The sequence below is a fragment of the Oncorhynchus gorbuscha genome, linkage group LG14 (genome assembly GCF_021184085.1).
Source record: "Oncorhynchus gorbuscha isolate QuinsamMale2020 ecotype Even-year linkage group LG14, OgorEven_v1.0, whole genome shotgun sequence".
NCBI lineage: Eukaryota > Metazoa > Chordata > Actinopteri > Salmoniformes > Salmonidae > Oncorhynchus > Oncorhynchus gorbuscha.
This window is the reverse complement of record NC_060186.1, coordinates 37809541-37881629: the sequence shown is the minus strand read 5'-3', so window position 1 is coordinate 37881629 and position 72089 is coordinate 37809541. Positions and strand designations below refer to the sequence as shown.

The window sequence follows — 72089 nt, the reverse complement described above, 5'->3', positions numbered from 1 at the left end:
AGACACTCAGATCATTGGCTAAATTTTACTCAAATTCCCCACAAAATGAAACAGCGTAAATGTTTATGGAAATTGAGGATTGGAGTAGGATAGTGTTTTCCATCAATAGTCTTGAAATCAGTCCATTGCTTTCTGAAGTGGAACAGCTGATGGACTTTTTCTCCTGAAGGGGATCATGCAGAATAGAGAAGCTCCCATTTTCTTTCTAAAATGCTTTTGTAGCTATTCTCCTGGTGCAACACATTGTTATTGTTATAATCCATTTGGAATTGTCCCTAGATACAGAGGAACAGTGTGCTGCAATTTTACCAAGGCTATACCACAAAATCTTGAATTATAATTTTACAACCATTTTGTTTGTCTGGGTTATAGTTGTTTTAGTCTGTCATTTTGGTCTGTTTCTCATGTCTCAAATGCCTGAATCGTGACAAATGACAAATTAGATTTGTATATGTTTGGAGTTGACGGCATGATGCAAAGTACAGGATGTGTCTTAAAACAGATGTATTGCATTCAGAATAAGGCATAAAAAAATAAGCACTATTATAACCATGTTACAGTGCCTTCAGAAAGTATTCGTACCCCTTGACTTTTTACACATTTTGTTGTGTTACAGCCTGAATTCAAAATGGATGAAATCGATTTTTTTCTCAACCATCTACACACAATAACCCATAATAACAAAGTGTAAATACATTTTTAGAAATGTTAGCAAATGTACTGAAAATTAAATACAGAACTTTGTACAGTTCTGTCTGGCATATTTCACCATTTGCAAACATTTATTTTCAAAAGCTGAGAATAGTCTGATAGTGATTCATTCCACCAGCACTATTTATTTAATTTACACATAAGTATTCAAGCCTCTGAGTCAATACTTTGTAGAAGCACCTTCAGTGGTGATTACAGCTTTGAGTTGTATTGGGTATGTCTGTATCAGCTTTACACATCTGGATTTGGAGACTTTCTCCCATTCTTCCTTGCAGATTTTCTCAAGCTCTGTTAAACTAGATGGGGAGCGGCGGGGAACAGCAATTTTCAAGTCTTTCCACAAATGTTCAATGGGATTCAAGTCTGGGCTTTGGCTGGGCCACTCAAGGACTGTCACATTCTTGTACTGAAGCCATTCCAGATTTGCTTTGGCTGTATTCTTGGGGTCATTGTCCTGTTGGAACGTTAATCATCGCCCCTTGTCTAAGGTTGTTTGTACTCTGAAGCAGTTTTCATTAAGGATGTGCCTGTGTTTGGCTCCATTCATTGTTCCCTTTATCGTTACCAGTGTCCCAGTCCCTGAAAAGCATCCACATAGCATGATGCTGCCACCACTATGCCTCACGGCGATGAGCTGTGACTGGTTTTCTCCAGACATAACACTTTGCATTCAGGCCAAAGAGTAAAAGGTTTGTCTCATCAGACCACAGAATCTTTAGCCTTATGTTCTCAGTCTTTCACATGTCTTTTGTGTGCTGTCATGTGCCTTTTTCTCAGGAGTGACACCCATAAAACCCTGTTTTGTGAAGTGCTGTAATGACTGTTGTCCTTCTGGCAGATTCTCCCATCTCAGCCAAGGAACTCTGAAGTCCTGTCAGAGTGGTCATTGGGTTCTTGGTCACCTCCCTGACCAAGGTCATTCTTTCCTGGTTGCTCAGTTTGGTTGGAGATCCAGCTCTAGGCAGAGTCTGGGTAGTTCCATATTTATTTCATTTCCCAATGATGGAGACCACTGTACTTTTGGAAACTTTCTGTTTCAAATATTTTTATTGAACACACACAAGAATGGTGTATAGGTATAGGTGTATAGCCCCCCCCCCCCACCCCCACTGCGCGGGTGGCGGGGCCAGCACATGCTGCCCAAAGGTAGATTAAAATATTACAATTGAGAGTGCGCCGACTCGTCCAGGTAGGAGAGGAAAGGCTGCCAGATTTGATCAAATGTTGATAATTTATGGTTCAGAATATATCTAATTCTTTCTAAGTGTGCAGTGTTTGCCAATTCACTGAGGCATAATTTGGTAGAGGGCGCTTCCCTCCTTTTCCAAAACAACAAGATTAGTTTTTTGCCGCAATGAGACTGTAAGAGATTAGTTGTTTTTGGGGGTTGGTTCATCCGTTTAGGGAATCAGACACTCCCAGGATTATCAGAAGCGGGTCTGGGTCTAATGAAGTCTCCAGAACTTCAGAGAGGATGCCAAAAATTCCACCCCAATAACCATGCAAGCTAGAGCATAGGGCAAAGCAGTGGAGTAGTGTACCCTGCGCTGCCTGACATTTATCACACATAAGGGGATGTATCAGGAAATATCCTATGCAGTTTAGTTTGGAATAGTGTAATCTGTGTAATACCTTGAAATGTATGAGACGATGTCTGGAATTAATGGAGCATGTGTGGATATTCTCCAAAGTCTCTTTCCAGTCTGCCACCGAAATGTCAGTCCCTAGTTCTTCCTCCCATTTTGCCTTAATGGCATCTGTAGAAGTTGTGCTAACAGATTGAAAAGCATAATATAGACGCGATATCAGTTTGTCTGAGGTGGGGGCATATTTTTATGCATCCGTCAAACATGTAAGGTTTAGCATTCCCAAATGTTGGGAGGTGTTTTCTAACATAGTCTCTAATTTTGTAGGTATCTGAAAAAATTACTTCTGGGAAAATTATAAGTTTCCCTCAGCAACTCAAAGGAAGCAAAGGTCCCTTCTATATATATATATATATACATACATACACACACATACTGTACATACACACCCACACAAAAAAATGCATATATACAAATATATATTAAAACAATATATGTATATGTATGGATGCACATATACATATGCACATGTACACATACAAACATTCATACCCCAGAATAACAATCTACACTGATTTAAAATATACACATACTAAAATGCTAAGAGAAAATAATAATAAAGTACAAATAATAACTATATGTACGCACACCTACACAGACACAAGCACTATAGAGGGCTGGTGGGAATCTAGTCGGGAGAGCGGCCCACGGCTAGACAAAGGCAAAACGGCACAAAACATCAACTTGCTAACCAGGTGTCTGCGTCTGCCCCTTCCCAACCATCACCCCCAGTCCCCTGCAAGCAATAAATAAATGGTATGGTAGTAAGAATAATATAAGGATTGAAAAATAAATAACGAAACAAAACAAAAATGGGGGAATATAAGTATATCCATCCGAAAGTGTCAATGATCAAACCTGGAAGGCCTCCCAAATATGCATCGCTCTGAACACAGCCGGGATGAAAGTGAAGGTTAACGTTAAATGAGAACTCTGACCTCCATCCATTGGTCGGCTCAGCGTCTTACATGTTCGGTAGCCCTTGCTGAGCCCATTTAATACGGTTTCACCCGTTATGGCATAGTATGGATTCGAGTCCATGAGCAGACCCTGACAAGGCACTCTAACCTGTATGGGGGATTGGCGTATATTCCCGGATAAACTTCTCTGCGTCCAAAACTGAGGAGAGCCAAATCTTCTCACCGGAAGGCGGGGTAATTCTTAGTTTTGCAGGTGAAGTGCAAGGCTGGATGAAGATGGAGTTTGTAGAGTTTGGTCATGACATCTCTGTTGCCGGCGCGGTGCTTTGCCACATCGGGCGTATAATCCTCATAGACACAGAATGGGTGCCCTTTATGTGACAGGTTGCCCCTTATTCGAGCTTCATGCAGGATAAGATCCTTGGTCTTGAAACTGTGACAACAGATGATTACTGGGCGAGGATGTTGGCCCGGTCAAGGCACTGGGACAAGGGAGTGATGTGCACGGTCCAGCTGGGGATCCGAAGCCAAAAGATCTGATCCCATTACATCCTTCAATAGCTTGGCGAAGAAGTCGGTGGGGTGAGAGCCCACCTCCACCCCCTCTGCCAGACCAACAACACGAAGGCTATTACGTCTGGATCGGCCCTCCAGGTCGACCACTTTCACAGAAAGCCTCTGCACACTATCCTGCAATGACGTGCATAGCTTCTCTAACTCGTCGATCCTACCAGCGTTGAATTCAGAAGTTTTCTCAAGGTCCACAATACTCTGGCCATACGAACCAACCGTTCGAATGATGCTCTCGATTTTGGTGTCCAGTTCAGCAATAGTAGCCTTAAGATCCTCAGCTATAGCAACATGTAGCTCTTAAGTTCTGTAAGTGTCATGTTGTTGCCTGTGCCTTCCGCCATGTCTGTCTCGTTGTTTAGTGGGGAGTAGGCCTCCGCTGTGGATTTATTGTCCTTTGGTCGCTTATTACTCGGCATGTTCACATAGAAAGTTACAATCTTGTATTAGAAAGAAACGTTTGTTGTAATAAGTGCCATAAAGGTGGTTAAATTAGATTATTTCGCAAAAAAGTCACAGGAGCCTCTCACACACAGCCGTTCACTCCAAGATGCTAGCTCCGCCCCCTGCTTTTGGAAACTTTCAACACTCTAGAAATGGTTTTATACCCTTCCCCAGATATACACCTCATCCCAATTATATCTCAGAGATCTACAGACAGTTCCTTATGGTATAGTTTCTGCTCTGACATAAGTGCATGTGACACCAAAGAGCCTTCTAGAGTTCCATTGTTAAAATAGTCATGGACGCGAGGGAAGGAGGATGACTGGCGCCTGGGAGGAACAGGCAACTCGGCCACGAATCCTACAAAGGAGGGTTCATACCAGGACAGCCTACTCCAAGCCAGTGGAGGTTTCCCGATTCACCACGCCCCACAGCGCCACCTGGAGGAAGGTGCAGTGCCTCAACATCCTGCACAGCAGCATTCATGGCAAAATGGATGGGCTGAAGAGGATATGGGTGTGCAGCTTGCCCTGTCGTACCTTTACAAGCCCTACTAGACCTCAGCTCTGATCAGCAAAGGGATTCTACTGCCCTAACTACCACCTTGAGGCAGAGCTTTGGTATTAGAGGAGACCCCAGCGAGAGTATGCAGAAGAAGCTATCAGGCTGATCAAGATGTACTGGCCCTAGGTCAACACCAGTCTGAGGTTCTGTTTCCACTGTGGGCAGAAAGGCCACATCGCTTGCCACTATGAAGCCCCACCTCAGCCGTTGCCTGCTCCTGAGTTGACGGGAAACACCAGGGGGGTGATGACGTGAGGGGAACATCATCCCAGGCCCCCGACCCCTTGTTGAACCGGCAATTGAGTTGGTCGTTTGGGCCAGACACAGGACCTCTACCTTCCATGCAGCATCAGCGGTGAGGCCTGCCAGGCATTGATTGACACTGGTTCCACAATATCCCTTGTTCGGGCCTGGTGTTCTTCCAGACACAGTGGGCCCTTCCCTTCCGGGTTGGACCCCTATCTTGGTAGGTCTTCACAGGGGAGTTCGTTGACATGAATGGCCGGAGGTCCTTAGCGGTAATTTCTTATCCTTGTCTCATTGGAGCATGAGTCCTGGTTGGCCTATATCCAAGATGACTGCATCCTAGGGTTGATGTATTCAATCAAGCAGGGGCATGCCTAGATGTTGGAACACAGAAACTCCAGATGAAAGATGTGATGGAACTTTGGAACAAGGGAAGAAGACAATGGCAGCTGCAGGTGACCCGGCAGGAATTGGTGACAGACAGTCCCACAAAGATCCTTCCCCAACAGGTGACCAGTGGCACGGTGGACGTACCTTCGATAGCTACCCGGCAAGCTGTGCAGGAACTAAAGCAGAGGTGTTCAGAAGGGCTGGAGCCTGAGTAGCAGGATAAGTTGGAAGCACTGCTTGCAGAGTTTGGAGGACTTTGCAGCACGAGACGAAGACTGCCGGAGAACCAGTCTGGTACAGAATTCTATCGATACTGGCGACACAGCACCTATTTGTTTGCGGCCCCATCACTTGCCACTGGCACAGAAGATCCGGGAGATGGCGCAGACAGGGTTCATCAAACCATTCAACAGCTTTTGGGCGGTCCCCGTAGTCAAGAAAAAGGGTGGTCATGGCCCTTCTGTGCGGACTACAGGCAGCTGAACTATGTGACCAGGAAGGATTTCTATCCCCTCCCATGCATAAATTATGCACTGGACTACATCCCAGCGTCATGGTAGTTCAGTTCCCTTGATCCAGTGGTGTAAAGTACTTAAGTAAAAATACTCTAAAGTACTACATAAGTAAATCAAATCAAATCAAATCAAATCAAATTTATTTATATAGCCCTTCGTACATCAGCTGATATCTCAAAGTGCTGTACAGAAACCCAGCCTAAAACCCCAAACAGCAAACAATGCAGGTGTAAAAGCACGGTGGCTAGGAAAAACTCCCTAGAAAGGCCAAAACCTAGGAAGAAACCTAGAGAGGAACCGGGCTATGTGGGGTGGCCAGTCCTCTTCTGGCTGTGCCGGGTAGAGATTATAACAGAACATGACCAAGATGTTCAAATGTTCATAAATGACCAGCATGGTCAAATAATAATAAGGCAGAACAGTTGAAACTGGAGCAGCAGCACAGTCAGGTGGACTGGGGACAGCAAGGAGCCATCATGTCAGGTAGTCCTGGGGCACGGTCCTAGGGCTCAGGTCCTCCGAGAGAGAGAAAGAAAGAGAGAATTAGAGAGAGCATATGTGGGGTGGCCAGTCCTCTTCTGGCTGTGCCGGGTGGAGATTATAACAGAACGTGGCCAAGATGTTCAAATGTTCATAAATGACCAGCATGGTTGAATAATAGTAAGGCAGAACAGTTGAAACTGGAGCAGGAGCATGGCCAGGTGGACTGGGGACAGCAAGGAGTCCTCATGTCAGGTAGTCCTGGGACATGGTCCTAGGGCCCAGGCCAGTTGAAACTGGAGCAGCAGCATGGCCAGGTGGACTGGGGACAGCAAGGAGTCATCATGTCAGGTAGTCCTGGGGCATGGTTCTAGGGCTCAGGTCCTCCGAGAGAGAGAAAGAAAGAGAGAAGGAGAGAATTAGAGAACGCACACTTAGATTTACACAGGACACCGAATAGGACAGGAGAAGTACTCCAGATAAACAAACTGACCCTAGCCCCCGACACATAAACTACTGCAGCATAAATACTGGAGGCTGAGACAGGAGGGGTCAGGAGACACTGTGGCCCCATCCGAGGACACCCCGGACAGGGCCAAACAGGAAGGATATAACCCCACCCACTTTGCCAAAGCACAGCCCCCACACCACTAGAGGGAAATCTTCAACCACCAACTTACCATCCTGAGACAAGGCCGAGTATAGCCCACAAAGATCTCCGACACGGTACAACCCAAGGGGGGGAACCCAGACAGGCCGACCACAACAGTGAATCAACCCCCCAGGTGACGCATCCCCCCAGGGACGGCACGAGAGAGCCCCAGCAAGCCAGTGACTCAGCCCCGTAACAGGGTTAGAGGCAGAGAATCCCAGTGGAAAAAGGGGAACCGGCCAGGCAGAGACAGCAAGGGCGGTTCGTTGCTCCAGAGCCTTTCCGTTCACCTTCCCACTCCTGGGCCAGACTACACTCAATCATATGACCCACTGAAGAGATGAGTCTTCAGTAAAGACTTAAAGGTTGAGACCGAGTTTGCGTCTCTGACATGGGTAGGCAGACCGTTCCATAAAAATGGAGCTCTATAGGAGAAAGCCCTGCCTCCAGCTGTTTGCTTAGAAATTCTAGGGACAATTAGGAGGCCTGCGTCTTGTGACCGTAGCGTACGTATAGGTATGTACGGCAGGACCAAATCAGAGAGGTAGGTAGGTAGTAGTTTTTTGGGGTATCCGTACTTGACTATTTATATTTTAACAACTTTTACTTTGACTTCACTACATTCCTAAAGAAAATGATGTACTTTTTACTCTATACATTTTCCCCGACACCAAAAAGTTATTGTTACATTTCGAATGCTTCGCTGGACATAAAATGGTTCAATTCGCACACTTATCAATAGAACATCCCTGGTCAACCCTACTGCCTCTGATCTGGCAGATTCACTAAACACAAATGCTTTGTTTTTAAATTATGTCTGAGTGCTGACGTGTGACCCTGGCAATCGTATTTTTACTTTTGATACGTAAGTATATTTTAGCATTTACATTTAATATTTAATTATATATAAAACCAAATATTTTTAGACTTTTACTCAAGTAGTATTTTACTGGGTGACTTTCACTTTTACTATTAAGGTATCTTTACTTATACTCAAGTATGAAAATTTAGTACTTTTTCCCAACACTGCCTTGATCTCTGCAGCGGTTATTGGCAAGTGGAGCTTGCCCTTGAATGCAGGCCGAAGACAGTCTTCTCGATTGGTCAAGGACTGTGGCAGTTCACCGTGATGCCTTTCGGGCTCTGCAACGCTCTGCCAACCTTTGAGCGTCTTATAGAGCTAGTGCTGGCAACAATGTCCCTGGATGTCCTTGTGCATGCAGCAGACTTCCAAGGATCCCTGACAAATCTGTGGGAAGTTCTACTTGCCATCCAGCAGGCTGGACTCAAGCTCCAACCAAAGAAGTGTCACCTACTGCAGCAGGGGATCAAGTTCCTAGGCCATGTTGTCAGGGCAGAAGGAGTTGCAACTGATCCAGGCAAGGTGGTGGAGGTTCAGCACTGGCCAATCCCCAAGAACCTCTTCAAGTTGAGAAGTTTTGTTGGCCTAGATTATAACTATCAGAGGTTCATCAATGACTTTTCAATAGTAGCCAGCCCTCTACACCACCTTTCAAACAAGGACTAGCAGTTCAACTGGGATGAGGACTGCACGGCTACATTCACTGAACTGTGGGATGCCCTTATCAAGGCTCCAGTCCTGGAATACCTCAACACTCAGCACCCATTCATCATGGACACAGATGCCAACAATGTGTTCATTGGGGCTGTTCTTTCAAAGGAGTGGATAAGGAACGGGTAGTGACCTTCTACAGTCAGAGCCTCAACCGTGCTGAGTGCAACTACTGTGTCCAACTACTGTGTCACCCTGCGAGAGTTGTTGGTTATGGTCGATGCACTCCATTTCCGACCCGAGCTCTACTGGACCCAGTTTCTCCTTCGTACAGACCATGCCTTACTCACCTGGCTCCTCAACTTCCAAGAACCACAGTGCCAGGTGGATCCCTGGATAGAAGAGCTACAGGAGTATCACTGCCAGTTACAACACCGGTCTGGTCATCTCCACACAAACGCTGATGTGTTGTCAGTCGTGGGAAGAGGAAGACTGGAAGCACTGCCCACGTTTGGAACAAAATGTGGGTCTCCTGCCCACAGTGGCGGCAATTCAGGTGGCATACAGGAGCTCAGCACCCTTAGAGTTCTGGAATGACCAAGACCTGAAGTGGAAGCAGGAAGATGACTAAGTGTTGACAACTGGGAAGGGCTGGTTGGAGACCTGCCAGTGGCCTGCATGGAACAGTGTCTCACCCCTGTGCCCCGAAGCCAAGGCCTACTACTCCCAGTGGGACGACCTTGCCATTCACAATGGTGTGCTGTTTCGAAGATGGAGTAAACTAGCAGGCAACTCAGTGGTGTGGCAGCGGCTCGTGCCTCGTTCCATGTGTGCCCATGCCCTCAGAGCTATCCATGGGTCGGTTTGGGAAGTCTACTTTGGGTACACAAAATACCCTCCAATGCCTCTGAGGGAAACTCTACTAGGCTGGCTGTCGTCAAGACACAGAACAGTATGTGCAGACTTGTGACACCTGTACTGCCCACAAAGGACCAACTGGATGCTCCCATGCCCCGTTGCAGCAATACCAAGTGGGGGCCCCCGTGGAGCGGGTTGGGGTGGACATCCTCGGTCCTTTCCCCATGACGGAGGAGGGCAACCCATGTGTACTTGTGGCCATGGACTACTTTACCAAGCGGCCAGAGGCCTACGAGGTCCCCGGCCAGGGCACCTCAACTACTGCCAACAAGCTGGAGGACAGCAATCGGAGGAGAAATGTCGAAGCTAAGGTGTTCAACAAAGTCTGTGAGACGCTGGGGGTACGTAAGACAAGGACCACCTCTGTCTCCCCAAAGCAATGGGCTCGTTGAACAGTTTAATCAGAATTAATTGAACGGTTTAATCAGACAGTGCAGGATCCACTGGCAGACTTGTCCTTTGGAAGACCACCGGAGCTCGAGATTCCAAGAGCCACAGGCTTGGAGTACCTCCTCCACCTTCAGCAGCGTCTGGACTCTCTTTACAGCATAGCTTGTTGGAAGCAGGAATCAAGCAAAAGAGCCCAAAACTCATGAACCAGTGGGAAGGCCCATGCACAGTTCTGGAACGATTTTCTGACGTTGGTTACTCCTCCTCCCAGCCCTGGACCATTGGACAATGCAGCGGTTTCCTCACCCGAGTGGCAAGGTCAGAATGGGACCCCCCCGAGACCACCGTCGCGGAAGGCTTCCGTCTTGATGTAAGGATGGCAGCCCCCAAGACAACCTGGACATCACCATTACCAGCTAAATATTGTAATCCGATTACAGATACTTTTGAAAAACTAGATGATTCTTCTTGGATTACTTTTACATTTAGAAAGGACCTTCAATTAAGCATTGAAAAAAGGCGCAAGTATAAGTTTGTTCCACCTGAGCAAGTCTGACCACAAGTCAGAGACCACTATGATGACACACCAACCACGTTTGATGGATCCTTTTTGTCTTCTTCTAATTCCTATCAGGGGGAAAGTAACTGAAGTAATACAAATACGTTACTGAGTTTGGGTAATCCAAAAGTTAAATTAGCCTACTGATTAACATTTTTGACAGGTAACTAGTATAGGAAGTAACCTACCCAACCCTGGCCATTGTTATGTGAATGCAAGAAGTTGAAAAGTACTCTGGGCCTTGCCTTGGATCCAAGTTAGAGCAGGTCCTCCGGAGCCATGGCCCAGTGAGACACGGTGCCGGACCATGTAGATGGAAACAAACGTTCCATGAGTATACCATAATTCAGAGGCACCTGTCCTTTACCCTGTTACAGCCATAGAGATAGATAGAGGACTCTAGTGACCAAAAGTCTGTTTTAGCATGGGCAGCGCCATTGAGGACTTTCACCATTTTGAGGTAGTCAACAGGGTGGGAAGGATTAAATGATTCCTTCCAGGTCATCAGGAGGGATGGCCCAATGCATCATGAACAAACATTCCAGTTGTATTTATTTAACTAGGCAAGTCAGTAAATGATTCCTTCCAGGTCATCAGGAGGGATGGCCCAATGCATCATGAACAAACATTCCAGTTGTATTTATTTAACTAGGCAAGTCAGTTAAGAACAGATTCTTATTTACAATGAGGGCCTACACCAGCCAAACCTGGACAACGCTGGGCCAATTGTAAGCCGCCCTATGGGACTCCCATTTACAGCCGGTTGTGATGCAGCCTGGATTCGAACCAGGGTGTCTGTAGTGATGCCTCAAGCACTGAGATGCAGTGTCTTAGACTGCTGCGTCTCTCGGGAACCCCATGACTGAAGAACAGGAGGCCAATGGTACATAGGGGAGGATGGGCTCCTATGGCTGGAACGGAATCAATGGAATGGTATCGAACACACCAAACACATGGTTTCCATGTGTTTGATACTGTTCCATTGACTCCATTCCATCCATTATTATGAGCCATCCTCCCAACAGCAGCCGTCTGTAAACTGCAGGTGGCAGTAAATCACCAACCTTAGCTTTATACCTGTTCAAACACACACAGGGTGACAGTATGCACCCTTTTAGTTTCATTAGTAGAACTCACTGAGAAACTCAGATTAGCTAATTGCCAACAAGCTGGTAAAACCCTAAACTAAAAGTACAGCTATCATGCTTGTAAACTAATTATAGTGTTCAAAAACCATATTAATACAAGTTAAAATTTGGAGGGGCGTTAGTGTTGTAAATACAACATTTCCACTTGGTTCCGAACGCAACATTTGAACGTTTCAACATGTAACACCTCAGCATTCTCCTCTTTATTGTTTGAATCTCTGAGGTATTTTTGATTTCGCGATGGCGGCGCTATTCGATTCCTCACATGTGCAAAATGGCTCCCGGAAGATAAACCCTATAACCCGGAAATCAAACGTGATCAGTAGTTTATTTGGAAACGCGTAGCTAGCAAAACAGTTAGCTATTCCTCCAGCCGTCGTTTTTAATCGAGTCGTTTTAAACATATGTCATAATTTATAGCTGTGTGTAGCGTATTGTGAAACTACGGGAGATGGGAGTCCCCGCATTTTTTCGTTGGTTGAGTCGGAAATATTCTACGATTGTTGTCCATTGTACTGAGGAGAGGGTACGTCTTTGTTTGTAGCCAGCTGCCTGATTGGTAGCGCCAGCTAGTGTTGCGCATTTTCAAGGCCGTGTAATAATTATACTATTTATTCCTGTAAACGGGTTGTTAGCGCAGCTAGCAGGCACGAACGTTACTGCACTTTAGATATAACATTACCTAACTAGCTATTATATCTAACTATATTAGTAGTGTAACATGTTCGTTCAATCTAAAAATGGCTAATGTATGGGATGCACACAACTAACGTTAGCAAGCCAGCGCACCAACTATGCTACTTGCAATTTAGATTGCTATACACGCACATCATTATCACAGGGCCAGTCTAGCCTTGGGCTAAGATGGCCAACTCTATCGTAAATTGTGGTGTTTATCGGTGACTGGAGCTCCGACGTTACATAAAAGGAAGTTTATCAAAAACATAAAAGGAAGTTTATCAAAAACTGGCCTCAGCACCCCCAAAAAATGACACATTACACAGAACAATGTCGTGTGTAAATTCTTTGGGCACTAAAATACGTTTTCATATTCACTTAATTTTGTTACGTCGGAGCTCCAGTCCGCCCAAACCTGTCGCCACTCAATTCCATCGTAAAACGTTGTTTAATTGTCTAGGGCTGAGAGAGCCCGGGCCGAGAATAATTAATTGTGAAACGACTATTGAGTGACAAACTCGCGAGTCGAGTTTGGTTTGCAAACAAAACTGAAACTAGACGGCCCGTCGATGTTATGACTAGAGAACGTTTGGCAGAGTCTTATGCATGGCGCAGCCAAGTAATTGTTACATAAATAAGGTTATCATTAGTTGTGTCATTGCAATAATGTTTAATTAATTTAGGTTCCATCTTCCCTTTACTCACAGTCCAAGGAATGCAACGGTGTTCGGATTCCTGTTGATACCAGCAAACCGAATCCAAATGAAGTGGAGTTTGACAATTTGTACTTGGACATGAATGGGATCATTCACCCCTGTACACATCCTGAAGACAAGTGAGTCCTCCTCACAGAACATAGCATTGCCCCATATTCCCTTTATATCAATCAATCTTACAAATGTATTTATGAAGCCCTTCTTACATCCGCTGATGTCACAAAGTGCTGTACAGAAACGTTATAATACACTTTATAGTGTATTACTTTTGACCAGGTCCCATAGAGCGCCGGTCAAAAGTAGTGCAGTATATATACTGTGCCATTTGGAATACACTCAATAGCTATGAATCTCTATGGTAGTACTATTGTGTATTACATTGAGTTGTGATGTTATTCTAGTATTACCCTCTAAAACTCCACTTCACTTTCACAGGGCTGCACCCAAAAATGAAGATGAAATGATGGTTGCCATCTTTGAATACATGGATCGGCTCTTCAACATTGTGCGGCCCAGAAGGGTTCTTTACATGGCTATAGATGGAGTGGTACGTTCTGCTGCTTTCTTTTCATGGGAGAGAAACTTTTTTTTATTAACCCCTTTTAGATATCCTACAGTTTTGTTCAAACAATATGTTGGCCAATGACCTGTGCAGCAGTTGTGACATTCTGTTTCTCTGAACAGGCCCCTCGTGCCAAAATGAACCAGCAGCGGTCCAGGCGATTCCGTGCCTCCAAGGAAGGAGTGGAACTGGTTGAGGAGAAATCCCGCATCCGAGAGGAGATCCTCGGGAGAGGTGCATATATTTTCAGAAAACTGTCTATACTTATCGTTCCATTAGAATTTAGACTAAGCACATTTAATGAGAAATATTTGCCATAACAGAATTACAACTTTTTAATCTTCACCTTTTAGGAGGGTATCTTCCACCTGATGAAATCAAGGAGAGATTTGACAGTAACTGTATCACCCCAGTAAGCATTTGAGGCTTTTCTTGTATAATAACAATATTTTCTAAGGCTGTTTTACTGTTACCAATATTTTGCAGTGTAAAATGTCTTCATGACGGTGCACTAAAGCTGAGATCTCTGATTGCAGAGGGACTTGCCCCGGGTACTTTTTGACACATTTTTGTCAGGCTGCTAAATTGTGAATACTGTCTGGAAATTCATTATTCATTTGAATATTCTCTAGGGCACAGAGTTCATGGACAACCTTGCAAAGTGTCTCCGTTACTACATTGCAGACAGACTCAGTAATGACCCTGGATGGCGTAACATTACAGTAAGTATTATTGCGAAAAAGGTGATAGCATCTCCGAAAAACAACAAGACAGATTCTAATGCATTGGTGGTCTTTAATTTATTTAAAAGCTGACACGTTTTGGCCTCAAGCTGAAACGTTTTAAGCGTTATGTTGGTCAGTTGTTCTGCTCAGACATGTTAAGGCCTTAGAACAGGGGCTGCCCACTCCTCTTCCTGGAGATCTACAGTCCTGTGGGTTTTCAGTCCAACTCTAATTTAATACATCTGATTCTACCAATTAGCTTTTGTACAAGACCTTAACTAGCTGAGTCAGATATGCTAAATTAGGGTTGGACTGAAATTGTACAGGACCGTAGATCTCCAGGAAGAGGGTTGGGCAGCCCTGCCTTAGAACATTTCTCAATATGTGCTTGTTGGAAATGAAACCAAGGTCAAGTCTGACATGGTCATATGCATTGAATATTGCTATCATTGTTCATATGGAAACATTCTTTATTTGTTTTAGGTCATATTGTCTGACGCCAGTGTCCCCGGTGAGGGGGAGCATAAGATCATGGACTATATCAGGCGACAGAGAGGTATGGTCCTTTTCAATATGTGGTTATTGGCCCTTTTTTTAAAGGTCATTTGTGACATTGTGATTTCTGCCAGGCATATTACAAGGTCTCAAATGGCCTTCTGTCTTAGTGCAACTTTTTATTTCAAGCTCTGCAATCACATATATTCTAACTATATGTAATGACTCATAATCCATCCATTTATCTTTTTTGTTTCTCACAGCTCAGCCTCACCATGACCCCAACACACACCACTGTCTTTGTGGAGCTGACGGTAAGCTTTGCACCACAAGGGTCTCTTAAGTATTGAAGAGTAACCAACAATGGGAGAAAGTTGAGCATCTATAGCAAGAGCTTTCCCCAAAGCTGTGTTTTATATATCCTGCAACTTGTAGTTATGAGAGAGCATGATGGGTAAAGACACAAAAGCAAATTAGATGCCACAATTACTGTTAAGACTCTTGTCAAACCAACTTGAAGGTATGTAGATGCAGTGATTCATATTCAGGTTTTGTTGAGTAGTTGTCAATAATTGTAGGGAATACATTGTTATCTTATTGAGCCTGACCGGCTCAAGGTCTGTGGTTGACGGTGATGGCGTACATGCTTTGTTTTTCTAAGACTACGTTTGAGACTTCTATAAATTAAGTTCATGATAGTGCATATTAACAGGTTCCTGGTTTCCAGTCCTTAAAAACAGTTAGCAGTACTACTTGCAACTCTCCAACCTTGTACATTGTTAGACGATAGAGCGTCACGGTTCTCTGCAGGCCTTATTGTTCTGCTATATTAATGGCCAGTTAGTTTTGAATGGGTGCACTTACACAGGACATGATAGATAAAAGCTTCAGCATTCCATGGTTCATGATGCACTTGGTGAGCAAAGGATGGATTTTGTTGTATGTAATTAGCTTGAAGAGGAGATTGATAAATTCAGGCTGTGTCACAAATGGCATCCTAGGCCTTACATTAGTGCACTACTTTTGACCAGGGTCAGTGGGGCTCTGGTCAAATGTTGTGTACTTTCTAGGGAAATGGTGCTATTTTGGGCGCAGCGCTCTTCCCCCTTCCTCCAAATGGATAAATCATGGTATTGTACGTGCATATTAGCATTTGTAGATGATAATGCAGACATGGCTCATAATATAGACTAGGTCATTTAATTAACATAATGCCGTAGAAACCTGAGTTAATTGTCCCGGATGACAAAGCATGTATTAAATGCAGTACTTCAGAGCTATTTTCAGCCTTTCAATGTATTCAAGTTTTTCTGTTTGCACAACAATACTGATGAAGGGTTGAAACACGTGGGTTTTTACATTTTAACAATAGACGCTCTTTCATCAACTGCCACTGTTATCCAAGAGTTGCTGAATGTCCTCTTCTATTCTGTTTGCATATTTTATTTTGGATTTCCCTAGCTGACCTTATCATGCTGGGCCTTGCCACTCATGAGCCCAATTTCACCATCATCCGAGAGGAGTTCAAGCCCAACCAGCCCAGGCCCTGTGCTATGTGTGGACAGAAAGGCCATGAGATCAAGGACTGCCAGGGAGTGGCCAGGGAGAAACAGGGAGAGGTACATTGACATTATAGCTATGTCTCCAAGGGCCAGTTTCACAGACATAGATTAGGCCCAGTCCAGGACTAAAAATCATTTTCGATGGAGGTTTTCAATCGAGTTTGGTTTTTAGTCCAGCACTATGCGTTCAGTAAACCTCTCCTAAAAAGGTCAACATTCCGTTTTCTCTACGTTGATCATCAGCGTTGACCAATGTTGTGTTCTTATTGCAGCATGATGAGTTTGCAGACACTATGCCGGCTTCTGAACAGGAGTTCATATTCATCAGGCTGTGCGTTTTGCGTGAGGTACGTTCTGTCATATCTTCTTGAATTTAAAAAAAATACTGCTAGTTGTGTTTTTGGACATGCAGCTAGTAATTCTCTGATCCGTTGTGTTATTGGTTGTATGTGTGAAATACGTCCTTGACTTCGGATCAAAACTGGATAAGTTGAGGCATGAGTCTCCCCAGTTTTAGATCTGTTTTTCAAGGTTTGTTTCCTTTTCCATAGTACCTGGAGCGAGAGTTGACAATGGCCAGTCTGCCCTTTCCCTTTGACTTTGAGAGGACTGTCGACGACTGGGTCTTCATGTGCTTCTTCGTTGGCAACGATTTCCTGCCTCATTTACCGTCCTTAGAGATTAGGTAAGCCTGACTGAACTCAGATGATGCTTACGGTCTTGAAAACACCTTGACAACAATGAATTCTCGCTCTTTCCATACATTTCAGTTGATGATACTTTTCGTGTCTTTCAGAGAGGGTGCGATAGATCGACTGGTGGGCATCTACAAAGACGTTGTGCACAAGACTGGGGTAAGTGTTTTCAGTGTAGGCTTAGGTATGTCCCCTTCAAGAAAAGTATTTGGTTCAGTTTCCCAAACACCGGTTTTTATTTTATTTTTTATTATTATTATTAATTTTATTTTTAGTCCTGGACTAAAAAGCATGCTCAATTGGAATTCTCCCTTGAAAAAGGTTTTTGGTCCAGGACTAGACTTAAGTTGTCTAGGACACATGCCCTTAACAGCTGTCCTGACTTTCCTCCTTGCCCAGGTATTTGTTCATAGCCTTAACTTGGTCTTTGTCCCTCCTCACAGGGCTACATCACAGAGAATGGCTTTGTCAAGTTGGAGAGTGTTGAGTTGATCATGCAGGCAATCGGTGTGGCTGAGGACAACATCTTCAAGAAGCGCAAAGAGGATGATGTAAGACTAAGGAGGATCAGTAGCTTTCAGCAGGGGAAAGTACTGCTCAATAGATTATATTCTTCTCTGGCTAAACAGTGGGCTGGGAGATTTTCCATATGATTTGCATTAACCACTGTATGGGTATTTGATTTAAAATTGCTCGTTCAGGTAGGTATTTGACACTGTCGTTATTTAAGATAATGTGGTTGATTCAAAAGTCAGGGAATTAGTCATTGTGAACTGAAAGCCATGTCTTTTTCCAGCTTCACTGTTTGTCACTAATGGGGTTTGTCTTGCAGGAGGGATTCAAGCGAAGGAATAAGGAGAAAAAGAAGAGGATGAAGGTAAGTGGAAAGATGTACCCATGTTATGGCTATTTGTTTGACGAGATGTTTTGAATGAAGCCCTCAGTCCTCACATTTTCCGTGTTTCTTTGAACGGACTATGCAAGTTAATTTGTTTCAATGGGCAATCACACACATGGTATTTTTAATTTATTCGGAATCCGTCTATGTTGTAGCTCTGTATTGAAGATGGGAACTGTTTGAAATGTTCCCTCAATAGATGTGCACAACTCTGGCCCTTGAGGGCTGCTGCATTGTATGCTAGTTCTTTCTTTGGACTTGACTAATTTGGACCTGGGAAACCAAAAGTCTACAAGATTTGGAAACCAGGAAACAAGTGGGGAAACTTGCGTTGTTAATTGCGAGTATGTGTGTGTGTGAATTTGTGTTCCCTAGGCTCAGCAGCAGGGCCCATCCTACCTGACCAGCGGTCAGTTTGCCCCCCAGGCCCTTGGCGGCAGAGGCAGACCTGAGGTGGTTCAGAATGCCCGGCACCAAGCCTTCGATATGCGGATGCAGGGCAGGGACCAGCACAACAGGGTAATGATGAGGGCTGATCATGGGGATATTGCTTCTGGTTAACTTGGTGCAGAAGGAAGACTCCTATTATTTACTAGCCACTAATGAGATGTTAGGGCGCAGCAGGCGATTATGGGATGTTCGTACAACTCTGTGGTTAGTGTCTGCTCTGAGATTGGGGGGTTCATTTCCCAACCGAGTCATACCAAGACCAACGCTTGGCACTTGACCCCCCCCCCCATTTGAATTTGTTAGTTAATCTCATATCATATGAGCATGGTGTAAGTCATGGCAAAAGGTGTAGAATTGCAGGAAATTAGCTTTAAAACTGCTTCATTTCTCTGCCCTATTGCAAAATTTGTGAAGTTGCACAACATTAACTTTACAGTTGCAGTTTAGTGATTTGAAGACTGTACCAGAATGTATTGGTCAAATGCAGCACAGGAATTGTGTCTATGTTAAATTGTGCGTGTGTGTATATACAGTAAATGAGGGTTCTAGTGGCTCTGTTATGGTGTGAGGTACATTTTCCTAAGGTCCACTCAACCCCTTAGCGTGCAATGTTAAACGGCAATAAATACACCGCCATTTTGAGTGATCATGGTGAAGCACTTCTATCCTGATGGGAGTGGCCTCTTCCAGGATGACAATACCCTCATCCACATGGCATGAGTGGTCATTGAATGGTTTGATAAGCATTATAACATTGTATGCCATGGCTGTCTTGGTCACCAGATCTCAACCTAATTGAACACTTGTGGGCGATTCTGGAGCAGTGCCCGAGACAGCGTTTTCCATCAACAAAACACCAAATTTTGCAATTTCTCATGAAAGAATGTCGTTACATCCCTCCAATAGATTTCCAGATACTTGTAGAATCTATGCCAAGGCGTATTGAAGCTGTTCTGGTGGCCCAACGCCATATTAAGACACTGTGTTGCGTTTCCTTTATTTTGACAGTACCCTGTATGTATCCAGGGCTCTAAAGTGTGACCGTTTTTGGTCTCATATGCTCCTAAATGTTTTGATGTGTGACCAACACCCCCCCCCCCCCGCTGTCCCCTTTTTGGTCAAGGTCAGTCTCTGCAGCAGGAGGGAGAGCAGAGGGGTGGTGACCATCAGATGCAATCAGTCCAGTAAAAATATATACATTCAATTATTTGAATTTATGCTCACCTGGGTGTACCTCACAAGTAATACAGCTAATCTATTACCAGTGTGATCATAAACCTTAAGTTTAGCAGTATCATTTTAATATGGTCTAAGAAGAACAACATTGGCAACACAGGGCTATGGATTGGGCCTATAGCCTACTGTACAAACTACATTGATACAGAACTGTTTTTAATTGATTAGGTCAGACAAAGATGGTTTACTGTTTTAAACAGATGTATATTTTTTTCTGAAAAGGTGAGTTGAGTGAGCCAAGTTTTTTGTTGTTGTATTTATCTGAACTCTCACATTATTTCCCCTTGCTGCCTAGCATTTAGTTTGATACGGCGGGGGTTCATCTAAGCCTCGCTGTCTGCATGTCCGACCTCGGAAACAATGTTTCACTTTCAAATTTCGATTTCTGTAGTACCTAGAGTGAACTGTGCCCAGGTAAATGGGTTGACTAGCCCTCCGCTATCGTGTCGTGCTGAACGGCATTTACCTGTGACTGTATTCAGGATACAGCGTGCCCTGCCTCTTGTCCCTGGTTGCTTAAATATTTGTTACATTGTATTCTTGAATTAGAATAAAAGCGTCTGCTAAATTAGATTTTCTTTCCTATGTGACTTGCATAGACTAGGCCTTTACTTTGTAGATGGACAATCATTCAAGGTCTGTCATGTAGCTTTGGAAAAAGTGTATTAAATCCAGCCATTGTGTGGCATCTACAGAATACATTTATTTATTTAACATACGCAATTAGAAACGTCAATCCACTGAAGCAAATTTGAGCCCAGTCGGCCTATACAGTCAATCACTCAACACATTCTCATCCGGCTGCCATGAAAAGCCCCCACCTTGGAGTCAGTTACCGCATCATTGTGGAGCTCCTGATCGGCACGTGCCACTGGCAATGCATTTTGCAGGATATGCTGGCTGTGTTTGGCAGCGCACGATAACTTCAAATGAATTTAGTCTTTTGTTGTCTGTCGACCTGCTACAGGCAGAACCGGTAAAATGTAATTTATGAATCGCAAATCACCATGCAGCTGACACACTTCGATGTCATCGCTCATTTTGATTTCAATCTGGTTCTCCAATACTATCTGATTTGCTAATGAATGCCCTGATCTCTGGTCAGTCATTTGGTTTGTTGATGTTGTTTTTGGGTATTAATTGCTTCTAATAGGACATAAAATTAAGCATTTAATTGTGGATTTAACCAACTTTGTTTATAACGAGGGACATCCTACATTTAACCTGGACACACACATAGTAGGAATTTCCACCGCCTCAGCCATGCTGGCATGCTAGAGAAATGAAACATCTGCACTTATCGGTTCCAAGCGGGTGTCAATCTGAGGCCCTGAATGTTAACAAGCGTGTGATCTGAAGTGGTTTGGTCTTTTACTCTTGGGTATCAGCTTGGGAAATCCTTGAGTGGACAGTGCATCAATTGGCAAAAATAAAAGGTCGAGGGGCATCCGTTAAACTGTAAATCAAGTTTGTCTGGCCTAATTGTTACATAGGCTTACGTTTGTCATGTTACGAAAAATTCTGAGCAGTAGGTCATTACGACCAATGTAGAATTTTAATTTATAGCCCTGTATGTACCTGATGTTAAGTCTGAGCGTGGTAGCCATTTTCTATTGATGCCAGTCTTTACAAGTCATTTATTAAAGTTATGAATGTACATTGTAAGAAGCTGTTACAGTGCCTCCATTCGCTCTGCTTTTGCTACATAAATGCATGAGAACAATAGCCCGAGTTTGCACATGAATGCGGTGTTCACAAGGGAAGCGTGGCAAAGGGGAAGGTCTTCACTCCCTACTTGAGGTGGTTTTATTTCAATAGGATCAGGTATGAGCTCTCAAACAAAGGAGAATATCAGTCCCAACCGCTCTTGCTTCCTCCGATGGTGGAAAAATTGTCAACGCGCTTTCATTTTTAAGTTGCTTCGTAGGTTGCTTCTTGTCAGACTGAAAGATGATGTGGGTATATTTATTTATAAGGGTATGTCTTCCTTGTATGCTATCTCCTGACTGTCTTCTCCGTCTTGTATCTTGTCCAGGCAGGGACCAGTGATGGGCAGGATGGCCGGGGTGTGAAGCGGAAAGCCGAGGACAGCGACAGTGAACCAGATCCTGAAGATAACGTCAGGTAAACGCCTGCGCTACAGTCAGTCAACCAGGTACTCTGTCAACCATCCAGGCAGGCATCTCAGCTAGGGAGATGGTGTGATTTATGCCTCTCCACTGCAGGGGCCCCTCTGTGGTTTCTTACCACCTCCAACCACCCTCTCCTAGTCCATGCAAGTGATTTAATATGGAAAGAAGGAATATATCTCAAATTCCTGATGCGCTCGCCAAAGCTGTTAAATCCATTGGGCTAAATTGGTATTCATGGAGGCTTTCCTGTTACTAGGCTGCTCTCCTTGTGGGCCAGTGTGGAGGATGGACTAGACAGATGCTGCTCATCCTTGATTATGTGTGCAGAATGGCACTGCATCGCCAATCTACTAGTATGTCGAAACCATTACACTACTTCTTAAAGAAGCAAACTAGTTTGTCTCCCAAGCCTTCATAGAAATGAACTACTATGGTAATTACCAGATCCTATATGTAAGATTAGGAAATGGTGCTCTATATGTTACTCGGCATAGTGACACAATGCAAAGCCTGAGAATGGTTTTATTGATGAGCAGGCCCAAGGCTTTCATCCTTACTTGTTAGAAGGCTTTGTCACCTATACAATAGGAGTCGACAAAAGTTAAGTAAAATTATATACTGTGCCTCCGGAAAGTATTCAGACCCTTGACTTTTTACATATTTTGGCCTTATTCTAAAATTGAGGGGGAAAACAATTGATTCAATCTACACTACCCCATAATGACAAAGCAAAAATAGTTTATTTGACATTTTTGTTAATTTATAATAAAAAAATATTACATTTACATAAGTATTCAAACCCTTTACTCATTACTTTGTTGAAGCACCTTTGCCAGTGATTACAGCAATGATTCTTCTTGGGTTTGGTGCTACAAGCTTGTCACTTGTAATTTGGGGAGTTTCTCCCCTTCTCTGCAGATCCCCTCAAGCTCTGTCAGGTTGAATGGGGAGCGTTGCTCCACAGCTATTTTCAGGTCACTCCAGAGATGTTAGATCGGGTTCAAGTCCAGGCTCTGGCTTGGCTGCTCAAGGACAATCAGAGACTTGTTACAAAGCCATTCCTGTGATGTCTTGGCTGTGTGCGTAGGGTCGTTGTCCTGTTGGAAGGTGAACTTTTGCCCCAGTTGGAGGTTCTGAGCGCTCTGGAGCAGGTTTTCATCAAAGATCTCTGTACTTTGCTCTGTTCATCTTTGCCTTGATTCTGGCTAGTCTCACAGTCCCTGCAGCTGAAAAACATCCCCACATCATGATGCTGCCACCACCATGCTTCACCGTAGGGATGGTGCCTGGTTTCCTCCAGATGTGACACTTGGCATTCAGGCTAAAGAGTTCAATCTTAATTTCATCAGACCAGAGAATCTTGTTTCGCATGATCTGAGAGTCTTTAGGTGCCTTTTGGCAAACTCCAAGCGGGCTGTCATGTGCCTTTTACTGAAGAGTGCCTTCTGTCTGGCCACTCTACCATAAAGGCCTGATTGGTGGCGTGCTGCGGAGATAGTTGTCCTTATGGAAGATTCTCCACAGAGGAGCTCTGATTGTCCAACAGGCTCTTGGTCACCTCCCTGATCAAGGCCTTTCTCCCCGGATTGCTCAGTTTGGCTGGGTTCCATTTAAGGATGATGGGGGCCGCTTTTCTTGGGGACTTTCAATGCTGCAACAGGTATTTCTGTTGGTTTTATTTCAAATTTTTTCAAAACTTGTTTTCGCTTTGTCATTATGGGGTATTGTACAAGGTTGCAGTTTTGCTAGCAGGAGTTTCAGGCAGGGCCCAGTTAATACAATAGTTAATGCAGGACTGAGTTAATACAATAGTTAATGCAATGTTTCCAGTTCCTTGCAGACAGGCCATGTGTAGCCAATGTGATTTATAGGATATTCATATTCATCAGGATATTTTCTTCCTGTAGGCTGCATTGTTTTGATTTGTTGGCTTTATGTAGGTTGTTTTTTGCAATTTACTTTTAGATTTGTATAATTTTCATTTACAATTTTGATTAACCACGTTACCTTTTATTTTGAGATGTAAAGACTTTATTATACATGAAAAATGTGCATATGAAAATCATAATTGGCATGCAGATCAGTGGAAATTGTAGAGTAAATTGCCTCTCCAAATTGAAAAGGTTGCTGATCGCTGGTGTAGCCTATTACCGGCAAAGTCGGGAGCGTAACGGCAGCGAAGGTCAGTGGGAGGAGGAGGGTCGGGAAAAGATATATGATCTCTCTCTCTAAAAAGAAAAATCAGTTTAGGCTAAATTGATCTCTGGCTTCCTATTTTTAGAAATGCATCTTCGTTTTTAATGTCAGTGCTTAAAGCAGAAAAGCTCTGCCTACATATAGTGGATTTTATTCAAACATAGTGTGTGTATATGTTTCTCTCTCAATGTTTAAGAATCGATTGGCCGAAAGAACAGACGCCTCTCGGTTGACCAAGATTTATTTATTGGGGCGCAGCCCAATGATTTATAATTATGTTCCGGCACCCTGACACACATCGTCCCGTGGCTGAATCTAGAATCTAACCCCCACAATAGAACATGAACACCACTCCATGTGCATGAATGGGGAAATGAATACGACTGTCCCTGTGTTAGGTTGTGGGAGGATGGCTGGAAGCAGCGATACTACAAGACCAAGTTTGACGTTGACGCGACTGACGATGATTTTCGCAAAAAGGTGGTCATGTCCTACGTGGAGGGTCTCTGCTGGGTCCTGAGGTACTACTACCAGGTACAACACTAACTCAAACCGACGTTTATTTGTCATATGCACGGGATGCAGAGTCACATACACAAGGCCGTACTTTAAAAGCTTTAACCTGCACAGCTGAGAACTAACATCATAACGTCCCTCTCAGAATGGGCTTTTTTTTTTAAACAAGGCCTGGTCAAATTGGATGGGTCATCTTTCAATGGTCAATTATTTGACTGATTATTGAGCAGTATTAAGTTGAACTTGAGGAAAAAAATCTCTGAAAATGTACACTTCAACCCATAATTTCAGGTCTCAGGGGATTTCGACGTATTCTCTGGAGGTCTTTGTCCGGTATCTGATGACTCAAGCTGTCCTCGCTACTCTGTTTGCTTTGTCACCGAAAAAAAAAAAAAAAAAAAACGTTTTAAATGTTAGTTGTAGATGCAGATCCTGATCTTTAACTTAAAATGTAATAATTAGGTGTTGGTTCTCTCCAGAAGATCCTAGTCTAAATCAGACTGGTGTTTAGGGATTTGTCCAAGGTAATTGTGAGCCCCTGTGCATGCGAGGCCCTTGTGTTGACACCACATGCTCGGCAATCAACAGCAGTCCCGGGGGACGGCTGGAATGTATTCATTACCCGGGCCCTCCATTGATGGAGACGTGTCTCATAGTTTCCGCCAGACATTCACCGGGCTGGTTGTGCCACTGGAGTTGTGATGCGTGCACACATGTTGCCAAACGCTGTGGGAAAACGGACCGGTTTAGTCGGACGCCAAAACACAAAGCTAAAGCTCATACCCATTTTATTTTTATTAGTAGGATCGCTCTGCATAACATGGCGTTACCTTGATTTGTCACGTTGTTCGTTTAAAGACAATCGATTTGTGCCGGGGAATTTGATTATGTATATGTTCTAGGGCTATGTAAATATTTAAACATGGGTATTTGCCTGTTTTTGTCCGACTCACGCATTCTTATCCTGTGTTGGCACAGAGGGCCACCTTTTTGTTATTTGAATGAGTTACCTTTCATAATAGACTTGTCTGTGTTTTTTTTAATTAGTTTTGCCAAGTCTGATGTGAAGACTGTTGAAATGATTAGGGGGCCTGGTTCTCTACGAGAAGAGCATTCTAACCAGCCAGCCGGTGACGGTCATTCACTAGCCGAGGATAAGCGTTTCAGGGTTGGATTCTTTGGGTGTATATTTTTGATCACCTCTGCCTAATGTGTGTGTATATATGAAAATACATAAAATATTAGATGACATGAATTTCAGTGTTCATTTTGTTAGTAAGTGAAGAGGTACTAAACTGGTATTGGAAAGTGTTTTTGGGACATGTTCATGGATTTCCAAGTCCTTCCCACCATTCCTTCCTTACACTGATTAAACTTCATGGTTTAGCAACTTCTACTACTTCCATTTTCTATTTTTCCCTGAGTATGCAATCTTATAAGATTTAAATGTCAGTCATACTCACTGGCAAATGTCACCGAGATTAGTGTCATGTAGGCTATATTTATATATTTATTTATTTAAAATGGAATTTATTCACACTTAGCCTACTAAAAAGGATGCCCATCTATTGACTATTTTACTGTTGAATTGCCATTTCCGCAAATGAATATTTACACAAAAGATGAGTAAAGTACAAATCTGCGGTGATTGGGCCCCATTTAGCCAGTCATCTAATTAGTCCACTGTCAGTGCAGTTAGTGAGGTATTGGGGGATTATTTGTCCGGGCCGTCTCAACTGTTTCTGTTGCTTTTCACAGGGGTGCGCATCCTGGAAGTGGTACTTCCCGTTCCACTACGCCCCGTTCGCCTCAGACTTCAAAGACATCAAAGGCATGTTCACCGACTTCGAGCTTGGGACCAAGCCGGTAAGAATGGTCTGGCTGCAGGCTTTTTTTTTCTGTCATTCCACTTCAGTCTTCCCCTGGTTTAAGCCTGTAATGTTCTGTGCGGCGTGTTCTAGTCTGTTGCTGTGTGTTTCAGTTCAAGCCCCTGGAGCAGCTGATGGGTGTTTTCCCTGCTGCCAGTGGAAATTTCCTGCCTGAAACATGGCGGTCACTCATGAGCAATCCAGTAAGTTTTCACTTGATATTACACATTTTCAGCATAAAATGTTATCGTTGATAGTGTACGCAACTGTAGATCACACATAGGAGACCATAAATATACAGTGAGCTCAAACTATTGGAACAGTGACCCATTTAGTTGCTTTTGGTTCTGTACTCTAGTGCTTTGGATTTGGAATGCTACACTGAAGTGCAGACTGTCCTCTTCAAATTTAGGGTATTTTCATCCATATCAGGTGAACAGTTGAAAAATGTGCAGCACTTTTTGTACATAGTCTCCCCCCCCCCCCCCCCCATTTTAGGGGACAACGTATTGGGACAAATTCACTTACATTAAAATAGTTTATTTGCTCACATATTTCTAGCACGCAATGACTACATCAAGCTTGTGACTAGACACATTTGTTGGATGCATATGCTGTTTGTTTGGGTTGTTTCAGAGTATATTGGGCCCAATAAAAATTTATGGTACAGTTGAAATCGGAAGTTTAGCCTTAGCCAAATACGTTTAAACTCAGTTTTTCACAATTCCTGACATTTAATCCTAGTAAAAATGGCCTGTATTGGGTCAGTTAGGATCACCACTTTATTTTAAGAATGGGAAATGTCAGAATAATAGTAGTAATTTATTTCAGCTTTTATTTATTTAATCACATTCCCAGTGATTAAACATTCAGAAGTTTACATACACTCAATTAATATTTGGTAGCATTGCCTTCAAATTGTTTAACTTGGGTCAAACTTTTCGGGCAGCCTTCCACAAGCTTCCCACAATATTTTGGGTGAATTTTGGCCCATTCTCCCTGACAGAGCTGGTGTAATGGAATCAGGTTTGTTGGCCTCCTTGCTTGCGCACACTTTGTCAGTTCTGCCCACAAATGTTCTATAGGATTGAAGTCAGGGCTTTGTGATGACTACTCCAATATCTTGACTTTGTTGTTCTTATGCCATTTTGCCACAACTTTGGAAGTATGCTTGGGGTCATTGTTAATTTGGAAGACTCATTTGCCACCAAGCTTTAACTTCCTGACTGATGTCTTGAGATGTTGCTTCAATATATCCACATAATTTTCCCATTTATTTTGTGAAGTACACCAGTCCCTCCTGCAGCAAAGCACCCCCACAACATGATGCTGCCACCCCCGTGCTTCACGGTTGGGATGGTGTTCTTTGGCTTGCAAGTATCACCCTTTTTTCTATAAACATAATGATGGTCATTATGGCCAAACAGTTCTATTTTTGTTTTATCAGACCAGAGGAGAGGACCAGAGGAGCAGTTGCAAACCATAGTCTGGCTTTTATGGTGGTTTTGGAGCAGTGGCTTCTTCCTTGCTGAGCGGTCTTTCGGGTTATCTATGTAGGACTCGTTTTACTGTGGATATAGATACTTTTGTACCGGTTTCATCCAGCATCTTCACAAGGTCCTTTGCTGTTCTGGGATTGATTTGCACTAAAGTACGTTCATCTCTAGGAGACAGAACGCGCCTCCTTTCTGAGCGGTATGATGGCTGCATGGTCCCATGGTGTTTATACTTGCGTACTATTGTTTGTACAGATGAACGTGGTACCTTCAGGCATTTGGAAATTGCTACCAAGGATGAAACAGACTTGTGGAGGTGTACAATTATTTTTCTGAGGTCGGAGGGCTGATTTCCTTTTGACTTTTCCATGATGCCAAGCAAAGAGGCACTGAGTTTGAAGGTAGGCCTTGAAATATATCCACAGGTACACCTCCAATTGACACAAATAACGTCAATTAGCCTATCAGAAGCTTCTAAAGCCATTTTTCTGGAATTTTCCAAGCTGTTTAAAGGCACAGTCAACTTAGTGTGTGTAAACTTCTGACCCACTGGAATTGTGATACAGTGAATTATAAGGGAAATCTGTCTGTAAACAGTTGTTGGAAAAATTACTTGTCATGCACAAAGTAGATGTCCTAACCGACTTGCCAAAACTATAGTTTGTTAACAAGAAATTTGTGGAGTGGTTGAAAAATTAGTTTTAATGATTCCAACTTAAGTGTATGTAAACTTCTGACTTCAACTGTATATAACGTATTGTGTAATTTTGGAGTACTTTTGTTGTAAATAAGAATAAATGTTTCCAAACACTTCTACATTAATGTGGATGCTACCATGATTACGGATGAATTGTGAATGAGTGAGAAAGTTAGATGCACAAATACACTATGACTAAGTATGTGGACACCTGCTCGAACATCTCGTTCCAAAATCATGAGCATTAATATGGAGTTGGTCCCCCCTTTGCTGCTATAACAGCCTCCACTCTTCTAGGAAGGCTTTCCAATAGATGTTGGAACATTGCTGCGGGGTACTTCGGCCACAAGCATTCGTGAGGTCGGGCACTGATGTTGGGTGATTAGGCCCGGCTCGCAGTCGGCGTTCCAATTCATCCCAAAGGTGTTTGATGGGGTTGAGGTTGGGGCACTGTGCAGGCCAGTCAAGTTCTTCCACACCGACCTCTATAAACCATTTTTGTTTGGACCGTCTTTTATGCACAAGGACATTGCTGAAACAGGCAAGGGCCTTCCCCGAACTGTTGCCACCAAGTTGGAAGCACAGAATCATTTACAATGTTATTGTATGCTGTAGCGTTAAGATTTTCCTTCCCTGAGGCCTAGCCTGAACCATGAAAAACAGCCCCAGACCATTATTCCTCTATGTATTGGGGCATTTAGTGTTCTCCTGGCATCCGCCAAACCCAGATTCGTCCATTGGACTGCCAGGTAGTGAAGCGTGATTTATCACTCCAGAGAATGCGTTTCTACTGTTCCGGAGTCCAATGGCGATGAGCTTTACACCACTCTAGCTAACGCTTGGCATTGCGCATGGTGATCTTAGGCTTGTGTGCGGCTGCTCAGCATCGAAACCCATTTCATAAAGCTCCCGACGAACAGGTTTTGTGCTGACGTTGCTTCCAGTAGTGAGGGTTGCGACCGAGGATGATTTTTACACTCTTCAGCCCTTGGCGATTCCGTTCTGAGCTTCTGTGGCCAACCACTTCACGGCTGAGCCGTTGTTACTCGTAGACATTTCCACTTCACAATAACATCACTTACACTTGCCCGGGGCAGCTCTAGCAGGGCAGAAATTTGACTTCCTATGTCGGTGCCACGTTGAAAGTCACTGAGCTCTTCAGTGAGGCCATTCTACTGCCAATGTTTGTCCTAGGAGATTGCTTGATTAAAAAAAAAAAAAATTAAGACACCTGTCAGCAATGGGTGTGGCTGAAATGGTCGACATACTTTTGTGTATTTATTGAATCATACCCCCCCCAAAAAAGTTGCCTTGTCTGAAAGCATTATGACATCGCTGTGGGGCTCTATTGAATATATGAATGGTGAGAGGTTAGCATGTCTTGGGTATCAACATTTTTCATGATTCATTCAGGACCACCTGTAATTATTGTAAAGTAGAAGTGTTTAGAATTTATTTTTATTTTCTCATTTCAAATCGAAAGTGCTGGAGTTTCATGGTCCAGGCTGTATGATTGGGAGTCCCATAGGGCGGCGCACAATTGGTCCGGGTTTGGCTTGGGTAGGCCGTCCATTGTAAATGATCATTTATTTACAGGTAGGCTAGTTGAGAACCAGTTCTCCTTTACAACTGCGACCTGGCCAAGATAAAGCAAAGCTGTGCAACACAAAGTTACACATGGAATAAACAAGCGTACACTCAATAACACTAGGGGGAAAAGTATATATACAGTGTGTGGGAAGGCAATAAAATAGGCCATAGTAGCGATGTAATTACAATTTAGCAGGTTAACACTGGAGTGATGGATGAGCAGATGTGCAAGTAGTGATACTGGTGTGCAAAAGAGCAGTAAAATAAATAAAAACAATATGGGGATGAGGTAGGTAGATTGGATGGGCTATTTACAGATGGGCAATGTACAGCTGCAGCGATCGGTTAGCTGCTCAGATAGCTGATGATTGAAAGTTAGTGAGGGAAATATGTCTCTTAACTGACTTGCCTAGTTTAATTTATTTCAAAAATACAAAATTGAGTACAGTCTCAATGCGTTTGCAGCTCACTGTAAATGATATTGTCTGTGGGATACTATCCAAATAATAGTGTGACCAATGTTGCCATCATATTAGTTGCTAAACTGCTACGCTGCTTCTATTCATCACTGATTCCCCAACCTGGCACTTGTTCTCCAACAGGAGTCCTCAATCATTGACTTCTACCCTGATGACTTTGCCATTGACCTGAATGGAAAGAAGTATGCTTGGCAAGGTAAGTCGACAGGTTAATTGACCATTGACCTGAACACCTTGGCACGGCACTGAATGCAGGTCGGTGTGCTTTGCTTGCTCTTCCGGGTTTCGAACGGCTAAACACTCAAGCGCTACTGCTAATGTAAAAAACTTTTAAATGCGTTTTGACTGTTTTCACCTTGTGTGTAGGCGTTGCATTGCTCCCCTTCGTGGATGAGCGCCGTCTCAGGGCAGCCCTGGCTGAAGTCTACCCAAACCTCTCTCCAGAGGAAAGTGAGTAATGGGACTCTTCAACTTCAAGCCACCATTGTAAACCACTCCTTCAGAATATATATTTTTAAGTGGTAGTCACAGTACTTTATTAATGAAATATTTGAAGTGTGAATACCACTCCTTGACGATGAATGTCACACTACTTTGATTCTGAAGTATTCCATGTGTGAAGTTTGCTCCCTGTGTTCAATTGGCAATGTCTTTTTCAATGACGGTTGTCAGTGCCGATCAATAGGTTTAATATGTAAAGTACTCCCTTACAGGAATCCTTTTGTATATGGACTTAGTCGGTCCGCTAATGTGTTCACTCTCTTTGTTTCAGACAAGAGGAACAGCCTTGGCAGTGATATGCTGTTTGTGGGGAAGTCCCATTCTATCTGTGACTTCATCCAGGAACTGTACCGTGGAGAATCTCACGAGGTATGGCAAGAAAGCAGCATCCCTGCAATTTGATCACATCATCCTAATGAACTCAGTAAAAAAAGAAACATCCCTTTTTTAGGACCAGGTCTTTCAAAGATAATTTTGTTCAAATCCAATTGACTTCACAGATCTTCAGTGTAAAGGGTTTAATGAACCATAAACAATTAATGAACATGCACTTGTGGAACGGTCGTTAAGACTCCCGGGTGGCGCAGTGGTTAAGGGCGCTGTACTGCAGCGCCAGCTGTGCCATCAGAGTCCCTGGGTTCGCGCCCAGGCTCTGTCGTAACCGGCCGCGACCGGGAGGTCCACAATTGGCCTAGCGTCGTCCGGGTTAGAGAGGGCTTGGTCGGTAGGGATGTCCTTGTCTCATCGCGCACCAGAGACTCCTGTGGCAGGCCGGGCGCAGTGAGCGCTAACCAAGGTTGCCAGGTGCACGGTGTACCCTCCGACACATTGGTGCGGTTGGCTTCCGGGTTGGATGCATTAGGCATGCTAGGCATGCTGCAAGGAGGCATGGGGACTGCAGATGTGGCCAGGGCAATAAATTGCAATGTCCGTACTGTGAGATGCCAAAGACGGCGCTACAGGGAGACAGGACAGACTGCTGATCGTTCTTACAGTGGCAGACCACGTGTAACGACACCTGCACAGGATCGGTACAGGGACAGGTACAGGATGGCAACAACTGCCCGAGTTACAACAGGAAAGAAGGAATGAGCATTACACCGAGGCCTGGGGCGGTGTGTCACAGCATCATCAGACTGAGCTTGCAGGCACTCTCAACGCTGCGCTTTACAGGGTACCCTTCCTGCAGGCTCATCCTGACATGACCCTCCAGCAGGACAATGCCACCAGCCATACTGCTCGTTCTGTGCGTGATTTCCAGGAATGTCAGTGGTCTGCCATGGCCAGCGAAGAGCCCGGGTCTCAATCCCGTTGAGCACGTCTGGGACCTGTTGGATCGAGGGGTGAGGGCTAGGAGTGGGGCGACATCTCACAGCAAGAACTGGCAAATCTGGTGCAGTACTTAATGCAGCTGGTGACCACACCAGCTACTGGCTGTTACTTCCTCCCCCTTTGTTCAGGGACACATTATTCCATTTGTTAGTCACATGTCTGTGGAACTTGTTCAGTTTGTCTCAGTTGTTGAATCTTATGTTCATACAAATATTTACACAAGTTTGTTGGAGAAAAAAAACGCAGTTGACTGTGAGGATTTTTTTTTTTTTTTTTGCGGAGTTCATTTGTGTAGTAGAACTCCCTTAAACAGTTGCAATTACTGACAGGACTGTCCTGGCTAAATACATAAACCATTACATTAAAATGAACTTTAAGCAATATTATGTCTGTTTACCTCAGGGCACCGAGATGCCGGCGGAACTATGCCATGGAATTCAAGGTATATTAAATCTTGACGGAGACCCTATCCTACCAGATAAGTAAGGAACATCTATTTTCTCATCACTCTTTTTGATACATTATTCATCCTTCTCTGGAGAGAATCATGGCTAACCTATGTGCTTTTGTTCTTAGACCAGTGGAGTCTCCCATCCCCATGCTACGGGACATTTCACAGAACAGTGCCATTGGGTAAGGATTGTCTTTTACCTTAGTCACACCAGTTGGTCTTCCCAGTTGGGACACGTGCACGTTTGTATAAAGACTGAATTTCAGACAAATGTTCACCTGAAGGGCCAGTTGACAATCCTCAGAGTGATAGTCGTAAAGGCACATTACTGCTTTACGTTACATGATTGATCTCGACCAGGAGCAGAAATTTAAGGTCATCTTCTGTGTGAAACCAATTTCAAGTTTTCCTTCAGTGGTCGACTTCAAATGCTCATTTACCGCACAATAAAAAAAAGTCCTTGGGATGTAACGACCTGCTTGGCCCTCTGGGGGTCAGCTTCTAAGAGGTGCTGAGACTCCCTTATTCTCAGTGGGTTTGTGTCCCAAATGGCACCCTATTCCGTGTATATAGTCCACTGCTTTAGACCAGATATAGGGGTTAGGGTGCCTTTTGGGACATGGCCTTTCTCATTCACACTGGAAGTAGAGCAAAGCTGATGTCAAACGGAATTGATGCCATTTTCTACGACCAACGCTGGAGTATCTGATTTTAAAATGCCTTGGCTCGCTATTTCTCCTTGGGGCAGGATGGTTATTAAATTCGTTGCCAATGCAAGGCTTGGAGTCGGCTTTGCCTGGAGTTTCACCGAAATGTAAACTTTTTTAGGGAGTACTGTTTTTATTTTGTTTTTTTGAAACTCAAAAATTCAATTATTCATAAAATAAATGATTGTAAAATTCTTTTTTTTTTCTTGGCAGAGTGAAATATAAGGACCCACAGTTTGGAGAGACCTTTGTGTTCAAGGCTGTCATTCTTCATGGAGCAAAGTAAGTTATTGAAATGCATTGTTTTATAATTAACATGTTCCCATTGAGTCAGAGCTGTATATTATCTTACACCTTCTGTATGTGCTTAGACACATTGTTCTTTAAGCAATGTTAATATAGTGTAAAATATTCATCTTAAATTTTATCAAAATACTTATTGCTACACCTTTAAAATGGTTTGTCAATTGAGTTTGTACACTGCGTCTGATTTTAAAGAATGGCATCCTGTATATTTGTCATTTATCACTCATGTCTCCCTGTCCCCTTTGAGAAAGTCATAGTGTGTCATTGTCTTTTCATTTTTTTGGTGGATCATGGAGCTCTTTATGACCAGTGTGGTGTTTCCTATTCTGTTACTGTTTTGTGGTGTCTCCTTGTCTCTCAGGATTCCTGCCAAGGTGCTGAAGCCTGGAGACTGGGAGAGGGGTAACCGTGGTAGGGGTAACTGGAGGCCCCAACTGGGCTTCAACTCCAACCGGCAGCAAGTTCATCTGGACCAGTCAGCCTTCAGGGCCCTGGGGTACGTGCACATCTCTTCAGACTAGACAGCATTGACCATTTTAGACTCGCAGCCAGACCAACTTGTATGATATCCCTTCAATGGTCACCCTTTGATATATGATATCTAAGCTCTTTAACTTAGTCAGACATTCACAGAAGGCTGTTTGTTTACTGTTAAGTTGTTTACAAAGTAAATACAGTTGAACCAAGCTCACGGAAAGTCCAAGAATGGATGTACCAATCCCAGAATGCCCCTTTAAGGAACCTGGGTAATTGAACATCTGGCTGATTCTGGACTGTAGCATGTTCAGGAATGAATTATGCATGCTGCCAAAGAAACCTGATGTATTCAGAAATGTTTTTTGTCCACCAAATCCTTAATTCTGTAATTTAAACAGTTATTTGCCTTGATGGGGCCAAATGGGCAGGTGTTTAGAGACTGGTAATTAGGAAAACCTGGCATAAATTAGTTATTTATTTTTCTTCCCCCCCCACACACAGAGTTTGGTATGCTTGTGTTGATGTGACAGCAAATGGTTAGTATTAGCAGCTATAATATATAAAAATGTATGGGTAGGCATCTGATGCACCCGATGTGTTACTCAATGAAGAAGCAGGCCACATTAGGGTTTGTAGTCAGCTATATGACTGGCGACTGGGGCTTAAGGAACAGTGTGTATGGAACAGCCTATAGCAGATTATTTAATAGCTGTGATTTACGCTGCATGTTTTCAGTCACAGCATTAACCGACAGCAGCAGGGAGGTGGGCAGTACAGCAACGCTCCACCCCCTGGCAACTACCACCAGGGGAACTACAGCAGGCCCCCCCACAGTGGTGGTGGTCACTTCTCACGTAAGTCCTCTTACACACACACACACAGTCAGGCCTTAGACAAACACAATCGCTGCATCTCCCATTTTAAAAAGTCTTTACGTGTTCAATGCAGGTGTCGAGAAGTAACTATCTGAATAGGTGATAGGACAGTAAGCTCAGATCCAAAAAGCCGTTTTGTTGCATCCTTTCTTACTTGCTGCTACATTTCACTTCCTTTGTCTTCGGCTGACATATTGTACCTCTTCTAAGAATAAAAATAACTATATATTATACAATTAAATGGCCCTTTTGTTCAACACTGGGGAGTTGGAATGGCGTAATCTGGAGTGGGCCGTTCTCTCTCGGTCTCCTAGCCCCTAATCAGAGGCTCCTGGTTGTCCCCAGGCCCCGGTCTCAGCCCCATCCTCCTCTGATAGCAGGGCTCTGCTCAAAAGTAGTACGCTATACAGGGAATAGTGAGCCTTTTGGGACTCGGACTCAGTTCTCCAATTTGACTTTGATGTTCCCATTTGCAAGTTGATGAATAATCTCATCTGGCTGCTGATAGCTTGTGGGGGAGCAGAGGCTATTCCAGTGGCACTTGATGCAAATAAGGCTTTTGGTTCCCTCGGATTGCGGCAGCCTCCCTTGGCCTCTGCTGTTCATCCCTGATGGTAAACTTGCCAATTAGCAGCGTAGGACGGACTTCATCCTCTTTTTATCTATATTAGTTATTTTGATTAAGGCAATCAGGGTTAATACTCTGGCCCATCTGATTGTGGGCCTGTTTCTCTTCAAATTGTCACTTTATGTAACGGTGGGATTTTTAAAATTCATGGCCTTCTAGTCCTGACGATACAATTTGCCAAAACTGCAGGAATAATACAAATGTAAGTTTAATTTTAGCGTACTGTCCCTTTGACACTTGCCTTGATTAACCAGTGGCACAAATGATATTTTCAATAACTTTTTTTTTTTACATTTAATTTTGCTGTTTGAAGCTGGTGTCTAAAAAAGACTCAATTTGAACTGAAGAACGGGAAACATGGAAATGGCGCACGTAGAACAGATCTGCCTCTTTTTTTACACTTTCAATGAGTGACCGATCTATAACTTGTTTTCAATGTGAATTAAATCCATAACTTGCATTTCTATTTGAATTTGGTCAGATTGCCACAAAAGTGACATTGCAGGTTTAAGTCGGAGGGAAATGTACATCAAATAATTGTAAGTGTGTGTATATATTCCCATTCCATCCATAAGAGAATCTAGCAGTTTTCGTCCACCAATTTATAAAAGGATGCACAGATTTACTAGTCTATATATGGTGTGAGGTGATATTGGTCCCAACAGCACAATTAGCCAGACAAGTTATTGAGACGGGACTACAAATGTGACAACTCTGGGACAGTAGGGAGCTCAGCGCTCAAAGGCTTTTGTTGCTGTGAACTGTCTCTCTCAGGGAGGATCCACTAGGTTGTCAGTAATCACCCTGGTCAGGTTGGAGCCTTTTGTGTTGGGTTGGGGGTAGCTCCTGTGTCGCTGATTAGTGGTGCTGGCTGCACTGGGAGACTGCGGGTGGTAATGAGATTGTCGAGTGCTTCTGGACACACTGGCCCCTCTGATAAAAGCCTTCTGGGACGATCCCATTTGATTGGATGTGTGGTAGACTGGAGAGGGTTGAAACCAAAGTTAACTTCCCCTTTCAGCGTGCCACTACCTCCTGCGGTGATGTGTCAACCGGCTGCTTCTGAAACATGCTGCGGGGTGTTGTTGGGCCTAATAAAAACAGCTGCTGTGTAATGACCCAACGGAGAGACACCGCCGGTGGCCATTAGTCTTCTGACGTCCAGTCACATTGTACTAGCAACTTTGTCACTGCATTATTGGAAGTTGCACTTTTAAGGCATTCTCATGGAATTCAGGTGATTCTCATTTCAGGCCGAAAGGTCTAGGCATAGAACGTTGCCAACTGTTGGAAGAAAAAGGGAGTTGGTTTGAGCTAGTTGTTATCCCTTGGGTTAATAAAGGGAATGTGAAGTGTACTGGGAGACTTTAGGCGTAATCGTTCGTTGTCTTTTGTGTGACATGGCTTGGAGCTCTAGAGTTTTAGATCATTGTTAATTAAGGAGGACAGGCGCCTAATTGTAATTTCCTCCTTTGACTGACTGCCGGTCAACAGGACAGAAGACGGATGACAATGTTACCAGAGTATAATTGGGGCCAGAGTGGGTGGTCTGCAATAAGGTTGTTGGTCCACAAGATTATTAACTGTCAAGATTTACAAGTCCACAGATGCAACCTAATCACTTTGTTTGGATGAACAGTTATGCGTTGTTAGTCTGTTTCAATTGTACGTAATTCTTATCTGTAGAATTTTCAATCACTTGACAAACATTTATTGTGGTCAATTTTACTCCACCCCGCAAGTCAGACTGACCAGTCCATATTCTCTTGGTCATCTCAGACCATATTATTAAACTCTCTCTCCATAACATTGAGCATTGGCCTCAAAGTGAAACTTTTGTTGTGCTGTGCCAGCAGGCCAAATGCTTATTTCCAGATATCCTATCCCCTCCTATCAAACATTTTTAACACCAACCTCCAATCCAGGTTTGTAAATGACTGGCTTTCCTTTGCTGAAGTTCTTTTCATTTCACCCCGCCCCCTCTCCTCCCGTCTCAGCCACTCACCAGGCCTGCCCCTATAAACAAACAAGTCCAGGGCTTGCAGCTGGTCATTGCCTTGGCAACAGCGGATCTGGAAGAAGCCGCTCTCGCTACTTTTTTAAAAAGTGTGGCTTTGTGAAGGGGCTCACCGCGATGGAACCAGGGGTACTTGAGTCATCCACAATGCTGCACGCTGAATGCTTATTTCATTTTGCTGGAGACAAGAAATGCAAATGCAGCATTTTTTTTTTTTTTACCCCCACCTCAAATCCTATTGTGGTTTAGTGCTTGAATGGGCTTAATTTTATCATTGTGACTTTCTTTTGATCCGTTTTTAGGTTGAAATCTATTGGTTTCATATTGAGGGTTAAGGCTGAAGTGAACTGGGTTAATTAACTTTTAATACATTTTTACATAGTCTGTTGTATGCTAAACCTGAGTTTCCGTTTTGATTCCCAAACAATTGCTTGCAACAGATTTAAATTTCACTCGAAGGGATTGCTTTGGAATGGATTCCTTGGAATCTCACTTTGTTTCAAACTAGCATTTTCACTAAAGAGAAGTCTCATAGCTGGTTTTATCTATGCAATATGTACGGAGGTGTATAAAAATGACACTGATGGCAACTCATCAGAACCAAATTTTTAGGTAGGTACACCTTAAGTATTGCTGTTTTTAAAAGGGTGTATTGCTCTCGATAGGTTGGTAGCGTGTTAGGGACATTGGTTCCCCAGAACCACTTTCTGAATGTCTCTCTTTTGTCACAGATTCCAGGCAGCAGGGTCTTCTAGGGGCACCTCCCCCATTCAACCCTGTACAGCAATATCCAAGGTGAGTCTACGGCATTGTCTGCTTTTAATACATAGGCGTGTATTCGCAAGGCCTCTCATCCTGGGCCTGATAAGTAATTGATTGTTGCAGTGGCATTTATATATACACTTTACGAATGGATGTTGTAGTATTTGTCCAAAGCCTTCACTGCAGCATAGGAAATGAACCATGGTAGTACCTTTTTTTTTTTTTTTTTATTACATGAGGTTTAGTGTAATATACAGTACCAGTCAAAAGTTTGGACACCTACTCAGTAAAAACAAACCCTTGACTATTTTCTACATTGTAGAATAATAAAGACATCAACAAGGAATAACACATGGAATCATGTAGTAACCAAAAAAGTGTTAAACAAATCAATTATATTTGAGATTCTTCAAAGTAGCCACCCTTTGCCTTAATGACAGCTTTGCACACTTGGCATTCTCAACCAGCTTCATGGGGTAGTCACCTGGAATGCATTTTAATTAACAGGTGTGCCTTTATTAAAAGTTAATTTGTGGAATTTCTTTCCTCAGTGTGTTTTGAGCCAATCAATGTAGGGGTGGTATACAGAAGATAGTCCTGTTTGGTAAAAGACCAAGTTCATATTATGGAAAGAACAGCTCAAATAAGCAAAGAGAAACGACAGTCCATCATTACTTTAAGACATGAAGGTCAGTCAAGAAAGTTTCTTCAAGTGCAGTTGCAAAAACCATCAAGCGCAATGATGAAACTGGCTCTCATGAGGACCGCAACAGGAAAGGAAGACCCAGAGTTACCTCTGCTGCAGAGGATAAGTTCATTAGAGTTACCAGCATCAGAAATTGCAGCCCAAATAAATGCTTCAGAGTTCAAGTAACAGACCCATCTCAACATCGACTGTTCAGAGGAGACTGTGTGAATCGGGCCATCCATGGTTAAATTGCTGCAAAGAAACCACTACCAAAGGACACCAATAAGAAGCGACTTGTTTGGGCCAAGAAACACGAGCAATGGACATTAGACCGGTGGACATCTGTCCTTTTGGTCTGATGAGTCCAAATATGATATTTTTGGTTCCAACTGCCGTGGCTTTGTGAGACGTAGTAGGTGAATGAATGATATCTGCATGTGTGGTTCCCACTGTGATGCATGGGGGAGGAGGTGCTTTGCTGGTCACACTCAGTGATTTACTTAGAAATCAAAGCACACTTAACCAGCATGGCTACCACAGCATTCTGCAGCGATATGCCATCTGGTTTGCGCTTAGTGGGACTGTCATTTAATTTTTCAACAGAACAATGACCCAAAACACACCTCCAGGCTGTGTATAGGCTATATGACCAAGGAGAGTGATGGAGTGCTGCATCAGATGACCTGACCTCCACAATCACCTGACCTCATCCAAATTGAGATGGTTTGGGATGAGTTGGACCGAAGAGGCATATGTGGTAACTCCTTCAAGACTGTTGGAAAAGCTGGTTGAGAGAATGCCAGGAGTGTGCAAAGGATGGCTACTTTGAAGAATATAAAATATTTTTATTTATTTAACACTTTTTTTATTTTTTATTACTACATGAGTCCAAATGTGTTCTTTCATAGTTTTGATATATTCACGATTATTCTACTTTGTAGAAAATGGTAAGTATAAAGAAAAACCCTTGAATGAGTAGTTGTCTGAACGTTTGACTGTTACTGTATGTGGTTAGTAGAGAATATTCCAGTGGTTTAGTGGTGATTACGCAGTCACCCTTAATGTCCAGGTAGATGACAGGCCTTCCTATATTAGTTGAGCCCACTGGGCTGCGCCATGGGGGGGCTTAGAGATGAATTAACAATTTGGGAGTGCTAAACAAATTTCTCTTGAGGTTTGGCCGACTTAATGAGGCATCACTAATACTGCTCCAGCGGTAACATTTCTGCACCACAGCCACTGTGTCCGCACAGACCCGCCATTGTTTCTGGCTCCAGACCTCTTGAAGGGCTAATCAGCTTCTTTGGTTCAAATTTTCAGGCCTACCAGGCCTATTGTGGCTCTCTGTCACCTTAGGTCACTAGTTATTAGTGGGCGAATTGAAAACAGTTTCTTTTAACTACTTATACGAACAGGACCGAAATGCAACTCATAAGGAACTTTGAGGAGGGATTACAGATTCCAGTGCTCTGTTAAGTCTGGCATTGGGGAAGAATGTGACATGGTTCAATAATGAGGGATGGGCCCCTCGACAACGGTTCCTACTTTTTCCTTGGCCAATTGTAGTGAATAAGATGAGACCTTAATGTGGTGGCTTGGCTTATGGATGGACACATTGCTGAGGTGTTATTCATGGAGACCCACTGTGTGCTCATCACACACAGGAAATGTGGTGTCCTCATTTCAGGGATGAATGCAGTTCATGATTCAAGCCACATGTAAATGTATGGTTTATTTCATACTCTGGCATTAATTTAATATTCTTATACTTTCAATCATGTGAAATGGGTGGCCCTTTTCTTTCTTTTTTATGAATTCAATCTCCAGGTCTATACCAATTAGCAGGGATGATGCTAGGTCACCACGGTCAATTTTGAAGGCTGCATCAATAGAACTTGAAACATATATTTTATTTTTGCTCCTGATCAGGTGCTCTGACATATTTTGACTAAATGGGTAGGACAAATGCAGGGAGGGCCTAAAGCCCAAATTGTCCAGCATGGCAAATGTGTTTTTGTAGCTGTCAATTAGGAGGAAAGACTGTATTGAATTCTAAAGAAAGTTCAAATTCTGATTTTGTTTATTTGGGTAGGGCCGGGATGATACCAGGATCGCGACTTGGAAACTAATGTTGTGTTGTCATCCAGTCACGTATTTCTTTTCCAAACTATAGAACACAATATTTTACATACAGCAGGTTTCTAAAGGACCAAAGATTTTAGTCTGCTTCGTGTTTTAATTTTCGCCATGGAAAAGATATTGCGATACTGGTATCATTCCGGCCCTAGTCATTAGCTAGATGTTTTAACTTCGTGTTTAACTAATCTGCATTGTTTTAGAATCAAAGGCAAATTGGCAGTGATGTAGTTTTAGTAATCTTCTACAACATGGCAGTTAAGAACCGAATTGCAATGTAGGCATACAGTCCATAAATGTAAAATCCAAAACGACAATTGTAATGTTTGTTCCCCAGCAGGCAGCAGTATAGTGGTAGTGGTGGGCACGGCTGGGACCGGTCGATGCAGTCCCAGGGAGCTGCCTACCAGCAGAACATGCAGAGAGGGGTGCAGGGTCAGGGTGGCTACCACCAACAACGTGGTCAGGATGACCGTAGAGGAGACCGTGGAGGACAACCGGTAATGACTTTGACCATATCCACCTGACGAGGACACCTCCAGATAATTTATGCATACTATACTGCACTAATGGCTGCCTTCTTTGCCCTTTATGCTTTGTTTATTGTGCAGCCCTTCTGACCGGTTTGGTCCTTTCTGTGTTTTACAGGGACACAGCGCTGGACGGAATTACCCCTTGCCACCCCCAGCAAGACGATACAATTGGAGTTAAATTTAGGCTTAGATGGGCAGAAGGCGAATATGATTTTTTTTTTTTCGCTTTATTAGTCTTTCAGGCTGTTTTACTTGTTTTCTTTTAATAATTCTGGAAATGTTCTTATGTACTGAATTTTTAAGAATAATGCCTGTAAAACTTGTGAAATACAAGTGAGTCAAGACAATTGTGTCATTGTCAGTTTGTTTGTAAAGTTGATATTGACCCTAATTTAGATTAATATTTTATTTCAAATGTTCATAAATATAGCCAAATTAAACGATTCAGTTATTTGCATCACTTATACCTTACATTTTTCAAATCATATTCCTCCTCTATCAATCCTCACAATCGTCATAAGCTTTCTGATGTGAAGTATTCATTGTAAACTAAATATTCCTAAATCATGAACATAGCAGATCTTTGGACAATGGTTTAATTATTTTACAATGTTTTTTGTTTTTTTGTCAATTCAAAATTCCTTGGATTGACAGCTCCATAGCAGTTGCATAGAGTCTTTGTTTGAGACATAATTACATAGCCTAATCAGAAACCATATCTCATTTCCTACCGGTTTTAATAAATCAGTCTCTCCCAGTTTCACAGGTACATAATAAGTAACTTGATGGTCCTTTTAAATAGATTTAATTTATTTTATATTAAATAAATATACTTAATAGGCCATTCAGTGCCCCTTTATTTAATGCGGGCCCGATTATAAACTAGGCAAATTTATCACTAATAGTTAACATTTTTGCGTGCTTATATTTCAAATGTTCAAATCAAAGAGCCCACGAATAACAAATTATATTTATTGAAAATGTGAAACAACAATTGAGCTCCAGTTATTACAGTAGTTAAAAAATTCTCGCCTTTCATCTTTGTTTTCCATTGTTTGGTCAAATCAGTCACGGTCCATTTAAATATCCTGCAAATAGTCTTGCATTTTGGGACTTTATCATGCTATAGACTACGTGCTTAAATATTTGTTTACTTAACCAGGCCTGCTTGTAACGGTAAGAAATATTGGCATTTATATTTTGACTCTTTCGTTCAATAATTGGGTGATAAGGACTAATAACAAATAATTGCATTAGGCCAACGTCTTAATCAAAATTGCGCTATAACCTACAGGTGAACTTCGTTACATCCGCATGTGCCACATGAATAAGCAGATATGCTTACATGTCAAGCAATTTATTGTTAGTTCAACTGGATTGTGATGTGTATATATGTATGCTATGCAGCCATCACATTTGTAATTTACAAAAAATGAACGAAGAAATATTTAGTTTAAAAACAATCACTGTCACATGAAATGTGTTAACTATATATACAGTTCAGGTTCATTCATCGAAATATTACAATACTTTGGCCTGATACCCTCAATGTGTCCTTAAAGAATTTAATTCCAACCAATAAAACTTCACTCCCTTCACACCGTCACCGAGTGCTTGGAGTCTCATTTTTTTTTTTTCAAAAACTCTTTCAAAGTAAAACACGCACGGTCGACTTTCTTAAAAATAGGTGGTCTATGCACCTCTCAAATGTCAAGGAAGTATGGTGCTTCTGTTGTCCATGTCACCAACGACCACTGTCCTTCCCGATGTTTTTGTTCGTCTTAAAATCCACTTGATGTATTCTCCAGAATGAAAATATAAAATGGCAGGTTTATCCCTTTTACCAAGTTCTGCCATAAAGCAGGTTTGAACTGACCATGTTATTGGTGTACTCGAGGAGAGCCGCGTCTGTCTGAGCCATGTTTATCTGGCTGTGTAGGATAGGGGAACTGGGGGACATTTCCTCCAATTCTTCGGATGATAACGGATTATTCACCTGCTGATTATGGTGATTAACCACCACACTTCCCGATGCCGTCATCGCACCACCGGACACGTTCTGCTGCTGCTGCACCTGCTGTTGCCCAGACGTCGTTATGCTTGACCCGTTCTGGCAGGGTTTGCCATCCTTCACGAGAACCGGGACTGCTACCCGCCTCGGTGACTGTTGCTGTGGGCACACACTGCCGTTCTCCTGTTGAATCTGCTGGTTCGCTTTGTCCTTTGCCTGGCGTTTCATTTTGTACCTGTGGTTCTGAAACCAAATTTTTACCTGGGTCGGTGTCAGGTGGATCATGCTTGCCAGGTGTTCTCTCTCGGGTGCCGACAGGTATTTCTGCTGCTTAAAGCGCCTCTCCAGCTCGTACACCTGGGCCTGAGAGAAGAGCACCCGTCGTTTTCTCCTGGGCGCAGAGTGTAAGGTGACCATGGATTTGGTGGCATCCATCCCTGCCAATGTCCCCATCCCGGTCATGTTCATCCCAGTGGTAGCCCCCATGAATCTAGAAACTTCAACGGCACAGTTAAATAAATGCATATTGGATACCGGTTTCGTTTAAAATTATTTGAATTTAATCGTGGTGCGCAATTCAATTAATCACCATTTCAAGTTGTAGTTTACATTTAAGTTATACAAAAATAATTGCATTTCTTAAAAGTAACATCAAAGGCTACTTGTTCAACTTACTTGTTGGGTAGCGGGGTTCGGTGTTTGCGCTATACCACGCAGTTGCTGCTGCGCCGTTTCTCATTGTGTCTTGGTAAGACGGGAGGTCTCCCATATTCCCGATGCTCCCATTACAGTAGCCTCCTATGGCACTGGAAAATTGGGAGACGCTGTGTGGCATGTGATAGGTGCTCCCCACCCCGGTATTATGGCACATGGCGTGCTGCTGGATGCCCGGTTGAGACACCTGAGTTTGTCGGTATGCGCCCAGCGAAGACGCGAGGTTCCCTGTACTGTCCATGCCTCCAAACTTTCTGTAGGTCTCCTCGATCGGGCTTAAAATATCTGTCACTGAGAAGGGAGTTGAGTGCTTTGGGCTCAAGGACATGGTTTAGCCCGCAGGTGAATTTGGCTGAACGCGGAACAAGTCCGACCGTAGTGTTGTGTCTCTGCTGCAGGACACCTACAAGAGTACTTGTGAGTCCGTCTGAGATTTCCAATGGATCGCCTTGGAGAAGGAGGGGAGCCTTGGGCGCTCTTATCTTGTCTTGACTCTAGCCAGGCGCCAGGTTTACGACAAACACGAGGGGCGGAGCAACGAGCCAAACATGCCAACAATGGGCATTGACATTTTAACCGGGTAATTTAGGAACATTTTACTTTTGATTTAAGATGAGCAATATGTCATTTATATGGTTTAAACGTCAACTTGATAAATACATGTGATATGGAACTAATTCGAAAATTATATATTTTTTGATTCTTTGGTCGGATTTCAAGTGAGGCAATGGGCTATAGTTTTGGTGCATTCGGGTAAAGCTGTTGCTCCAGCCAAAAAATAAAATGGCAACCTTTTTTTTAAAACTCGAGAGCTCTTCGAACAGACACCCAGAGACCGAATCAGGCACCACAATGAAGACTTTCTGTCACCATCCAAGCTGTCACATTTTGCATTTAAGGGTGTGATTATATATTTTTTTCAATTGACATATTGGTAGGCTTGCATTACCCCATACAATAACGATCATAAAAATTATTATTTTTGCTTCTTTACAAAATGTAATCAGACAATACAATGGATTCGTATTTTAAAATAATACTTTATTCAAATCATATTTAGATGTGAAAATAACCAACCCTATGTTATTAATCGCGTTTAATGTGTCACTCATTGGAAGACAAACAAATTCCACTTTTGCTTACTTGTCCAGTCATCCCTGGTACTTTCCAATTAGGCATATTTAATTGTGGATATGGGAACGGATAGAGTAGCCTATGGCACAATGTCCTACACCGCAAAGATGGCATGGATTCAAATCAAAGATCAGTCCTTGATATGAACGAGATTCATCAAAAACAATTAAATGTGTATTAAGTCCTTATCTATTTTAAAATCAAAAAGATGGATCACCAATAGCATGCTAATTGAGTTAATAACTCATTGTTGCCATTTACTTTGATCTATAATGGTCATTTATCTCTGGTAGACCACCGGACAACGGCAGGTTGAATCAACGTTGCTTCCATGTCATTTAAACAACAAAATGTGTGTGACGTTGAATGAAGGTGGAAAAGTTGTCAACATACGTTTAACCTAAATCCAATGACATGGTGACATTTTGTTAATTTCACATTGAATGAAAATAAGTTGACAGCTCAACAAAAAACGGTCTTTAAACTGACGTCTGTGCCCAGTGAGAAACGAGTTCACCTGCTCATCCAATGCATCAGATGTAGGCAATTGCGAACCGCATGCAGGCTAATTTGAACATTTTAAAAAGATAAAATATAGGCCATACGGTGATTGCGCGATTTAAGTTACTATAAAACTGTCTAAATCATTTTTAGGCTACCTCGAATGTTTGAGAGGTATTGACTTGACAACAGGTGAGTTGATTTCCGTGAAATTATCTTTTGTCAATCTGTATTAAATTAATTATACTTGATCATTTCTTATCCGTGCAGATTGCGGTAGTCTATATGCTAAAATCCCTGTGGCAGAAAGAGGTGGCAATACCAGGAAATGACAAGTGCTGAAGCACAGTCACATTTGTGCAGCCCACACACACATGCATATTCAACATGTAATTTTTTTAGAATTAAATAATTGTTTTGTGAATGTGAATTTTTCAGATTTTAGGCCAAGTATGGTAATCATAAATCATATAGAACGTATTTTCTTGATAAATGGCCTTGTCTTGATTCTGTCTGATAGGCGATCTTGCTTAAGTCAAGATGTAGGGTTAGGCAATTTTTTTGTAGACCACTTTAAAATTCTGATTGGCTATAGCCTAATGTCATTTATCAACTATTTAATTTGAATACCATTTTGCTCTTTCATTTTTTTTGTTAGGCCTAGGCTACATCAAAGTTTTCAGCCTAGCAACAATTGTAGCATCGGCTATAATGCTCATTGTTAAAATATGTTCAGATCGGATAAAATCTTAGTTGTCTGCTTTCCATAATGCATCTGTTGAATGAGCCATATCATAAACGAATTGTATTGTGGTGGATGGCTCTTTTCGGTCTTTTTCCTGGATGTAGCCCCATGCAAATAACCAAACCGCTCAATCTTGTGGACCTTCCAAAGGGTATGGTTATGGGCTACTGCACTCAAATTTCTTCCATTCCAACCACGTTCGCATTATCATGACTGCACAGAGAAACCTTCGATAACAAAAATAGCAATAATGACTTTCTATTGAAACTTGCATGTCTCGGGACCATAAATACATAGGCCTATATTCACAAAATGTTTTTCCATTTTATGTACCACTATCGCTTGTGCTGGTATATAGCATGAAAGGGAATCTTTCCAGCTCGGGTCTGTTGAATTCCAGCTTATTGCAGGTAACTTGTTTTGTCTTGATGTTTTCATTTACTGTAACTTTTGAATGAATGTTAATTTGATCAATGTTAATTCAACCGGTAAAATTAGACTCCAATTGTTATGCTAGATTGGTGTTCCATAACCCAGTCGTTGGTGTAGCTATGGAAAACTGATAGGATAATTACGGTTCTTCTTGACATGTTACACCATTTATTTATATATACAAACCCATAATAGGTCAGAATCGTAGCCTATAGGAATGCATTTTAGTGTTATTACATTATTAGGCTACATCATTGTAGAAATATACCCCATAGGCTATCTATAGGCCTATAACTTTCGTTGAGTTTCATATTATGAAACAAGTCCAAGTAATGTTCCATTTAGACTACATACTGTTTTCCACTAGCTAGTCAATTCAGTATCACTTGTAATCAGATCAACATTTGCACCGTAGTTAATATAGCACAAAGCAAAACAGACATTTTGATTGGGAATAGGAGACACTCGAGCACTAATCAGAACAATGACCCTTAATGATAGAGGCCTGTGTTTGGACTTTCCAGCAATGACCGATTCTCTTGAGGTGACTGTAGCCTTCAGTAACTAACTATGGTGTGAATTCGGAATTATCTTTGAATTGTGTTAACGTTGTGCTATTTACTAGCTCTATCATTTTGCATCACCTCTTCTATCCCCCAGAAACGCACAGTCTACTTGCATATCGAACATTTTGAGATAATATACAAAAAACGCAAGCGACTCTTTTTGAGGTTATATTTGAAAAGATCCCGAACGTCTTGGAGTAGAGGGATGGCATATTTGCTGTCAATGGGGCACTTGATGCATTCCGCCACCACTGGCTCAATAACATGAGAGAGATTTGGAGAGGTCAGTAAAGGGGTTCTGCGCTTAGAGTGAGGGCCCGGGTCCTGAACCGTTCCTGCTAATGCACCGGAGATGTAAGTGAAGCAAATGAGCTTGTGTGGAGTCCGTGCTTGTTAACCCAATTCAACAAAATGAAAAGCTATGATCTCAACTTTCATGTCACGGTGAGGGCAACAAGAAAGAAACAAGATGGATGGAAATTATTCACTGGAGTATTTTTGTAGCAAACACTGTTCGACGGTTTCAGAATGTTGGACAATTGTGGTATATTCCTTTCTCAGGCGAAACACTTACAGAAGTGGAATCCCAGGTCTTCGCAAGACAAATGGCAGCTGTATTAAGCTACGCGCCAGTGCGGCAAGCTACCAAAGGCATCGAATCGTGTTGCAACATCATTCCATGTGCACCGGACGAGGCCTGCTCTCTTTGTTTGGGCAATGTCTTATGAACGATTAGTTCATTTCAATTACACCAAAAGCTGGGGGTATTTGCTCAACGGAGGGCCTAGGCTATGTTTGCCGATGACACTGTCTTACAGAATTGTAAATAATGACAATATGTTTCAAAAGAGAAGTCACATTTACATATTAATGTTGCACGGCAGGTGCACGGTTGCTATAACTTGGAGGTAGGCTAGCCTATAAACCCTATCAAAATAGCTTTTTGAGCATGCACGAGAAAAATCGCGTTGGTGGTCTGGAGAGGGCAGTGGGTAGCCTAAATTAGTGAATCAAGAATTGGAATATGAATTTAGTTGATACAGTGGTGAATTAAGTATAGTCTACTAATCAAAATGTTGACATTCGGAAGAAACATCATGGCAAAATGAAACGTCATAGTCATTGCTTTGGAATCAAATGTAGACAAGCCTGTCACCAAAGAATGATGGATAATAGAGAATTGTTTTAGCTTATGACATATTAATATATTATTTCACAAACCTGTCATATTTTTTATTGATATAATGGAAGCACTTCGGTAACTTGTAAAGAGCATTTTCTATGCATTTGCGAAGAGAAAGTTGTATTATAGACACCATTGATGCCTACTGTGTGCCATATTTTCCAGAAAATTGTATAGGCTGTATACTCACTATATAAAGTGCGGACAGCATAATTACTACTATCCTACTGTAGCAAATAATAATAGTATAGATGTATTATTAGAAGTAGATAGCAGCTTTTTCTCAAGCTTTCGGCCTATGGGCGGCTTTAATTGATTGCTTTTATTGTTTTTAGATTTCGCCCATGTGAATTTCAGATTATTGCACCAAACTGTTTAATCTTCTTTCATGAGTAGCATAGATGAAGTGATAAACGTGTGTGCCAAGCCTCCTCAGTCAAGACCCTCTCATCCACTCCAGTATTATTTGTATTTGAATGCATGTTTCTTATATTATAAATTAAATGACGCTTATATGTTAAGGGGGACGGGGGCTTTAGCATTGGACCAAGTGTGGATTTAAAGTGGATTTATTAAAAGTGCGATTTGATTATATCAGCAGCCGATGTGATCAAATCAATTATCGTACATCGGCGTAATACTTTAAATAGTTGGGAGGTCTTTATTCTATCAGAATAAATATAACTATTTATATATACACCTCCACCAAGAAATGTCGTGCATTAACAATTAACAAAGCGGAAACTTTACCGTTCTAAGCAAATGTTCTTTGTGCGTTTAAACTCTTTTTTTTTTATGTAAAAAAATATATATATTTTGGAAGTGGAATTGGTCGAATGCCATAATCTTTTTCTAAATGGGTTTAACCCCCCTTAGATTATCCTGTCCTTTGTTTTATTGTCGTTATTACAAATCTTGGAAGCGACTATAGCGACTCGTCTATTCAGTTATTTGGGTCTGTTCCTCGAAAAGAGTGCCTTTTGCGTCCCTTTTGAAATTTTAAGTAGAAACCATGCACCAATATTTTATTTTAGAAACTTTTTATATTAACTGAAGTAATTTTTAATATAGACCACATGGCATTTTAATTCATCTGATTTGTTATATGAACAAAGGTTTGCTAAAGTGCCCTCCGTCAACCCTGTGTCACTTCAAGGAAGATTTGAACTCATTTAATCCCCACATTGTAAAGTTTCCCCATCATTGTAAAGCCCTAGTTATTTTGTTGCTTTGACAAAGTCATTTCTGAAGATTATTATTTCGGCTATATTATATGATTAGTGATCCATTTAAGTATGTCCCGTATTTTAAGGTCAGCCATGTAACGTGCACTAAACTCTAGTTTTCAATAATATCCGCTTTAGCCGATATCCGCATAGTTGATGTTGGAGGTGGAACTGCATTAGAGCTGTCAAATCCCACAAGCGGAGATTGCTATTGGCTGCACTGAGTCGCATTGTTTCCAAGTTTGAACACTGGAATGTGAGAAGTCATCTACACCTTGATTAGGATGAAAGAAATGCTCATTATTTTGTTGAATGATTTTACAATTTGAGCGTCATTTTCTATAGCATACACTCTCTTTCTGAAAGTCTAACAGAAGTGGGGCAGGCGTGGTTGAGCGAGAATGATCGCTAGAGCAGCTGCTCACTGATTTCATGGCTCCAACACAGTTCCACCGCTGACATCGCCAAACATCCGCTATGCGGGGTGTGTGCTATCGCAGGTTAACGCTTGATCTGATGTCATCTAGGCCTAATAAAACAAAACAAAATTCAAAGAGACATTGCACATCCAATAGTGAAATCATCGCGTAAAAGCGGTGAGTTAGTTCTACTATTTTTTATGGCTAGACAGGTTACCCGTGAAACAAATCAGTGTTAGACGTCCATACATGTCTGAGGACGTCGGGAGATGTCATGGAAACCGTCCACTAGGGGGAACAATGAGCACTGTTACCTTCAAGTAGGTTTCGGTTTTTTCTAGGGCGTTGCGGAACGAGAATGACGGACAGGAGTAAGGATCCTCTGATTCCAAAGGTTGCATGTTGGAATCCAGCGATAGAAAGTAGTTTATTTTGTATTTGTTTATATTTTTGTTTTAAGCCTATCCCAAACCTTAACTCTAACCTTAAGAAGTCTGAGTTAATGCCTAAACTTAACCTTAACTTGTGACTGTCAACCTAGTTACTTTATTTAGCACTTAAAAGTCGCTTACTGCAGATATGTTTTTTTTTTTACCAAGTTACACTTCTCAAAAGGCACAGGAATAGTGGAACGACCCATTTGTTATTCATCCATATAAAACAATGTTATAATGTATGCCATTTAGCAGACGCTTTTATCCAAAGCGACTTACAGTCATGTGTGCATACATTCTACGTATGGGTGGTCCTGGGAATCGAACCCACTACCCTGGCGTTACAAGCGCCATGCTCTACCAACTGAGCTACAGAAGGACCACATCCACCTGGTCCACCTGTGATCTCAAGAAAAATTAATGTTATAGGATATTGTATTTGAATTGCACCAGCAATCACCAAATAGCCTAGTAAGCGGTTAGACGAGTTGTACCAATGACGATAATGATGACGATAGGCCTATAGCCTATATACGCCTATACTGTAGCTATATAGCCTATCACAAGGTCATCTTTCTCAGGTGTTTCTGTGACACACAAATCAATATCAGGTCCAATCACCTAAAGAGCACACACATCAATATGTATAGACCCATTTAGATAGGTATAGACCCTTTTCCAGTTCTGGGTATTTCTCCATGTATCTCTCTCCTAGATGCTGGATACCAGACATCCCAGCACAAATGTACAACAGCTCTTTTGATAGCCTATGTTTAGTCTTTTTGACACCTTGAGGCAAAGCATCAATACTGGTTTGATAGGGAATGTGGATATTTAATGTATTCTATACCGCCTTCTTCAATGTCCTTGTTAAGCCAATAAATGGTTTATATTATAGCAAATATAAACGTATATGTGTGTATATACTGTATAAACATGTTCTATTGTGATTCTTTCCCCTATTGCCAAAACAAATTGAGAGCTACTGTGGTGAAATATTTACCCATTCCTATTCCTGCACATGTGGCTAGAAAACATCTGTACAAAAACAAAAGATCCAATGAATATGAATCTGCAGTCTATAATTAAAGGGCCACTTGGAAAGGCATGAATATGCAAAGACATCCACCAAGAACAAGGAAGATGTTTGTATTCTGGGAAGAAGACCACTTCGCTGGACATGGCTGATCCTTGCCCTGGTGCATTGTGCATGCACTTCAAATGAACTGTGATTGTGCCTTTGATGTGAGTCATTGTATCATTCTGGCCAATTTAGAGTTTGCAGATGCAGGGTGTAATGTGACGGCTGTACACTACAGCCTCACACAGCTGAGCCGTAGCCCCATAGCATATTGTGAGGAGCATGAGAATAGTCTGTAAGATGTACTTCTGTTCGGTGGTAATGATATGTACACTGAACATAAATATAAAAGCAACATGCAACAATTTCAAAGATTTTACTGAGTTACGTTTCATATAAAGAAATCAGTCAATTGAAGTAAATTCATTAGGCCCTAATCTATGGATTCCACATGACTGGGCAGGGGTGCAGGCATGGATGGGCCTTGTAGGGCATAATAATGACGTTGGAGGCAGCTTATGGTAGAGGAATACACATTCATATTATCTGGCAACAGCACTGGTGTACATTCCTGCAGTCAGCATGCCAATTGCACGCTCCGTCAAAACTTTAGACATCTGTGTTGTGTGACAAAACTGCACATTTTAGAGTGGCCTTTTATCGTCCCCAACACAAGGTGCACCTGTGTAATGGCTATGCTGTTTAATCAGTTTCTTGATATGACACACCTGTCAGGTGGATGGATTATCTTGGCAAAGGCGAAATGCTCACTAACAACGATGTAAACAAATTTGTGCACAAAATTTGTGAGAAATAAGCTTTTTGTGCTTTTTTTTATTTCAGCTCATGAAACATGGGATCAATACTTGACATGTCGTGTTTATATTTTTGTTCAGTGAAGGATATACCCATTGATTCTGGAAGAATATACCTTATAAATGCCTTATGAGCATAGTACAACTTTATATGCTGATGATATTACATTATATTCAACATGATAGAATTATTATATGTAATATGATGGATATTATCACTAATTCAGTCAGGTTATTCAGGTGTAATATTACTTTCTGCCGCTTGATCTAATACACTGTAATAAAAAGCACAGCCACAAAGTGTCCAACAGCGAGTATAAAGATAAGTGGCACTTTGCAGTGTTGGTATCTCTATTAAATTGATTTTCTCTGGCCAATTCTTTAGAAGTGCACGTCACAATTCATTTAGCAAACCACATAAACACTCAGGAGAGTGATTGCATTTTCATCTAAATCACCCATATCCCTGTCCCAGATAACCGAAGAAGATTGCCCTCAGGAAAAAATGCAGTATTTGAAATGAGGCATTGATATTATGAGACTAATCACGTTGTGTGTTCTCTTTTGTGTTAAGGAGACACCGTCATTATGGTGTGAAAAGACAGTTACAGTGGATTTCCACCCACCTGGCTGAACAGTTCCCGACAGTTTATCCCTCCTGTGAGAGACATCATTAACACTCATGATGTCTATAGGCTGTAATGATTTTAGTTCTTATGTTATATGGAGGATCTCCCAATAGAACCCTTGGCAAATAGACTCTGACCTCTATGTGGTTAATTGCATCCTAAGATCCTTTTTGTTGTTGTTGTCAGGGCCATTCCCCTCTACGTGTTGTCCCTTGTGTGACTCCCTACGTATTATCATTAGAGTTCCTAGCATTGAAGCTGTAGAAAAACTAGTACTTTTGGCCCTTTTATACCAGGTAAAGGGTGCTCATACCACAATTGAGCTGAGGTGACAATTTATATTATGTTCCTATTTGAATTCATATTTCATCTCAAATTTCAAAAATGCTGTTTTGTGAAACCCATCCATTCTCACAAACCTGGTGCACGTCTGTGTGGCATTGGCCTACTATGTTTGCTAGACAGATCTCAATTTACCCTCTCCCTTAGATTTCCAGTTTTTCAATTTCTACCTCTTACGCTTTCTCTCTCTCTCTCTCTGTCCCTCATTCTCTCTCTTCTCCATTTAATCCCCTGCTCTTGTGAAGAGCAATGGGACAAGCAGCTGTGCTCCCGGGGCTCTTGGAAAGGCAGCCACTCAAGCCACTCACAGGAGGGATCCAGACCACCTGGCTCCTGTCCTGGCCAGCCCAGCTTCCATCTCCCAGCCAGGGGAAGATGGGGCTGCCTTTAAAGACTCACACTATAGCCGGGGTGGGGGATGGGGAAGAGTGATCGTCGACCTCTGACCCTCAGTACTCTCCCAGTGTGACCCGATGGACACCATAACACACAACACAGACGAATCTATGGAATCTATGAACAAAGTACATTTTCAGTGCATGCAACAACAACAAAAATGGATCCAACGTCATTGAGTTATGTTGCATCATGTATTTAACAGGATATATTTCCCTACACCATGTCAAAAAAAGAACATTTTGTGTTGAACATGATGAACAATGGGTCCTACATCTGGGTATATTTAATCCACAATAAAAGCCTGCCTCTGTTAGGTTGTGTTATTGAGTTGAGCTGCTCCCCCCTTGCACAATCAAATCAAATCAAATGTATTAGTCACATACACACGGTTAGCAGATGTTATAAATCGAGTGTAGAGAAATGCTTGTGCTTCTAGTTCCGACAATGCAGTAATAACCAACGAGTAATCTAACAATTCCAAAACTACTACCTTATACACACAAGTGTAAAGGGATAAAGAATATGTACATAAAGATATATGAGTGAGGGATAGTACAGAACGGCATAGGCAAGATGCAGTAGATGGTATTGAGTACAGTATATACATATGAGATGAGTATGTAAACAAAGTGGCATAGTTTAAAGTGGCTAGTGATACATGTATTACATAAAGATGCAGTAGATGATATAGAGTACAGTATATACATATACATATGAGAGGAGTAATGTAGGGTATGTAAACATTATATTATACAATCCCTCCATCGCTCAGGTCCGAGGTAAAGACTACGCCACAATGTCTCGCTCCATACAATAGTCAAAATGCATACTTTTTTTGGTTTTGTTTACCACAGATATTGTCACCTTCGCATCACGTTACCCCAAGGACAGCTGTGGTTGAGAAGCCAAGTAGCGTACACATGCATTCTACCCAGGGTATGTCCCAAATGACACACCATTCCCTATGGGCCCTGGTCAAAAAATAGTGCACTGTAGAGGTGCCGTTTGGGACACCCACCCCCAGTTTGGCTGTGTGCTTGGACTGCGGCGTCGGTCGGATCCCTAGTGAAGAGCTCTCGAGAGTCTGTGGGCGACAAGCAGCCAAGCGAGGCCACGCTTAGACAAGTAGACAAGACTTCCAGAGCGCCACCGTGCTGTGGGTATGACAGAGGTGGAGAGGGCACTGAGTAAACATGGGGGTGTAGCCATTGTCCAGGAGGGGTTGGATGATGACTCATAATGCGCCCGGTTACATGAAACACCACAGGTACATTTTCCCCTTATCTTCTCCCTTAAAGTTCCTTAAATGTAAATAAGTTGCACAAAACATGTTCAGGTGAATTCCCTCCTTAAATTAAGTGAAAAAGTGAAAGGTGCCCATGAGGTCCCTTAACTGTGCCATTCAGTATAGATATCAACGTAAACAGCATTTGTGGAATGTTTCCTTCATCCGCCCTGGTTTCCAAAGGAAAACATCAACCAGCTAGCTACTTAGCTAAACAATGGAAGGTGCACAGTCCATGGCCACAAAGCTAGCTGGCTTGTTTTTAAAAAAACCTTTATTTAACAAGGCAAGTCAGCCAATAACACATTATTTTTACAATGACAGTCTACCCCAGCCAAACTCAGCCAGAACTGGGCCAATTGTGCACCGCACTATGCAACTGCCAATCACGGCCGGATGTGATACAGCCTGGATTCGAACCACGGACGGTAGTGACACCTGACGCTGAAGCAACTCGGGAGCAGCTAACCACTCTGTAAACTACTCCGTAAACCAGCCGGATGTGCTAGAAAGTGATAGAAGCAAGTTGATAAAAAACGCCAACCTCTCTGAAAGACACAAATTCACATACAGAGGTTATTACTGCATGTCACTATTACCCCTCACCATGACCTCAAACAGGTTACAATATCGCTAGTAAATGAGAACGTTCGTGTCCTCATCCAAAAACTTTCGTTGCCCAACTGCTCCGCTCTGTGGACAAACCACTCACTCCACTGCTGTCCCAAGTGCCCTTGCTGCCTGCCCTAGTCTGAATAAGGTGATTGTTCAGCAAAATTAGCTTTTGACAGAGACCTAGTTGAACCATTATTTGTCTATGCAACTAATCAATTAATATTCAAACTTTTAACCTCTAAACATAAATGGATTTAAATAGATATTACGCATTTTCTATTCAAATCATCTCGTTGATTAAATACCTACACCTGCACTTAACTGAACATAAAAAAAACATTTGTCTAAAATGCTCAATGCAGAATAAACAAGTTATAAACTGCTTAAATTATAAACTATTTGTGATTTTGGAACTGGGAGCAGTTATGATCTGTCCAGTATAATATAGATCCTTCTTCATCAAGGTATAGACTGCCATCTTGTGGTGAGAAAGTTGTTTGACGCTCAGTTGCTGATTGACTCAATAAGGAATGCGAGTAACGTTATAGTTTATACGCTATCATTTATTATTTATCACTTCAACATTTGCTTGAAGTACATGGTGAGTACAGGTGTCCACTGACCCGTGTTGTAGATGACTAGAGCGAGTACAGATATTTTTTGAGCAAAGTATTTTGTAAAACTGGTTTCAAATATTTAGAGAGAGTATGAGAAATAGAGCGGGGCGAAATGGAGTGAGAAATAGAGAGAGCGCATGAGGAGTTGAACAGAAAAACCTTAGGATAAGATCTCCCTGTTCTAATATGTGAATGGGGTGTCTTTGCTCAGAAAGGATACCGCATGAATTTGTAATGATTTTTTTCCCCATTGGGATGAAACAATGGCATGTTTGAAAGCAGAACAAGTTGAGTTTTATTAGCGACCTCCTTCACGAGGCCAGCTGCCCATATGGAATACAACGTGTCCAACAAGGGTCACAAAAGAGCCAAGTGACAGCCTTTACAAAACCCCAGAGATACTTACTCCTCATCCTTACTCTGAGATGAGCTGACCCAACTGACAGCTGAATAGAAACAAAAACGTCCACATCTCTCCATCCACCACTGCCACAACATCCCCTCTCTGTTCTATTCTGCATGTGTAAACCCCTAAAGATCCACAGCTGCACTCAATTCTATATTTGGGGTTTCTTTGTGAATTGATAAGCAATGCTGCTCTGTGAAAAACAGAGTGAGACATTAAAAAAAAAGGTTTATATTGACTATAATTCATTTGATGTTTTAGCAAATATTGTTATTGAGAACTGAGAATATATTTTTGTTCTAGCTTAATTGGTCATTTGGAGTGCTGTAATAAGCCATGCATGCTTTTCAATTAGGAAATGTAAGGAAAACATCACAAAACATATATATATATATTTGTTGTAGACCTTTGCATAACTCAAAAACGCCCTTTTTACTTTCGATATGAACGAAATTGTCCAGACTGTGTTTGCAAGATATTCTCTTCAGAGTTATTTGTTTCCATTTTTGCTTTGTGATCCAACGTAAACCCTGAACCGAATTAGATACAGGAAGTCATTAAAACAGGTTTTGCACGATCTTCTACTTTAAAAAGGGAACTCGTTTTCATCTAGTTCTGTGCATAATGGCATGTGTGTATGTAGCGATTTTTATGAATAACGAAACATTTATATCCGAGGTTCTGTTCGATTCCCCTTACTGGGCCGATATAAAAGTAATGTATTGTAGGTTAATAAATTAATAATAACCACATCAAACTGACAGAGGTTTATTCACGGCCATAAATATTCAAGATCAATCAACAGTCCACCCAAAAACATAAATTAATTCATAATATGAGCATTTTGCGCACTTTACAACAGAAATAACATTCCTTTATAACATTAATTTGGCAAACATTATAAAAAGAACGGAATTTCAAGAACCCTAACATTGTCCAGACCTCATGGGCCACAGAATAATTAGCTCTGATATGGGTAAAATAGAGATCATAATATCGATACAATTTCAATCCCTTTCTTCAGATTGTATTTTTGTTGAATCAAAGTTATTTTGAGTATCCATCGTCTACCAAGTCCATTGGTACATTTGCGCCATATGATGTACACTGGGCAGCTGTGAGATGGCGTCGGGGCTGTAGTGAGAGCGCATATGCATGTGATGGAGAGAATAGGCGCTATACGCCGACAGAGGTATTCCAGCACTGAATGAGGCCTCGAGTTCCTGACTTTTGTTAGTGTCACATGGCTTTCCATCCCGAACCAAAACCGGAATGGCCACCCGTCTTGGGGACACGAGATTAACCATCTCCATACCCTTCTCAGCGCGTGCTCTCTTCATTTTATACCGGTGATTCTGGAACCAGATCTTCACCTGAGTCGGTGTCAGTAGTAGTGCATTTGCAAGGCGCTCCCTCTCCGGCGCCGAGAGATATCTCTGTTGTCGGAATCGTCGCTCAAGTTCGTAGGTTTGAGCTTTGGAAAACAGCACTCTCCTTTTCCTCTTCTTTCCGGAGTCGCTGCTGTCACCTGTGGCGTCCCTGTCGATATCTTGGGATTCGTCGGCGGACAGCTCTGGATATTTCGGTTCGTTTCGAGAATCAACTGACAAACTATGCACTGTTTGGAAGGAAACAAAGTGGATCTGGTAATCAACTAGGGTTGACAACAAACGCTATGAAATGGGGGTACATTAATTTCTTAATTTCTAAAAACAAATCTTAATCGTATAGAAATTTGTTGAATATAAAAAATATTCAAGAGACTACTAATATTCGAAAAAAATGGCATATTGGAGACAACAATTTAAATATTTTGATCAGGCTCTACGCATAGATAAGGCTAATTAAAATGACATTACGAAGGGATAATTTTATAAATTCTGATTGGACATGGATAGACTAATACTTTAATGGTAGCCTAATAAGTTAAAACAATACATGTTTAAATGAAATCGTGACGTTTTGCATAACAAACCAAATCATGAATGCAAATGTTTTTAATAATGACATAGGCCTATATCTTAACGGATGAGCTATGGCTAGGAATTAGGCAAATCAATGAGTTCTATACCTCGATGTTTACGAAACTCACTTTTTTAAGCTACTCACATGAATATTGGATGGTGCTGGAGGAGGCAAGCCATCTTGAGTAGGGATTACCACCACCATCACACAAAAGGCTCTTGTAGGGCACATTTCCAGTGTTTTCGGAAGATGGATTTTGCGTCAAAGTCTCAGTCGTTTCCACCTCGTTCTCATCTTCAGTCTCCTCCGTTTCAGAACCTCCATTGGTGTCAGGAAGATCCAGGATGTCCTTTACAGAGAAGCCCGTCTTTGTGTTGCTGAACGACATGGCGTGAGAAAGTATGTGGCGCACACTGTAAACAAGAGTTCGTTTTTTCCCCCTGCTACTGTTCTGAACCAGTATAACTGAATAAGAGTACAGTATTTATAGATGAGGTTTTAAGATGTTCAGGGTTGTGTCCTTTGGGTTAAGCTAAACGGAGACTTAATCGGCATGCAGTAGTTCACCGTTGGCTCGTCGAGAGGACTCCAATGTGCTGGTCATGGAGTAGCGCAGGAGTTGGTGGAGAGGCTCATGGATAAAGCATGGCTAGGAGCACGGGCATAAAGGAGGCTATCGCCAGACGGATTGGTCCATATAAGGTTCGTTGAAACACTGAATCTGCAATGGAAAATGAATCGGAATAACGGAGAAAGACAACGCGTGTAGGCGGGTCCTTGGAGTCAAGTGGATGAAGACTGTGGGTGTGAAATGCTCGGGTTTGGGGACATCCGAATCTCTGTCATTGGTTCTTCAGAAATGTGATGACTGGTATGGGACAGTTAATCACCGAGATGGGGAGGGACATTTGTGCATGTAATTTCCATACAAACCATTACAATATATTGCTTCAAAGCGTCATACAAATTATATTTATATTTATTTATTTAAGAGCAAAAACGTCATTTTGAGATGTATTTTATTACCCTAAAGATCGAAATGTGAATTTTGGGGGTGTAATATGGGTAGGCTAATTCATGAAATCCATTTAGGTCAATATTTTGGTTCAGGCTTAACTCAAGTAGCGCATAGGCCCCACTCATAGATTAGACGTAACATTGCAAACGGAAATCCGCCACACTCAAATTAGTATGATATGTTACGTTTGGTAGTTTTACATAAGACAGATGATAACTTAAAAGCAAAAAAAAGTAGGGTCGTTGGTCAGGGTGGATGGGTGGACGTATAACGCTAAAGTAATTACATACCATATGAAACACAACAATTCATACAAAATGGATTGTCTCAGATGAATTTAAAGAATCATATGAAATGCTCTGAGACCAGGTTGCAGCGCAGCCTCCATCCTTCACCTGGCATGCCCATTGCAACACAATGTAATACAAGTATATCCCTTGGGAATATTAGCTTACAATTTCTTTATAACAATAACAATTATTTTATTGCAGCAATTGGTCGTGTTTAATTCACGTGGGAAATCGAATGATAAGCTCTTGGGTCAACATAAGACGCTGACTATCATGTTCATATTATTTCTTTTTTAGATGTTTTTATTCTCCCCTTCTCTATGCTCCAATGCTCTCATCTAGTATGTGATGTGGGTGACAATGATTCTCGTTCTCAGCGAATCCTCCGGGCGTCCTGGGTGGTCGTACTAAGCAAACACACGTACAAACCGATTGCTAAGCTGCGGACAATGATGGAAATGTAGACAAATGTCCTGCTTCTTTTGGAAGTTTTTGTGCAGGCTGAGATTTAGCATTTATTTCGGGGGCAAGATAATAGATGATTGACGCCCCCCTTACAATGCGCCGTAACTGTTTGGAATAAATCCGTGGTTCCTCCTGGTTGTCATGGTGTTCAACTGCTTTCAATGAACTATCTCTTCATTCATCTCTGACCCCAGCAGCCTCTGCCTCTACCTCACACACACACACACACACACACACACACACACACACACACACACACACACACACACACACACACACACACACACACACACACACACACACACACACACACACACACACACACACACACACACACACACACACACACACACACACACACACACACACATTATTATTATTATTGTATTATTACTTTGGTAGCACTTGCGTATTTGTTTGACCAGTAAAGCGGTTCTCAAACACATTTAGACAGGGCGAGAGGCTATCGCTTACAAGACCACTTCACTGATATTTACATGTTTACTCTCTCACTCACAGTGTACACACCATAGAATTACAATCTCTATGGTACACACTGCTGCCTATATGGCCTAAAGAATCGAATCACCTCTCATTGTGCCCATGCACGTTCTGATTGCCTGCTTCTTGAGATATAATCACTCCATGAAGGGTCCTTCCTTCAAATGTACGCTGCTTTATTTCTGGACAAATACGACGTTTCTGTAATTGATATACGATTGATTAATGGCTTATTAAAGCACACTTTGTAGCCCAAAGCTTTGCAGGCCAAAGGCAATGTTTGCCAGATTGTGAACCTTGTTTTGTCGTTATTATCAACACATCATGATGCTACTTGAATTTGGCAACTACGGATTCATTTTCAGCATAATCAATTGGGCTCAGTCCAAGAGAGAGAAATCATTACATGGCCAAGCAGAAGTTTCTCTGCTTTCTTAAAGGAGCAAACAAAGAAACATCCCACATGTCCATTCCCAGCAGGTTCTCAGATAGAGCGGTGTTGGTTTACTCTAACATTTAGGGTCCGAGCACCCCAGCCATCCTGGACATTGGACACACAATAAACATAATTCTTAGGGCAAGGGGAAAAAAATATATTGTGATGATTCTGCTATTTCTTTATGCGATACTGTATAGATTCAGAACAGCTAAATTATATATCAGATATATTCTGACATTAAAATATGTTAGTGATCCCTTCCTGCGCCAATCCCTTTATGGGGATCGATTTAACAACATCCAGTGAAATTGCAGAGCGGCAAATTCAAACGACAGAAATATCATTATTCAAGATAAACGAAAATATAAGTGTAATACATCAAAATAAAGCTTAACTTCTTGTTAATCCAGCCGCAGTGTCAGATCTTAAAAATGCTTTACGGCGAAAGCAGACCATGCGATTATCTGAGGACAGCGCCCCGCATACAAATACATTAAAATTATTTTTCAACCAGGCAGGTGGCGACACAAAAGTCAGAAATAACGATATAATAAATGCTTTACCTTTGAAGATCTTCTTATGTTGGCACTGCAAAATGTCCCAGAAACATCACAAATGGTCCTTTTGTTCGATAATGTCCTTCTTTATATCCCCAAAATGTAAATTTATTTGGCGCGTTTGATTCAGAAATACACCGGTTTCAACTCGCCCAACATACCTACAAAATATCTAATTAGTTACCTGTAAACTTGATCCAAACACTTCAAACAATGTTCCTATTCCAACCTAAGGTATCCTAAAACGTAAATAATTGATACCATTTAAGACGGGATATACTGTGTTCAATATCGGCTAAAAACAACGTGAAGCGCATTCCAGTTCACGCGCACCAAACAGTAGAGTGCACTTAGCTTGACACTCACAAAGAACAGTTGTACTTCTTCATTTCTCAAAAGAAAAACATCAACCAATTTCTAGACTGTTGACATCTAGTGGAAGCCATAGGAACTGCAACCAGGTTCCTCTTAAATAGGGCTTTCAATAGAAAACCAATGGGAAATATTATGACCTCAATTTTTTTTTATCCCTGGATGGTTTGTCCTCGGAGTTTCACCTGCCAAATCAGTTCTGTTATACTCACAGACAATATTTTAACAGTTCTAGAAACTTTAGAGTGTTTTCTATCCAAATATACCAATTATATGCATATCCTAGCTTCTGCGCCTGAGTAACAGGCAGTTTACTTTGGGCACTCTTTTCATCCAGACATGAAAATACTGCCCCTTATCCCTAAGAAGATTTGTTAAGAAGTTGTAAGCAGTTGTAAGCAGATTAATCAGGCAAAAAGTTTACTTCCTGGACATATTTAAAATACTTTAGTACCATAGTATTCCAAATGCATTACAAAAACCCTTAGTTCCACCCTATTACAGAATCGATTTGCAATAGGCTACATAGAGAATTGTGAGGCATAAATAATCACCTAAATAATTCTTAGGGCAAGGGGAATCATTCTTTACTAATCATTCTTTATGCAGGCAGATCCCTGTTTTAAAATGTAATCAGCCCAGACAGAATATTGAGAGAAGAGAACCAGTATGAAGTGGTGCCAGAGTGCAGAGCACCTAGGTGGAGCTGTCACACTGTTACCACAACATTGGTAAGTGGCGGCACGAGGGAGGAGTAAGCATACACAGGTAAACACACGCACACACACACACACACCCACACCCACACAAAAAGCCTCAACCAATCCCATCATTGCTCTCAGAAGTACTTCTTCGTCAAGAGTGTCACCTACTGGCACTCACTGACACTGGCTTACATCTACTAGTAGTATTCCCCATCAAACTGTGTTCCATTTGAGTTAGCAGATGGCATCATTTAACTAGACTAGAACATGTTCTACATGTCAACATTTCAATCACTAATTTAAAGATGACATGAGATGAAAGGTATATGAGGTCACTGATAAAGTGACCAAATTGGTGACAACACAAGTGCCATCAATAGGAGATGTGTCAGGCATAATAAAAGTCAGCACACTTGAAATACGAACACTGCACCTGCAGTTCAACCTGCCACGTCTGCGAAGCATAAAGGTATGCAAATGAGCCTCCAATAGCGTGGTCAATCCAAAACAATAGGTCACGCTGCTTGGATAAGGACTGTAATGAACATGTTTGTCCAGATGGTGGCGCCTTTGCATCAGTAATCAAGCTGACAACAGAGGTTAGAGGCGTTCATCAACAGGAAGAAAACGGTTTCTGCACAGCAGTCAAAGGTCTGAAGCGAAAGACTGCAGTAAAATTGCTTTCAGATTGTGAAAAAAACAAGTTCAATTCACACAGACAGTATGTGAAATATCCCTGCAATAATGCAGACCAGCAAATATTGTTTATTGAACGATGACATTCTAACAGCAAGTTTGACAGCTTTGGCCTCGGGATAGAGAGGTTCATACAAGACAAGAGTGGAGCTTGTTTGACCACTGTTAAAGAACCTGTCCTATACATCCTGCATGCATGGCAACAGCGTCATCACTCCACTCTTCCATATCCACCGGATTTGAGACTGCCCTCAGGTTCTCACGACAATGAATGACAAGAGCACAGACTGGAAAAGGAACAAAACACATTTGTGAAGGTGCCAAGTTCCAAATGACGTGAATTTGAATCAGAACAAACAGAGATTATCAATGGATATGAATTGATTTCACTCTAGAATTCACTGACTTCTCAGCCCCCCCCCCCAATTCCCCGCCTTAGTGGGATGCCTTTCTTCTTTTGAGCAACTCTACAACTACAATACATACATACCAACAGTCATACTGATACTATATATATTTGCCTCAAGTATTTTTGCATCGTCTATAAATATACATTTCCAGGATTTGCGGTGAACTGAGTATGAGAGTGCATTGTCTCTGGCCTGTAGAGTAGGATAGGGCTTTACTATACTCACCACTAACCAGCTGTCTCTTACAGTAAGTGTTGATATAATGCACAATGGCCACCATGCAGTCCTGCGGGACTGGAGAGACTGCAAAGCTGCTACTCTTGAGAATAGAATAGAATGTATTTTTCTTGTAAGGGAACGTAATAAAGAGTCATGTCAAAAGTCAGACCTCCATTATTATGACTTTTTTTTTTTAAACCTTTTTTTTAATATAAATTACCTCTTCTGTGGTTTACGCAGTTCCACCCAAAACACATGTGCTTTTGTGTTGTACGTAGTAGTGCACAGGGACCAGCTAAGGTCATCGTACTGATAGAATAACTACCGTTGCAGAAAAATAGGTGCCACCTACACTGGTTCATAAGGAGTGTGTGTCTAAGTGAGGATCCAGCAGTATGCAAAATGATTCTGTAATGACAGACTTAAATGGCCATCCTTTCTCTTCCCATTACGGCGTAATTATGTATGTTATTCATATCCGTGTAAGAACTATTCCTCAGTGACGACTTTCAAGACTGTGACTTGAATTGTTCCTTACAGGCTCTTTGCCGGTCAGATGTTACTATATGAGAGAACAACATGGCCATCCAATAATATAAATAGGCGTAACACTCATGTGGGCTTATTGTCCATATGGATAGAACTGACATCTACAAAAGAGAATTCAACAAGTTGTGAGATTAACAAGGTTGAAGTGTCTGGGCAGCTATAATTTGCACTTAGTCTAAGGCTAGGCCTAGTCTGTGTACAGGAAACTGGCCCTGTAGGAACATGGTAACTTAACTTTAATGCAGAATAAAACATAATTCTCAATGGAGACTCTCTATTGAAAGTGCTTGTTATTCTTAGTCCAGGAATAGGCTTAATCTATGTCCGGGAAACTGTCCTATAGAGTCTAAACCATCCATAGCATGGGCACCATAGAGAACATATAAATGACTGTGTTCTATATACATGTAATTCTATGATGTGCACAACCTCATCTGGAGGATGCAGAGAACTGCACAGCCAAGTCCTGGCAGCAGGGTGATCCAGCCAGGGGCCCCACAGACAGGCTAATGCAACAGGGAAAACATGAGATGGAGCTCACATCTAACAACAGAATATTCAGAAAGGAAACATTGACTGTCTTCCGTTTTGTAGACTGCATGTGAATTAGTGTAGGATATTTATGTGGAATTGTCAATATTATTGAAATATTTTCATGAGAAAATAGACTTGAAAAATGAATATCTTGCAGAAGCTACATTTCTCTACTGAATGCATCACACCTCATCTCCAAACCCATATCAGATCAAGCCAAGGACATGGATGTGCTCTCAACTGTGATCAGCATATCAATTTACAGAACACTACAACCAAGTCACATGTGCTTGGAAGGCAGCCTAGTGGTGTAGCGTTGGGCCTGTAAACAAAAGGCCACTAGTTCAAATTGACCAATCCCAGAACTGATAAGGTGTAAAAATCTGTTGATGTGCCCTTAAGCAAGACACATAATCTAAGTCCTCCTGTAGCTCAGTTGGTAGAGCATGGCGCTTGTAATGCCAGGGTAGTGGGTTCAATTCCCGGGACCACCCATACGTAGAATGTATGCACACATGACTGTAAGTCGCTTTGGATAAAAGCGTCTGCTAAATGGCATATATTATATTATTAATTGTTCCAGGTTTTCTATTGAAACATTCAGTGAAAGTTTTAAGGATGTTATTAAAAAAACTCTAAATAACTTATAATTTCCTTTCTCAGAGCTTTAATAAAACCTCCCAGGAAAACTTTCAAGGAACAGAGTTTTAAAAAATCAGTTTTACCAGACCGGAAACAGATCGTTTCATTCCCACAACCGGTAACATATGTTCCAACAACTTCCAAGGAAGCAAATGTGCTAGCTGGGAAGTGTGTATTCCTGTATATGCATGAATTGGAAATGTGTTTTTTTGCAAATCGCAACTCTTCCTGAGACACTCTATCTGTGCTTGGAGTTCAAAAACGTTAACCCAAAATAAGTTAGCAATGTTATTAAAACCCATTTCCAAAGGACACATGCTTATAATACACCCTACCAAGCTAGAACATTTGGTTCCTTGGAAGTTGTGAGAACGTCTGTTATTGGTTGTGGAAACGAAGCCATACTTTTCCTGACCATTAAAACTGAACGTTTTTTTAACGTTCCAAGAACAGAGGTGAAAATCTTGCCTGTTCTGGGAATGTTTATTTCTAGGTTGCAGAGAGGTTCTGAGAATGTTTTACTCTGGTTCCTTGAAAGTTTTAAGAACTGAAATCATTTTGAGTTATCCAAATAACTTCCTTAAAACTTTCACTGAATGTTTCAATAAGATTCCTAATAACACTGCTGGGTTACCTTTTTTTTGTTTAATTCGAAGCACGAATAGGACATATGGAAATTAATTTCCTTAGGCAATAATCATGAAAACACATGTATTTATTATTGTGATAGTGAGATTCAAAACTATCATCTTCTGTTCGCCATCATGGAGTTAATCCACTGCGCCACCAGGATGGAGCTAGCATGCCAGTTTTTTTTTTACGCAATACAAAGCTATTCCTTCTAGTCTATTCAAACAGAACCCATTTCAAAGGAAATAAGAACTAATTAAGACCAGGTCTAGCCAATTATTGGGCAGGGCCAACACACCTGAACACACCTAAAATCTCAACGCAACCGTTGTTATATCAATAACAAATCAATTCTGGGTAAAAAATTAGGTACCCTCCTGTAATAGATTTCCATTGAAATGGACTTTATAGCAAGAATTCTACTAGTAGTGTCTCGGAGTGGTCTGAGTGGGGAGGGAGGGGAAAACTGAAAACTATGTTATTGGCAGAAAAGTTTGGAACTCTCTTTGTTATTGGTCTATTAACCAGTTGAATGCATGGTGATGTCACCATGGAAAGCCAAAACTCCCACCCATGCAAACCTTCTGATAAGAAGGTCCTGTGTAGATTGTATTTTCAACCAGAAACTATCAAGAGATAACACTGATCCATGTTTTCACACTTTTACAGTGTTAGTTCCATTAGCTGTTGTAAAATATTATATAAAAAACGGAAAAACTGAATTTTGACTGTACTGGGCCTTTTTTGTTGATGCTGAGAACGAAACATATACAGTACCAGTCAAAAGTTTGGACACACCTACCCATTCAAGGGTTTTTCTTTATTTGTACTATTTTCTACATTTTAGAATTATAGTGACGACATCAAAACTATGAAATAACACATATGGAATCATGTAGTAACCAAAAAAGTGTTAAACAAATATAAAATGTTTTAAATTCTTCAAATTAGCAACCCTTTGCCTTGATGACAGCTTTGCACACTCTTGGCATTCTCTCAACCAGCTTCATGAGGACTGCTTTTCCAACAGTCTTGAAGGAGCTCCCACATATGCTGAGCACCTGTTGGCTGTTTTTCCTTCACTCTGCGGTCCAACTCATTCCAAACCATCTCAATTGGGTTGAGGTCAGGTGATTGTTGAGGCCAGGTCATCTGATGCAACACTCCATCACTCTCTTTCTTGGTCAAATAGCCCTTACAAAGCTTGAAGGTGTGTTGGGTCATTGTCCTGTTGAAAAACAAATGATAGTCCCACTAAGTGCAAACCAGAAGGGATGGCGTATCGCTGCAGAATGCTGTGGTAGCCATGCTGGTTAAGTGTGCCTTGAATTCTAAATAAATCACAGACAGTGTCACCAGTAAAGCACCCCTACAACATCACACCTCCTCCTCAATGCTTCATGGTGGGAACCACACATGCGGAGATCATCCGTTCACCTATGCCGCGTCTCACAAAGACAACATCTCAAATTTGGAACCATCAGACCAAAGGACAGATTTCCACCGGTCTAATGTCCATTGCTCGTGTTTCTTGGCCCAAGTAAGTCTCTTCTTCTTCATGGTGTCCTTTAGTAGTGGTTTCTTTGGAGGAATTCGACCATGATTCACACAGTCTCTTCTGAACAGTTAATGTTGAGATGTGTCTGTTACTTGAACTCCGTGAAGCATTTATTTGGGCTGCATTTTCTGAAGCTGGTAACTCTAATGAAGTGATCCTGTGTAACAGAGGTAACTCTGGATCTTTCTTTCCTGTGGCGGTCCTCGTGAGAGACAGTTTCATCATAGATCATAGTTTTTGCAACTGCACTTGAAGAAACTTTCGAAATTCTTGAAATGTTCCGTACTGACTGACCTTCATGATGAACTGTTGTTTCTCTTTGCTTATTTGAGCCGTTCTTGCCATAATATGGACATGGTCTTTTACCAAATAGGGCTATCTTCTGTATACCCCCTTAACTTGTCACAACACAACTGATTGTTTTGATGTCTTCAAATCAAATCAAATTTTATTGGTCACATACACGTGATTGGCAGATGTTATTGCGGGTGTAGCGAAATGCTTGTGCTTCTAGCTCTGACAGTGCAGTAATATCTAACAAATTATACAACATATACCCAATACACACAAATCTAAGTAGGAATGAATTAAGACTATATACATATGGACGAGCGACGTCAGAGCGGAACGGACTAAGATACAGTAGAATAGTATAGAATACAGTATATACATATGAGATGAGTAATGCAAGATATGTAAACATTATTAAGTGACTAAGATACCGTAGAATAGTATAGAATACAGTATATACATATGAGATGAGTAATGCCAGATATGTAAACATTATTAAAGTGACTAGTGTTCCATTCCTTAAAGTGACCAGTGATTCCTAGTCTGTGCCTATAGACAGCAGGCTCTAATGTGCTAGTGATGTGCTAGTGACAGTCCTTTAACAGTCCTGATGGCCTTGAGATAGAGACTGAAAAACAGCTTCTCAGTCAGCTTTGATGCACCTGTACTGACGCTTGCCTTCTGGATGATAGCGGGGGGAACAGGCAGTGGCTCGGATGGTTGGCCACGCAGTCATGGGTGAACAGGGAGTACAGGAGGGGGCTGAGCACACACCCTTGTGGGGCCCCAGTGTTGAGGATCAGCAAAGTGGAGGTGATTTTTCCTACCTTCACCTCCAGGACCCAGTTGCACAGGGTGGGGTTCAGACCCAGGGCCGCAAGCTTAATGATGAGCTTGGGGGGGGGGTACTATGGTGTTGAATGCTGAGCTATAGACAATAAACAGCATTCTTACATAGGTATTCCTCTTGTCCAGATGGGATAGGGCAGTGTGCATAGTGATGGCTATTCCATTGTCTGTGGATATATTCGGGCGGTAATAAAATTGAAATGGGTCTAGGGTGGCATGTAAGGTAGAGGTGATATGATCCTTGACTAGTCTCTCAAAGCACTTCATGATGACAGAGGTGAGTGCTACGGGGCGATAGTCATTAAGTTCAGTTACCTTTGCCTTCTTGGGTACAGGAACAATGGTGGCCATCTTGAAGCATGTGGGAGAGATTGAATATGCCCGTAAACACACCAATGAGCTGGTCTGCGCATGCTCTGAGGGCACGGCCAGGGATTCCGTAAACTTCAAAGTGTTTATTTTCAAATGGTGCCAAGAAAATGCATATCCTTGCTTCAGGGCCTGAGCTACAGGCAGTTAGATTTGGGTATGTAATTTTAGGTGAAAATTGAAAAAAGGGACAGATCCTTAAGAGGTTATTAATTAACAGTCTTGGAACAATTTGAGAACATGACTTTAAATAGAACTATGAGGAAGCCAGTAGGAAACGTTATGCTGAAGTACTGAAATTCCCACAGAAGAACGTTGTTTCTTAACTATTTGTGAACGTTCCCAATGTCAAACCAGTTGGAGAACATTCCCAAAACATTCCCAAAATTGAAATGAAATGTCACCATGTTTGAACTTTTAGGAAATGTTCTGCTGGAAGTATTAACAGTGTTGTTTTTTTGTCAAGTTCCTTAAATATGCTGAGAATGTCCCCAAGCCAAGTTACTATTCTGCGCCATTCCCAAGTTACTATTCTGCACCATTCCCACAAAGTTGTGGGAAGGTTGTATGCAAAATAACTATAGGACCACCACGCTCTCACCAAGCTCTATGGTTCTCACAACATTATTTGATAGCTGGGTTGTAAGTCTACATGTATGAAATAGGACAAATATTATCACCCACCAAATGATTATTAAATCACAAAACCAGGTGTCTTTTTATGATCTATGTGCAATAAATACAGCAGGCTGCCTATATCAAATTCTTATTAAAAAAATATGTTATGCACATGCAGGTGTGGATATGCACTGTAGTCTATACTATTTTCAGTGACACCTTGCCTTGCACGAGCCTTGTCTTGATCAAGTCCTCTGACTGAACGATGAGATCATTATCCTCACAAACATTCATTCAAAAAAAGCAAACACAGAAATGTTCTCAGTAAAAGAAAAAAATAAAGAAAATTGAAACAAGATTCTACCAGTTTAAAGGGTATAAACCTGTACTTTCAGGGGTAATCATTTAAATAAAGAAGTAGTCACCTCGCAGTACACCTATGGCAGAAGCCAAGCTAACAAAAAAACACAACAAAAGTTTCATATTTTTGATTTTAATGGAAACATATCATTGCAGATAATTTGTAATCAATTTTAATGAATATGTAAAACAATATACATGTAGTGAATAAAACAACACCCAAACACCTTCTTGCTGATATTATGACTACAACAAAAGAAATGTTGCATTTGTTTATAGGAAAATAAGAAATAGTGTGGACCAATAAACTATTAACATAATTCTTCAGAGAAAAAGAGTGGCAAAGACCAAAATACACAGTATGCCTGCATGCCAAATATGTATAATGTAACCACTGTAACGAGCTGAACAGCAATCAGAAAGTATTCA

The 72089-nt window shown here is 41.8% G+C and overlaps 3 protein-coding genes across 3 annotated transcripts; 1 reads left to right on the top strand and 2 right to left on the bottom strand.

Annotated features, from left to right (window-relative positions):
* The first annotated feature begins 11977 nt into the window (after positions 1–11977).
* LOC123994891 (5'-3' exoribonuclease 2-like) lies at positions 11978–42417 on the top strand. Its single transcript, XM_046297965.1, has 30 exons — positions 11978–12192; positions 13052–13179; positions 13496–13607; positions 13745–13856; positions 13976–14034; positions 14255–14344; positions 14831–14903; positions 15106–15156; positions 16304–16461; positions 16677–16751; positions 16956–17089; positions 17201–17258; positions 17543–17650; positions 17932–17976; positions 18373–18516; positions 21719–21807; positions 24410–24545; positions 26286–26393; positions 26509–26598; positions 30781–30853; positions 31024–31107; positions 31430–31527; positions 32893–32972; positions 33067–33123; positions 33862–33930; positions 34316–34450; positions 35167–35285; positions 38683–38746; positions 41878–42037; positions 42186–42417. Exons 1-30 carry the CDS (start codon positions 12118–12120, stop codon positions 42246–42248), a joined length of 2847 nt encoding a protein of 948 aa, XP_046153921.1. The 5' UTR covers positions 11978–12117; the 3' UTR covers positions 42249–42417.
* Positions 42418–42970: 553 nt separating this feature from the next.
* On the bottom strand, positions 42971–45251 carry LOC123994892 (homeobox protein Nkx-2.4-like). Its single transcript, XM_046297966.1, has 2 exons — positions 44757–45251; positions 42971–44578 (listed from the first exon to the last, which is right to left on the bottom strand). Exons 1-2 carry the CDS (start codon positions 45121–45123, stop codon positions 43911–43913), a joined length of 1035 nt encoding a protein of 344 aa, XP_046153922.1. The 5' UTR covers positions 45124–45251; the 3' UTR covers positions 42971–43910.
* Positions 45252–58515: 13264 nt separating this feature from the next.
* On the bottom strand, positions 58516–60218 carry LOC123994735 (homeobox protein Nkx-2.2a-like). Its single transcript, XM_046297677.1, has 2 exons — positions 59734–60218; positions 58516–59242 (listed from the first exon to the last, which is right to left on the bottom strand). The coding sequence occupies exons 1-2, from the start codon at positions 59975–59977 to the stop codon at positions 58692–58694; spliced, it is 795 nt and encodes a 264-aa protein (XP_046153633.1). The 5' UTR covers positions 59978–60218; the 3' UTR covers positions 58516–58691.
* Between the last annotated feature and the right edge of the window lie 11871 nt (positions 60219–72089).

Excerpts from the sequence above, each read along its gene's own strand:
- LOC123994891 (XM_046297965.1), top strand. The coding sequence starts at position 12,118 with ATGGGAGTCCCCGCATTTTTTCGTTGGTTGAGTCGGAAATATTCTACG. Across the intron at positions 13,857-13,975 it reads AGAGGAGATCCTCGGGAGAG|GAGGGTATCTTCCACCTGAT; the intron begins GTGCATATATTT and ends TTCACCTTTTAG. Across the intron at positions 14,345-14,830 it reads CTGGATGGCGTAACATTACA|GTCATATTGTCTGACGCCAG; the intron begins GTAAGTATTATT and ends TATTTGTTTTAG.
- LOC123994892 (XM_046297966.1), bottom strand. The coding sequence starts at position 45,123 with ATGTCCTTGAGCCCAAAGCACTCAACTCCCTTCTCAGTGACAGATATT. Across the intron at positions 44,579-44,756 it reads CGAACCCCGCTACCCAACAA|TTTCTAGATTCATGGGGGCT; the intron begins GTAAGTTGAACA and ends GTGCCGTTGAAG.
- LOC123994735 (XM_046297677.1), bottom strand. The coding sequence starts at position 59,977 with ATGTCGTTCAGCAACACAAAGACGGGCTTCTCTGTAAAGGACATCCTG. Across the intron at positions 59,243-59,733 it reads CAGCACCATCCAATATTCAT|TGCATAGTTTGTCAGTTGAT; the intron begins GTGAGTAGCTTA and ends CCTTCCAAACAG.